This window comes from Mesoplodon mirus (genome assembly GCF_964341445.2).
Source record: "Mesoplodon mirus genome assembly, chromosome: 15".
NCBI classification, from domain to species: Eukaryota; Metazoa; Chordata; class Mammalia; order Artiodactyla; family Ziphiidae; genus Mesoplodon; species Mesoplodon mirus.
Window position 1 is genome coordinate 82,806,455 of NC_138991.1, and position 72,089 is coordinate 82,878,543.

At 45.0% G+C, this 72,089-nt stretch overlaps 2 protein-coding genes across 2 annotated transcripts in view; one reads left to right on the forward strand and one right to left on the reverse strand.

Annotated features, from left to right (window-relative positions):
* Positions 1–3,153: 3,153 nt before the first annotated feature.
* Positions 3,154–42,954, reverse strand: ZNF12 (zinc finger protein 12). The gene is made up of 6 exons (XM_082645722.1): positions 42,918–42,954; positions 41,363–41,427; positions 18,273–18,337; positions 11,205–11,331; positions 10,841–10,936; positions 3,154–7,968 (listed from the first exon to the last, which is right to left on the reverse strand). The coding sequence occupies exons 3-6, from the start codon at positions 18,285–18,287 to the stop codon at positions 6,116–6,118; spliced, it is 2,091 nt and encodes a 696-aa protein (XP_082501848.1). The 5' UTR covers positions 18,288–18,337; positions 41,363–41,427; positions 42,918–42,954; the 3' UTR covers positions 3,154–6,115.
* Positions 42,955–58,671: 15,717 nt separating this feature from the next.
* Positions 58,672–72,089, forward strand: part of RBAK (RB associated KRAB zinc finger) — a 23,285-nt gene continuing 9,867 nt past the window's right edge. The window contains exons 1-3 of the mRNA XM_082645721.1: positions 58,672–58,890; positions 59,065–59,198; positions 60,195–60,252. Coding sequence (XP_082501847.1) covers positions 60,238–60,252 — 15 coding nt within the window. The 5' untranslated portion in view covers positions 58,672–58,890; positions 59,065–59,198; positions 60,195–60,237. The remainder of the gene's footprint in view (positions 58,891–59,064; positions 59,199–60,194; positions 60,253–72,089) is intronic.

Genomic DNA, 72,089 nt, shown 5'->3' on the forward strand with positions numbered 1-72,089 from the left:
GTTATTCTAGGGGGTGGATCCAAAAAGATACTGCTGTGATTTATGTCAAAGCGTGTTCTGCCTATGTTTTCCCCCTTAGAGTTCTATGGTGTCTGGCCTTACTTACACTTAGGTCTTTAATCCATTTTGAGTTTTTGTGTATGGTATTAGAGAATGTTGTGATTTCATTCTTTTACATGTAGTTGTCCAGTTTTCCCAGCTCCACTTATTGAAGAGACTGTCTTCTCGTATATTCTTGCCTCCTTTGTCGTAAATTAGGTGACCATAGGTGCATGGGTTTACTTCTGGGCTTTCTGTCCTGTTCCATTGCTCTATATTTGTTTTTGTGTCAGTACCATACTGTTTTGATTACTATAGCTTTGTCAGGGCACCTGATTCCTCCAGCTCCATTTTTCTTTCTCAGGATTACTTTGGATATTCGGGGTCTTTTGTGTTTCTGTGCAAACATAAAAAATTTTTGTTCTAGTTCTGTAAAAAACGCCATTGGTAACTTGATAGGGATTGCATTGAATCTGTATATTGTGTTACCACTTAATTCTGTTCCATTAGCTTCCAGAGGTCAGCTGTGTTTTGTCAGCTTCTGTAAACAACTGGAGCCAAAAAAAGGGGACATTCCCCCAGTTTTGCAGGCTGGCTCTGTGTTGGGCACTCCTTCAGCGCTTAGCCAGGTTGGTTCCACTCTGCCTTAACCTTCACTTCCAGCTTACATGGAGCCTGCAGGCCCGTCCAGGTGAGAGCATAGGGACTTTTCAGGTCTTTTCTGAGCTGTGTCTCACCTGGGCACACACGATGTGCACTAGGAAGCTTTCCAAAAGCCCGTATTGCCACACACAACTCCATTTTCCAACCTGTCCCTTCCCAGCCTTCTCAGTACATCTGCTGCTCACTTTGACTGTCATCCTGCCCCAGGTTGCTGCCCCCACCCCCAGGACTTGTGTCTTTAAATGCCTTCAGCACCAGCCCTCTGGGAAGATTGGTCCGAGTCAAGGAAACAACAAAGAGAAGCCCTGTTACTGACTTACAGACAGCAGCCCACAGGTGAGGCCCACAAGCACGGCCCTGTGGGGTAAAGTCTCATTCTTGCCCTGCCCCCACCTGTGCCTGGGACTCAGGCTGCCATCAATCGGGCTGCTGACCTGAGATGTGGGGGACGGTGGGTGGGCAGCTTTCTCATTGCAAAGCGTTGCCCTTATCAAGCTTCCTTGGTGGTTCTAAGTCCTGGACTAGATTCTAGAGTTTTGCCAACGTTGCCAGCTCATTAATCTTTCATGTTGGGGGTGGGGGGACAGATAAATTTCTCTACTCTGCCATTTTTGGTGAAATTACTTCCCGTCAGTTTTCGAGCACTTCCTGATTGCTAGTACAAATGACTGTTCTACACTTAATTTTCCTAATCAGCATTGGAATAAGCTTTTACTCTTAAGAGCTCTGGTTCCATTTAGTGAAGAGTAATTACAAACCAAGATCTGGGTGAAAATTTTCCTTTGGGGGGGCACACATTTTTCTGAAGGTAAAATACTGCATATTTTATTAGGAATTTAACACTATTATAGTGTGCTAGTATTTATTAGGATTCTGTTGATTCCACAAATAATCTTGTTGATTTTTGTTGAAAAGATTTTGAGTGGGCTGCCTTTTACTTTCTAAGAGTCACTCTTGTATTTCATCATTAGTGCACCACTAAGTTTTGGAGGAAGGCATAGGTTGCATTTTAGAAGACATGACTGCAGTTCATTTTTTGTTGGCTAATTCTGTGTAAGTGTCAGATTGGCTGCCAAGCAAAGAGGCTGAACCAAGAGAGATTGAAATCTCACGTACAGTTCCAAACAGGGGGTCCAGGGAGGTAGGGGACCTTCCCCATCCCGTTCCATGGTGTTATCCAGAGCAGAGTTTCCCTTTACCGTATTACTTTTCCATCCCCTAAGCAGGAGCAGGCAAAATAATATGGATCATAGGCCAGATTTGGCCCACTGCCTCTGTTTTGTACAGCATAAACCAAGAATGGTTTTTATTTGTTTTAGTTTTTTTAAAAATCAAAATAATAATAAGTTCTATCAATCACAGCCCAAGCAAGGGAAGGAGGAAAGGCAGTGAAGAACCAACTTTTAAGAATGTGACTCAGAGGATGACACAGATTTCCCAATGGGCTCCAGCATAGTCACCTGGCCACACCTACCTGAAAGGTAAGTTGAGAAGTCAAATCTCCAGTGATGTGCCAGTTGAAACTGAAGGGGGAATCTCTTTCATAAACAAAGCAGGGTAACACTGTAATACAGTCAGCAGCCCAGCTTATTACACTGAGTTCTACGAAGTGACGCACTCACACGTACAACTCTTTCATCGTAAGGACGTTGTTTACAAGCCGCTGTGCCATTTTCCTGAAAGTTGGCTTGGTTTCCAGAAAAGGCACAGGAGGCATCATTTAGGTACCTAAGCTTTAAAATTCTGGCTAAAACTGAATAGAATAAAACATTATTGGGGATTTTAATTAGGGGCCTTTAATTTTCCTGTGTGCATGTTTTCATATTTCTGGAGGAGTCCTGGGCACAGTGTTAACTGTACTACTCAGTTAAAAACATACTTACTATCAGCATTGGTTTCTGTGTGGACCCCACTGTTTCTTCATGCCAAACCCCAATTCCATCCCTTCCCCCCACAGGTACTCACACTGATGAAGGTATGACCTTAAGCACATACTACTGTAGCCTCTGTGAGGGTGTGTGTGTAACTTTAATTGACGTAAACATTGTTTAGTTGCATGAAATCTCATTCCATCCTTTTTTTTTTCATTCATATCTAAAAGTGTCAGTCAGCTGTGCTACAACAGAGCACACACTGCTAACTGCTGGACACCACCCCACTGCTTGATCCACATTTTACTCACCTCTTCTAATGAACGTCACCTAGGGTATCTCAAAAGTCCTGCTGTGGTGAAATTCCCAGTATATACATCCTATACATCCTCCTGTGTATAGAATTTCTCTGGGATCTATCAACAGATTGGGGCACTACTGCATGATAAAGCACACATATTATTGAATTTAAAAGGTATTTCCAGGTTAGTTTCCCAGATGCCTATATTGTTTTGCATACTTCCACAGTATACAAACATACCAATACATCCTTACGAATATCTATTCACACAACCTTCTTTGGGGCGCTAGAGTGGACAGCCCAGCCAGCCACGCTGAGGTGGAATAAAGAGAGGGTGACTCTCTCTGGCCTCAGAAGAGGGCCCTGGTGTTAGGAATGGTCTTCATTTTCACCTGTTTGAGAGGCCACAGAAGCAACAAATGAACCACCATTTCACTAACACTAGGATAACTGAAAAAACAAACAAAAAAACCCGGGGGAATCTCACCTCTATGTGCCAGGAGGGGTCGACCTCCTGCTCAGCCCTTGGAAGCCCCCTGGGAGCTCCACATCTGCTCACACTCCACAGTCTGAGGTCGCTGTGCATGAAGAGCATGTACGCCTGCTCTGCCCCCATCCCACAGTCGGTTTGCTGCTGGGTGGGGAAACAGAACCATCCCCTGTAGGGCCTTCTTTCATGAACTGAGGCCTTGCCGGGAATAGTTAAGAACTTGTCAAATATTGCATTCCATCAAATCTAAGACAACCCATTATTTTAAGTACCTCTAAGGAAGAAAAAAAATTAATGCCAGTTGAATCAGAACATGCTATAGATCCTAATTTCAGAGATGTAATAATATGAAAACACTGACATCTCTGAAACAATAAATCCCACGACTGCATTAATGAAGAGGCAGTTGAGGACCACTTACATGTATAGGACCCTTTCATGTCAGGCACTCCATAAGAGAAAAAGAATGTGGTAAACCATTTAAACTTTTCAAATATTTTACTTAAAATGCATACTGTGTATTGAAGCTACTTCCCACTAGTGTAGGAAACCTCTGTAAATATCATTTCAACAGATATACAATGCATATGTATTTGCTACACAAAACTATTATACACTCTACCAGAATTTTAATTCCTGTTATGTAGCAGACTCAAGATCATCTAGACAAATAAGGTGGAAAAGTGATAAGCAACAAAAACAGGTGCCATGAGTGATAGAAATACATGAGAAACATGGCATTTCATCTCTGTGGTAAGGGGTGAATTACTCAAATAATACAGGCTATCAGGCTAATCACTGGACAACAGAAGTAGGTCCTTACCTCACACCATATATTGTCAACAACATGGTAGCAATGATCCATGAATAACAAATTAACCTAAACAAAATTTATGTCATGCATTATCAAAACAAAGATATACCTGACATCGTATCAGGTTCCAGAGGTTCTTAGGTCAGTAACATAACAATTCAGGGAAACATACACATTTAATGGTTTCGGGTTTTCTAATGCTTAAACTATTCACACCAAAATTTACAGAAAATAAGATAATTTCAGAATCAACAGCTCAAAATAAATGATTTGCCTAAAGTCCACTTCTCAATCGCGTAACTCCTACAAACTCTGTATCTTTAGTTATCCCTAAAAGCAACCTAAATCAATCAGCTTAAAAATAAATTTAGTCTTTCAGAAAAGAAACAGTCCAGAGGTGGAATGGCTACATGGCTGGCTGGTTCAGTGGCTCAAGAGCATTGTCCAGGTCCCAGGTTCTTCCAATCTTTCTGCTCTGCCATGTGCAAATTACATCATAATTCATTGCTGAAAGACAGAGCCAGGCATCACATCCGGACAAGGAAAAGTTCAACAAGGTTCCATTTCCCCCAGCATGATTCCTTGAAGCTTTGAAGAAAACTTTTCCAGAAATAACCTGTCAGATGATTCCTTTATTTGTCTAGAATTGGGTCCTTGGACCACTCTTAAGCCAGTTGCTGGCCATGAGAAAGGGATTATCACTATTGACTGGAACTAACCAGGCTTTTTTCTGTTCTGTCAGGAGGAATGGATACCCAAACTTGGCCAGCCAACAACAAGGAGCGAGTGAGTACGGTGGTCACCCAACAATGCCAGCTACAAACCCGTATGAACCCACTCTTAATCCATTCAGGAAGGAGCAAAGCACGGTGTTTAGAAACACCATCGCATCAAATAAAATTACAGTTAATTCCTAGGTTACACATCACGTGTGCTCTGCACACTTACACTTACGTAAGCATCTAAATAAAAAACAGTAGGTGAAAAAAATTAAACAATTTTAGGTACATCTGAACAACTGTCCTGAGTGCAATGAGTCCCATGTTCCTCACTGCAGACTTCTGGCATTAACAACTAAATTACCTATGCCGTTTTCTATTTTTTGCATAGATTTCTATCTCTTGCTAACTCAGATACAGTTGAAAACATTATTAAAAACACTGGCTCCCTTATGGAAGATTCAGTTCATTAACAACGATAAAATGCATTTATAAATGCCAGGGGAGATTACAAAAAGCAGCATACTTCACACCTTTCAAATATTAGTTCAGTACTAATGCATATTAAGATACGAACTTAGCGGTGCCACTTAAAATGGGTCACTACCGTAAGCCTTAGGAACTATGCTAATACGGATAGGGGAGCCCTTTCGAACATGGCTCAAACTGAGCGTACAATTCCTGGAGTGCAGCATCTTAAAAAGCAAACAGACAGACCCAACGTCCTCAAAAGCGTTAGTCCTACATCCTCAGGACCCACTCATATATGAGCTTAATGTTGCCATGTTGCTGTCTTGATTAGCTACCTGACAACTGTACAGCTTCTATTTACATAAGGAGCATGTTTATTCACAACAGCCATCTTCTGTGGCTTTTTTACAAAAGCTTTATATTTTATCAGAAACATAACTTTCAGTATTCATAATTTCCAACAGAATATGTTCTCCACATTCCTTAGGTTGAGAGATTTTCCCTTGGTCTGAATTCCCTGATATGTGAAACAGTTTGAATCCATGGTGACTATGTACAATTTAAGTATCAATAAATTTTTACTCCTGTCAACCCATCATGGGGCCTAGTTACAGTTGTGGTTTCCATCCTGTGAACTTCCAGATTCCAAGTCTGACTCCAAGGCTTGTCCACACTCACCTGTGTGAACTCTCTGTCTTAGGATGGTAGGAATATTGAGGGTTCTGTGACATTAAATGAGGTGTGACTTCAGAGAAGCCTTCCCACATCAAGTATGTTCATATTCCCTCTCCTGTGAACTCTCTGATGGCTATTGAAGGCTGATTTGTGGTAGAATTTTTTCCCACATTCGTTACATTCATAGGGCTTCTCTCCTGAATGAGTTCTATAATGTACTGTAAGGTATGACATCCGAGAGAAGGCTTTCCCACATTCGTTACATTCAAAAGGTTTCTCTCCTGAATGAATTCGATGGTGGATAGTGAGATATGACATCTGAGAGAAGAACTTCCCACATTCATAACACTCATAGGCTTTCTCTCCTGTGTGTGTTCTCTGATGTCTATTAAGGGCTGAATTCTGGCAGAAGGTTTTCCCACATTCATTACATTCATAGGGCTTCTCTCCGGAATGAATTCTATGATGTATAGTGAGGTATGACATCTGAGAGAAGAACTTCCCACATATGTAACATTCATAGGGCTTCTCTCCTTTATGTATTCTCCGATGTCTACAAAGGGCTGAATTCTGGTAGAAGGTCTTCCCACATTCGTTACATTCGTAGGGTTTCACTCCTGAGTGAGTTCTATGATGTATAGTGAGGTACGACAACTGGGAGAATAACTTTCCACATTCATTACATTCATAGGGCTTCTCTCCTGTGTGGACTCTCTGATGTCTCAGGAGGGCTGAGTTCAGGTAGAAGGTCTTCCCACATTCGTTACATTCATAGGGCTTCTCTCCTGAATGAGTTCTGTAATGCACAGTGAGGTATGACAACCGAGAGAAGAATTTCCCACATTCATTGCACTCGTAGGGTTTCTCTCCTGTGTGTGTCCTCTGGTGTGTAGTCAGGGTAGACTTGCGGCAAAAGCATTTCCCACACTCGGTGCACTTATAGAGTTTCACGCCTGTGTGGATTTTCTGATGGTCGTTAAGTGCTGACTTCTGGGAGAAGGTTTTTCCACAGTCATGACAAACATAGGGTCTCTCTCCTGAATGTGTTCTCTGGTGTTGCGTGAGATGTGTCTTCTGGCAAAAGGATTTTCCACAGTAACTACATGCATAGGGCTTCTCTCCTGAGTGAGTTCTCTGATGTTGAATGAGGTGTAACTTCTGGTAGAAGGTTTTCCCACATTCAGTACATTCATAGGGCTTCTCCCCCGTGTGTGTTCGCTGATGTACAGTGAGGGTTCCCTTCTGGCAGAAAGATTTCCCACATTGGTTACATTCATAAGGTTTCTCTCCTGTATGAGTCCTCTGGTGTATAATAAATTTTGACTTTTTACAGAAGGATTTCCCACATGCATTGCATTCATAGGGCTTCACTTCCATGTGAGCTCTCTGGTGCACACTGAGGTTTGACATTTGGAGAAAGGCTATTTCAGATTCGTTCCACTTGTAGGGCTTCTCCTCCATATGATTAACAAACACTGTACCCTTTTGAAAGGCTTTCTGATATTCCATATATTCAAAGGGTTTCTCTAAAATATGAATGTTCTGATAAATACTTCCTTCATTTAGAGCATAAGCCTCCCTATTTTGATTAAATTCATAAGGTTTATCTCCTGGATGAGTTTTTTCAAGCTTAACATGGAGAAGTGATTTCCCACATGCACTACATTCATCAGGCTTCATTCTTGCATAGCTTCCATCACTACTAATATATTCTGAAGTAGATTTTAAACTCTTTCCATATGAGTCACATTTACAGGATATTTTTCTTGAAGGAACAGGGTTTGTTTCCACATTAAAAGTCTTATCAAAAACATTACCTCTCTCTTCAATCAGGGTTTTGTTGTTGACAGATTCAGTTTGCCTTGAATGTTTGTCTTCATTTTCCTGGGCTCCCTCTACCAGATCATGGACTTCCCAGTCTTCTTCTAAAAAGAGGCAAAATTAACCGATTTTTATACAACTTCCTATATAAGATATGAGATGTGACTTGTACACAAGCCATTTCTTTGTGGCACAGGTGCCAGCTTCATGGACAGATGAAAACAATTCCAAGTTTACTTTTTTCCCTTATTCTTTTGGTTTGGAATAAGCACCCACATGCACACACACACAACCTCCACAATCTCCAGTGGTGAGGAAAGCTGACAAAAGCGCAAGCACCAGGCTTCCGTGATGGCGCAGTGGTTAAGAATCTGCCTGTAAGTGCAGGGCACACGAGTTCAAGCCCTGGTCTGGGAAGATCCGACATGCCACACAGCAACTAAGCCCATGTGCCACAACTACTAAGCCTGCGCTCTAGAGCCTGCATGCCACAACTACTGAAGCTCGCATATGTACAGCCCATGCTCCGCAACAAGAGAAGCCGCCGCAATGAGAAGCTTGCGCACTGCAACAAAGAGTAGCCTCTGCTCGCCACAACTAGAGAAAGCCCACACACAGCAACGAAGACCCAACGCAGCCAAAAATAACTAAAAATTAAAAATAAATTTATATAAAAAAACAAAAGCACCTCTGATCTTTGCTACTTTTAAGATTTTGTTCAAAACTGGGTGTAGAAGGTAAAATACAAACGTGGAGCAATGATGAGAAGACAAAGGATGCTGGGTGAATGACCAACTCTTAGATGTGAAAGGACTCACAGCAAACAGGTGAACTGATGGGGCAACAATGAGTTTAGCCACTCGACAAGGACAAGGAGGAATCAGTCTCAGGAGATGGATCAGCACTTTACACCATGACACTTCACATCAAGTGGAGAGACAGATCACAGGCTAAGGCACTGTCACCTACACCGCAATGTCTGGTACCAGCAATGCCCCAGCTTACGTTCAACCACAGGTCTCTGCTCCTATTGTTTTACTAAATTTGCCAGACTTCCAGCCTTGATCCACTCAAACCCTATCTTTTAGGGTGTGTCCATGCTTAAAAAAAAATACTATTCAAGTCCTTTCTCAAGTTAATTAGCTCCATTTCCCCTTAAAGTTGAAAATGATTACTCTCCATACATTTTTGATTCATCCTTGTACTGGAACATTAACATCCCATGTGCAATGCTGAGTTCTAAATTACCCATGCATCTCTGTTCTCTTTTCTTAACCAAAACCTCTTAGAAAGTATGGCTCTATTTCCTATTTCTTTTGAACCCCTCAATAGAAATCATAGTTGTTCTTAATCTTAATCATATGGACATCTTCCGACTACCAGCAGAATATATGGGATGTCAACCTAGACATGCATATTTAGAAATAAATGCCTGTATCTGAATCACTTTGCTCTACACCTGAAACTAACACAACACTATAAACTGACTATACTTCAATAAAAAATAAAAATAATAAAGTAAAAAGAAATACCTGCCTATAAATTATTTCCGACTGAATGGACAAGAAGGTTCTTTCACCTACCTGGCTCCTCAGATAAAGAAATAAACATGTACTATGTGTTACATAGTAGGATGAGGGGAGAGAACATGGCCTTTTCTTTATTGGATTTTGGGGGGGGGGTGTGCAGAAGCTCAAGCAAAAAATACATAATCAAATAACAGATTCCTTGATCAGACCTAGCTTTTTTTTAAGGCATCACCATGATGAGGTGGAGTCAAAGTCAAGAGAAAGAAGAGACTGGAGTGATGATTAGGGCTGGAAGGAAAAACTTCAAGGAGGGGTTGATATTTGAGTTCAGACTTAAAGAATGTGTCATCTGGACAAATAACTCACACCCCAATGAAACAAGACATTTAGAAGTGTGGACCAAAGGGAGTTTATCCGGAGTTCCGGGAAACACTAGAAAATTAATATTTCCAGGTAACACAGGGCCAATATTGGGTAATTCTTAAAGGAGGAGGAATGTAAATTCCTTTTAGGAATCAACAGGGAATCGCTGTAGGCTTACCCTATGAGACTAGTGATAAGATGGATTAGAAAAGCAGATGAACACATCTTGCAAATCCAGTCAGAATGAAGGAGCGCCTACTGCTCCCACGGGAAACACTGAACCAGAGGACAGGGTGGACAATGCAGCATTAAACAGACAAAAACCCTCAAGACTTGAGACAGGAGGAGCCCTTTGAAGAAGTCGGGGAACAAACCACCAAAGGGCGAAGCAGATCCTTCAGAGGCATTTCTGGAGGGGGCGGGGGTGGGAGGATAAATGACCCACGACCCATTTCTGTACCGCCTACTCACTCTGCACCTACTCCGACAGGACAGCATTCAAGGCCGTGGCCACCGAACAGTAAATAGGAGACAAGACGAAAATGGGCATCTGGGGGAAGGGGGAGACACCAAATGCCAGCAGCACCCGTGCTCATGACAGCAAAGGTGAACTGAGTTTACTGGTTTATGCACAGGACGGGGGTTTGACCTCTGACCTCAAGGAAGGAGAAGTGAGAGGTGAAACTGCGGACAGAAACAAGTCTGAGGCATTTCAAGGGAAAGAAGAAAAAAGGGAAGTAATAAGAATATGGAGAGTCACGAGTTATTCTCTAGTAAGACTGAATGCCTGAAAGCAAAAAGAACCTACGATAAGAGGTTACTGAATATGCTGTAAGAACAAGAAGATCTGAGGTTTAAGAGGAAGAAGGAAGTGAGTGGGTTTGGTTCTGGGTAGAAGCAAGCGTGGAGAAGCTCTACCAACATAAGCTTTTGTGCGGAAGGAGGAAGTCTTTGGGAGCGAGATCTGCGTAGCTAAAGCACACAAGCAACTCTCCTTGGTCACGTCTAAGGCTTGGCACCATTACACAATTCCAGGGAAAAACACTTCCGAGTTACCGACCTCCTCACTGCCTCACTCACACACCTGGGTAACTCTGAAGTAGGAATTCTCCTCCCACTATCCATGGCTCTTCTCCTTTCTCCAACTTGGTGATCACTTCCGGTTTGATAATGTGACACCCTGTTAACAGAAATGAGAGAGAACTTGAGCCTGGCTGCTGGGCTTCCAGATCTGTCGTCTAAGCGAAGGGCTGCCTTTCGAGCTACACAAGAGAAGTGGCCATCTGTGCTGTACCAAAATTAGAACCTACTTGGAGGCAAAGACCAAATGCCCTCCTGCCTGGTGCCCCAGATTACTCACATTTGTCCCATTAAATTCAAAGTTAAAGTCAGTAAGTTAGAGGGAACTCCTGTTTATCTCAGCAACTCAGAAAGCAGGCTCTCCTCACCCACGGAGACCAGGTGGCTGTAGTTCTCCAGCATCACGTCCCTGTAGGTTGTCCTCTGCTCAGGGTCCAGCTGCTGCCACTCCTCCTGGGTGAAGTCCACGGCCACGTCCGTGAATGACACTGGCCCCTGCAATGGCACCGTGATGGGAACTGGGTGACGTGGAGAAGACTTAGGGGGACAAGAGCTCACCCAGCTCACCGGGGAAGTTAACACCGTATACCTCTTTTATGTTATGGATCTCGTGGGAGGAAAATAAATACGATACACTGCCATGAGTTAGTTCAGTGTGCAGCAAAGAAAGAAAATATTGTCTTACACTGGGAGCCAGGAGCAATCCTGGCTGTTGGGGGCCTACAACAGCAGACAAAGCCCCTGCCCCCGAGGAGCACAGGCCTGAGGGCATGCGTGCAAACCCGGGATGCACTGTGCCCCTTGGCTTTGCTTCCAGACTGTTAACAGTGTGGTCCTCCTCCTCTTACCTCCCCGGCCACTCCTTCTCAGTCTCGTTGGCTGGCTACACCTCTCCCCTGAGTCATCCTCAAGTTAGAGGGGCCTGGGGATCAGTTATTTTCTTTTACACTTTGCTTTGATGGTGATCCCATCTGGCCTCATGGCTTTAATTACCATCTACATGTCAACATTTCCCAAATTTATATGACCAGCCCAGGCTTCTCTCCTAAACTCCGGACACACGTGTCCCGTTCCTGCCCTAAGCTTCTCCTACCGCTCACAGAAGGAGCCGAGCTGCAGTATTTGCCACACTTACCAAAGCAACAAGCAAGCCAGGCAACACATCCTAGTTCCGTATTTTACTATGAAGATAAGCCTGCAGCGGTCTGACCCTGACCTGCCAAACGAGCTGTCGGGGACAGCTTGGTTCAGGGGCCCCTAATTCCCAGCTGGGGACTTGGAATGCCTTCTTCCCACCAATACCTTCCAGGGGAGGAGCACACTCCTGACAAGGGACAAGAGCTAACAAAGGAACCAGAGATTGCCACACCCAGACGTTTTAGCGAGGATCTTTTGAATAAATTCACAAAACACTCACACCAGTCATTACAAACTGTTTCCTTCTGTACAATCACCTCTGAAATAAAGATAATAATGGTACCTATCACATAATGATACAGACCAGTATCAAATGGGTTCATCCATGGAAAGAACTTAACATAGTTCTTTGGACATAACATGCTTCTCAATGATACCTACTATTATTGTTGATAATCTAAAGTGTATCCCATTACTCTTTAAAGGAGGAGAGATATGAGCAGAAAACAGAGAAGTAAAAACTAAATGTAATGTGGCTGTTAAGTTTATGCAATGGCCAAGAAAGGAATACAACACAGGACCAGCATGTTAAAAACAGAAAAGTTCAGGTGATTTCAAAAGAACGTGGAGGGAGGAATGGTGTGGAAGAGGTTAAGGAAAAGACCATGCCAAGCTCACAGGCCGTTTAAGATGGCCACAAACTCCTGACATTGACTGAAAATCAAAGTTCTTTATGTGGAACAATCGAAGAGGCAGGATGGGTCCTGTTAGCAAGGTCCCCTGAGACGCCAGGTCACCTGACCCCCAGCTCCAGATGCAGAGATGTCCGGGACCCAGGCTTTGCTGGCCTGGGAAGGCTGAGGGTGCCCAGCTGCTGACAGGACACAAGGTGGGGGGGTGGGGGGGGCCGGGGGGAAGAGCTGGTTGCCGCCCAAGGCAGATGAGCGTCTGTGCAGAACTGCCTCGGCTCAGCCTCGAGAAGCCTGACTCAGAAATTGACAGCAAGTCTTCCAGAAGCTCTGTGCATCTTCCATTCAGGCGTCACTGGTCACACCTGTCGCTGCCCGGATGAAGACTGAGGACCCACACGTTCACACACTGAAAGTTATTCCCAAATGCAAGAGAGTGCGGGATGAGACCATCAACTCCTCTAATCTTAATGCCTGAGTAGAATCACGGACACCTTATGCTACTTTCCCGTTTTGCATTTGTAATTCCACAAAATGTGTGATTTGTGGGGCTTTTCTAATTGCTTGTCATTTTGCCTGATGAGAAAAAAACAGCACAATAAGAAAGCATCATAGTTTTCACTGGTAATGGGCATAAAAATATATGCACTGTTGCCGCTTGAAAACAGCATTAATGTGAATGTTCCAGATGATTTTCTGTTTGGTGATGGGTTAAGTGGCTTGCCCACGTGCACTTTTATGTAAAGGGAAGATTAGAAAATGGCACTCTTCTTGCATTTTAAACTTTAAGAAAATGGATTTCAGGAAACCTGGATAACAAATTAAGAAAGCAATCAGAACTGCAAATATTTAGGGGTTTTAGGTTAGTTTCAAAACACAAGGGAACAACCCAGGATGTATGTGTCTTAAAATAGCACTTGGTACAGTAAGATTCCACAGACAGCCTTGTCATCACAGAACTCAGAACTGGTTACACATTTCCCACAAGCCACTTTCTCAGCATTAGGTGAACAGTGTTGGCTCACCGCCCTGCTTTGGGGCAGAGAGGACCGGTCTCCTTTCCTTTCTGAGATTCTTTTCATGAGTGGCTAGAAAGCCTAAGCACTGGAATTCCATCACAGAAAAGGAGTATTCTTCAGAGGATTGTAAATGAGGATTGTAAATGACAAAACCCCAAGAGGACTTTAACAGCTGCATCTGTGTGTCAGAGATCTCCCACGCATGGCTGGGGCCCAAATGACACAGGACGGCACGAACCCAAGGGCCACAGTCCTAGGACGCCACTCCCCAACCAAGAGTCCTCTTGCTCGTCAGGGAAAAACAAAGGTGTTCTCAGACACACACAGCCTCCAGAGCCAGGAACTGAGCACCCCACCTGCCTGGCCTGTCCCAGGAGAGTGGCTGATGCAGTGCCCAGAACCAGAAAGGGGAACTGAGACCCAACAGAAAGGGAACCAGGAGATTGATGCATTCAATCTCCACTCACCCGCCTTCCCCCACAAAGAAGCTGCACCCCAGTACTGACCAAGGAGGGTGCTCTTCAACTAGGAATCTTATGAACAAAAATGTGCTGATTTTTTTTTTTTTTTTTTTTTTGCGGTATGCAGGCCTCTCACTGTTGTGGCCTCTCCCGTTGCGGAGCACAGGCTCCGGATGCGCAGGCCCAGCGGCCATGGCTCACGGGCCCAGCCGCTCCGCGGCATGTGGGATCCTCCCAAACCGGGGCACGAACCCGTATCCCCTGCATCGGCAGGCGGACTCCCAACCACTGCGCCACCAGGGAGGCCCAAATGTGCTGATTTTGAGAAACTTTTGAAGTGCATAGTATTCAAATTCTCACAGTAAAAACAAGTAATGAATTACATAGCAATGCTGGAAAATACAGGAAAAAGACAATAAACCTTGGAAAACAATGTTTACTAACATGACCCCAACTGGAAAAATTTAGGAACATTTAAAACGACTCTGAAAACCAATAATACAAGTAAAACAAAAGAGAACAAAACAAAACAAAACAAGACAGTATTAGGGCAGGAAGACGGGCAGTGGACGTGAACAGGCCCTTCATGGAAAAACAGAAATACACCAGTCTGAAAAGACCACAGACTGAAAGACACCAACTACGTGACATTCTGGAAACGGCAAAAATACACAGAGGGTAACAAGACCAGCAGCTGTCGGGGGCTTGGGGGCACTGGGCGGGTGAACAGGTGGCCCCCAGGGATGTTTCGGCAGTGAAATGGTTCTGGGTGGCACTGCAGTGGTGGCTGTAGGTCATCACACCTGTCCAAACCTGAACAGTAGGACACAGAAAGTGAGCCTTAATATAAACGACAGACTCCAGGGGAGAACTAGGTGTCAATGCTGATCCATCACTGAGATGACGTGCCACACAGGCGAGAGATGTTCCCCAGGGAGGGAACCCAGAGGGACGGGGATAGGAAACTGCGGTCTGCTCGATTCTCCTGGAACCCTAAAACTGCTCTAAACACTGTCTATCAATTAAAAAGAAGAAACAGCTTCTAAGCACGTGAAAATACTCTCAACCTCAGTCACGATTCAGAAAAACCCCAAGGGACCATCCATACTGCTCACCGGGGCCCAGGATGAGCGGGAACACACCGCGGCCTCGCCCCCTCCTGTTGGGCATCGCGCTGGAGCCCAGAGTCCCCCTGACTTGACCCACCGCACCCCACCCCGCGTTTCATGCCATCCACAGTCTCTACACATGACATCTTTTGATCAGACGACTCACTGTCCCAATTACAAGGTTTCAGTTTCTCCACAGGATGAAACCAAAAGCAGCACAGAGGGGAGGCTCTTCAGTCAACCTCAGGGTCTGCCTGCATTCACGTCCCGCTGTTCCTGACGGGAGGCCCACATCCTAAGGAAGGAGGTCCTTACCAGCACCTCAAAAGCCTCATCCAGTCCACCTCACGCTGCTCTGAGAGCCTCACCAACCTCTGCAGCTACCCAAGTCCTGGTCACTTGAGGGCCGTCACCCTTCCCCGAGTCACTGAGCCACGTGCTCTGACAATGCATGTAAAACCAGGCTCTCAGAATTCCCTGGTGACACACTGGTTAAGAATCCGCCTGCCAATGGCAGACACACGGGTTTGAACCCTGGTCCGGGAAGATCCCACATGCTGCGGAGCAACTAAGCCCGTGAGCCACAACTACTGAGCCTGCGTTCTACAGCCCGCGAGCCACAACTACTGAGCCTGCCAGCCACAACTACGGAAGCCCGCATGCCGAGAAGGTGAGCTCCGCAATCAGAGAAGCCAACGCAATGAGAAGCCCGCGCACCGACATGAAAAGGAGCCCCCGCTTGACGCAACTAGAGGAAAAAGCCCGCGCACAGCAACAAACACCCAACGCAGACAAAAATGAATAAATAAATAAAAGTCAAAATAAATAAAGAAATAAAACTAGGCTCTGTTTTATCAGCACTCTGGATTTCCCTATGCATCGACGGGCAGGATTTTATTCCTCTCCTGTAATTACGTCTGTGAAGTGCCTTCCCTGAGGAGAAGAGAAGCTCCTGGAAGCACAGGACTGCTTCTTAAGATCACATGCAGAACCTGAAAACATTTGATGTTTATGTCTAAGAAAAAAGACACAACACTAGATGGTGTGAATGGTCTCCAAGCCAACAGCGAGGCAAGCAGGACACTTTCTCTGGGGACCCTTCCATCAGCAGAGCAGAAGATGTCCATTGAGCCCCAGAGCTCTGCCCTCTCCTCAAACCCCCAACCTCACCCTCACCCTCAGCTGAGGAGCTGCTTCCCTGAGAACAGAGAAGCCATCGGAGGGCTTCCCCACCTGCAACCCAGCTCTGCCATCCCCGCCCCACTCCAGGACCCCGGGCAGCAGCTCTCCCCTCCCCCACACGCATCTACTGGATCATTCCCACTGTTATTTCTCCCATCACAACACAACACAACACAACACAACATCCTCCCCGGACCTCAGCTCCTACCCCAGCTACTGTCCAGTTTCTCTTTTCCCCGTCACAGCAAAACGTCTTGAAAAAGTTGGGAACAGAACAAACCCAGTTCTCCCACTCCTCTCTCCTAAGCCTCTCCGATCAGGGTTTTACCCCACAGATCCATCCAAACGCATCATCAGCGAGGTACGACCTCCCCCCAGTGCTGGGCTCGATGGTTAATGGCTCCATAGAACGGCAACCTCCTTTGTCCAGTCACCCAGGGAACCTCTAAAGTGCTTCCCACATGCAGACAAAACGCTGTGATTCATATTTTGGGAGAAATACTCAGCGTGAAGAATACACTTGAGCTGCTGGAGGAAACAGGGAGCAGCACAGAAAAAAAGTTTCTGTAACTACAGAAACGAAAAGATAAGCTATTTTAATGGTAGCAAGTATGGGATGGAGGAGAACGAATAAAAACCATTTAGAATACGACATTAACAAGCCTAATATGACAACGTGGTAACAGAGGATGGAGAAGGACTTTAGAATGAACCCATTTTTCTGGGTAGGGTGACAGGCTGGATGATGCAACGATGAGCCGCCAGGGACAAAAGGAGAAGGCAAGGGGCGGGGGAGCTGTAAACAATCATTCTTGGATCTACTGGATCTAGTAATCTGAGGTGCCCTCTGGACAAACTCCATAGAGATGCTGGCAAGTGGCTGGACAGAGGCATCTATGTGGTCCAGGTGGGAGAACTGACAGAGCTGCAGGTGAAAAGCACCAGAGGGTGAGATCAGACAGGTTGAAGAGTCATGAACCAAGGGTGAAAAGACAACACACAAAGAGGGCGGAAGAAAGAATCAGTCAGGAAGAGAGCAAGGAGAGATCTGTCACAGAAACCAACATAGCAGACTCTGCAGATGGCAAGGCGACAGTGGTCTGAGGTGACGACTGGCAAATCTCCACTGGTTTGTATGCTGGATGCCAGGTCACCTGAACCGGATCAGGTTCCGGGGAGGGGCAGAACCAGGACCGCAGGCTGCACGCTACAGTTCAGCTGGGAAACCAGGAATCTTTGCCAGAGACCTCACTGCACGGTGTGTAACGCGACCCTGTTAGATTGTAAGAGACACAGAGGGAAATTTACTGGAAGGGTGACAAGGCTGTTCTTCCAGATGATCCTCATTGCATCCCTCGACTGAGCACTGAAAACAATGCACCTATGTGACAACGGTGTTCTACTGAACAGACAAGTTATATGCCCTGAGTGCACCCTGGACAGCACGCTCTCCGCTTACAGGAAGCACAAGGAAGGCACCAATGTCAACACGTTAGGGGCTGTCGCTCAGGAAGGCTCGCGGCCTACAGCGGGATCCTCAAGGAAACCTTTAACGCCCGAGAACAAAAGTGCTTCGGCAGGACGATGTAAGTCAGCAAGGGAGGGTGCTTTGCCACAAATGTCAGGAACACGAGGCTTGTACTTTGGCTATAAGAGGAACGTGGGATCTACACACAAAACTTGCCAGAAACACTTGGTACTGACCTCCTCCTCTACGCTTTGTCTAACCACGTCTTTTACTTACTCCTACTTTCCCATTTTAAATTTTGAACTATTCGCCTCCCAAGGTGTTATCACAAAAGAACAGCAGCAGGTAAATACGTAAACAGCAAAACTCACCAGAGGCCGATTCATTTTCCGCTGCTCTTGGAACAACGTGCAGGACTGTGACAGTGGAGGCGGACCTGGAGAAGGAAAACGCAGGCAGTGAAGCTACGACTGAAGCGCCTCGGGGTGCACGAGCACCCGCCCCGCGCTCCACAAGAGACACCTGTGGGAGACCCGCCCTTTCACCTTCAGAAGGGCCTGTTAGAATAAGGAGGGAGCGACCACCCTCAGGTCTGTAACTCCCACGTGACTGTGGTACCTGAAGGGATACTTTTGTTTTCAGTAGCGAGTGTACATTGAATCCTATTAAAATAAACCTCCGTCATTAAATACGAAATTAAAAAATGCTTATAGTTTATCTGTTCTAAGCCTGTTAACAACTTAGATCAGAAAATCCACAGGACACCCAGAATAAAGGGGCACACTCAGGTGCGTTTCAGTCTTTCAGTTATTTGTACAAACTTTACAAACTTAAGTGCGACGCTCAAAAAACTCTTTTATTAAAACTGACTTTAACTGGACAGAACACCTGCCCTAGGAGTTTGGAGTCCTGTGAGCGACCCCACGTGCACACCCGGTGAGGATCTAGGACAAGTCAGCTCCCTTCTCAGGCCCAATCGCTTCCTTCCTCAACCCAGGCAGCAGGACAGAAGCCCTGCAGACTCATCCCGCACCAAGTACACTGTGCGACTCCACAGGGCACAACCCAGGGGGGCAGCGGACGCTTACATTAGACAGCCAAGGTGCTGACGCGCCTTGAGACACACGTGCGAGATGCCGAGACGGCGACAGGAGGGGGAGGATTGGGGTTGGGACGGAGGGGAGGACGCGGCACGTCCCGGCCGAGCCTGTGGCCCCTGTTCCCCCAGGACACCCGGAGCTCACAAGTCCCAGGGGAGCCCCATCCGGAGCAACCGGCCCTGTCCTCCAGCCCGGCCCCTCCACCTCCGGGAAGCGGTCAAACCCTCCCGGTGGCTCTACCGCGGGGCCCGGGGCGGGCTACCCCAAGCCCCGCTCTCCAAGGGCCGCAGGGTCCACGACCGCCTGCAGACGCAACACCTACCCCGTCGCGACTCGCTGACCGGACCCGGGCTCCCGAGGATCCGGTCCGGGGGCTGCTCCTGCGGCGCGCTCCTCTTTCGTGATCCCTCCGCTCCGCCTCCCGAGACCACTGGGCCAGAGGAGCCGGCTCTGGGCCTACGGCACAAGCTCCCTTCAGGCCCACGTCCCTCACGGGACCTCGCTTTGTCGCGCGCTGCAGACGGTCGGGCACTGCACCGCCGCCAGCCGCTCGGCCACTCCGGCCCAAACGCGGGCTCCGCGGCTCAAGCTCGGGGGTCACAGTTCCAGCCTCCGCCCGGCCCGCGAAAACCCTCGCGCGCACAGCCCGTTTTTGCTGGCTGCTGCCTAGGCCGGATGGCGTCCAGCCCCGCAGGCCCCAAAATGCCCGCCCGCAAGAGGCCGAGACGGGAGAACGACGGCCAGCGACGACCTGGGGACGCACAGGAAGCGAGCACGGCGCGGCGACGGCGCGCGTGCGCCAACACGCACAAACCGTGAGGCGCACCTGCGCAGGAGGACGCCGGAAGTCCGCCTGACAAAGCCCTTCCGGAGAACGGGACAAGTACCAGGACTCTATTTCCCAGAAGTCTCCGCGCCGTCAAGTTAATCAGCGACTTAAGTATCTCCATGTCATCTGGCGGTGAAGAGCTGCTGTGCTGCGAGGGTGGGCCGCCTGGACCAGGGACTCAATTGCCCATTTGTCTTCACTCGTGTTAGGGATCAAGGAAAGGTGTGGCCTCAAGTGGGGGCTGTGTGATGGCCTCCAGGGTCCCTGGTCCTTTCCCTGCTCTGAGACATTTCGGGTTACATCTGAGATTCCCCCACCACCAGGACAGGGGAAGGAGTGTATCATGTTCGCTTAACTGAAACGCTACAACTTTCATTCAAATCCTACGATACAATAAATGCCCAGCCATGATACAAACTAATATTACCCACGGAAGGAAAAGAAAATAGAAATTGTAGCTGTTTAGATTACACAACCAACGCATTCAAAACTGTACGAAAATCAGAAGGTACACACAAACCGAAAACAGAAAACAGATACCTGGGATCTTACCTCTTAAACAGAATACTGTTTATGTTAGGAAAAAATATCATGTTTTAAAAATGGAATCATAAGGGTAATGATTTATCACATTTTGGGGGTGAAATAATATAACTGTGTTCTTGGCCACCTGTTCCTTAAGGGGTGCTAGGGGAAAAGTTAAAAATAAAATCTCCAGGGACTTCCCTGGCGGTCCAGTGGGGAAGACTCCTAGGTTCCACTGCAGGGGGCATGTGTTTGATTCCTGGTTGGGGAACTAAGGCCCCGCATGCTGTGCAGCGCAGTCTCATTAATTAATTAATTAACCAAAAAAATGAAAATAAAAATAAAATCTCCCGCCAACCGAGAAACTCCTCTCCACAAATGTAGAGATAAAGAAAACGGTTTTACTGTTGAATAACCATTAAACCAGACTGTTGTGCACCACAGGCAAACCACCAATGTTTGTTCAAATGAAATGAACCTCACCTTTTTTTTTTTTATAGCTCAGCAGATAAAATCTGTTGCATACGTGTTCTCAAGATAAACGGGAACTTGTTTCATGTGAAAACACCTGACAACACCAGAAAAATGGCATACATTCTTCCAGAGTACATCCTAAATTCACCTGGTAATCTCGGTGGCTGTCCATGATAGTTAATACCCTTTATCCAAAGGAGAAAGACAACTTCTCCTATCTCTAGGGCAAGCAGGTACTTACAGATCAGAGCAAAGTGCCTGACACCTAGCCTAAACTCCCCTGGTGACAGATAAAGAAGATAGCTCTCAGGTCCTTAACAAAAACATTCCTGGGTTGTAATGCTGGCAAGAGACTGAATTAGCTTTTAAAAACATTTAGATACTTATGAAAGGGACAGAGGAAGTATTTATATTACAAGCGTCTTGAGGAAATCCTCTAAAAACGGAAATAAGAAGTGATGATTCATCCAAATGAATAAGCACATAACCCATTCCTGGTTTCCCCAGCTGAACTGCCACATTAAATTAATCCTGCACAACATGGGTGCTTCTCCAAAACTGCTCTTGGAAGTGGCTGCTTAGAGCCAGGAATGGTCTTTTCCGCTTCTTGCTGCCCTTGACTGTGGCCTCTGCCTGAATTCTCACCGATGAAATGCTGCTTGTGTGGGGATGACAGCGACCACGCCTCCTCTGAGCCTGAGCCTGGCAAACATCCAGGGCCCATTTCTCACATTTTCCATTTTCACCACGTAAAGACGTCAGATACACTGAGTACCTTGCTTGGAAGCACCTTGGATGGGCAGTGCGCCCATCAGCCCCCCACCAGGCCTCCAGTTCTCACCTCACCCACGTGCACTGACCGGGTCTCAGCAGAAGACTGGGGCGACCTGTGAACCCCAGCTGCTGTGCCCACCTCAACACCTCACTCTACCCCTTCAGCCCAGAGACATGCTGGGCTCCCCAGCCCCCTGCCCTGTACTTTGCCCTGGACACTCTCTGCAAGTATTTCTATTACAAGTTGTCTTGAGGAAATGATCTAAAAAAGGGAATAGTAAGTACAGAGTCATCCCTATGAATAGGATGTCCAGCAGTGAGCTGATGTCTCTCACGACTCACCCCTCTCTCCAAAAGGCGAAAAACTGTCATTTCATACATTTCCCCCTTTTCAAAGTTGTTGAAGCTAGGAGGGTAAACCTGGACCCTGCGATTTCACCTTGACCAGAAGCAGCAATGGCCACCTTTTAGTTTGGTTTCATTAAGATCTCTTCATATATATGGATATTTACAATATAAAGCTTTCTCTTCTTGTACCTGCATTTCTATTAAATACAGATATTTTCCCTACTTTGTCAGTTATCTATTTTTATCGAAGCATAGTTGGTTTACAATGTTTCAGGTGTACAGCAAAGTGATTTGGTTACATGTATTTATGTAAGAATATACGTATTCTTTTTCAGGTTCTTTTCCATTATGGGTTATTACAAGATATTGAACATAGTTCCTTGTGCTATACAGTAGGTCCTATTGTTTATCTATTTTACATATACAAGTGTGTGTCTATCAAATCCTGTTTTCTTTATCTTTTGAACTTAATTTTTTACTCTCACATTCTCTTATACAGTTAATATTTTGTGTTCAAATCTTTCACTTTCACTTCATACTTTTCATCTGCTTTGACACTGTACTTAAAGAAGCCTTTCTTTCCCATCCTGCACTTCGTAAGTAGTTACCTGTGTTTTCTCCTGTTTATTTTTGGTCTCTTAACATACCAATTTTATCAAGATAACTGGCACCCATCTTCAGGATCTGTAAAATCATTTTCCTCTTACAGTCTCTCAACCATTTTTTTCAACACTAACACATCTACCACAACCAGGAAACGCAACGTTTAAGAAGAGAACTCAAGTTTCTCATCTAACAGAAAAAGACAGTCTCTTCTTTGAAACTCAGCGACACGTCTTAATTTAAAGGCAGGGGAGGGACTTCCCTGGTGATCCAGGGGTAAAGAATCTGCCTTCTAATACAGGGGATGCGGGTTCAAAGCCTAGGAACCCTGGTCCGGGAGCTAAGATCCCACACGCCACAGGGCAATTAAGCCCGTGTTCCGCAACTAAGACACGATGCAGCCTAATAGAAATAAATATTTTTTTTTACAAATAAAAATAAAAAAAATAAAGGCAGGGGAAGCAGGAAAGTGACCGTCACATGTGAATTCCTTCTTATTCAAAATACAGGTCGTAGCAGTTTGCTTGGGCTGCGTCACAAAGTACGACAGACTGGCGGGCTTAAGCAACACAGAGGCTCTGTCCGACATTTACGCAGGCTGGAAGTCTGAGATCAAGGTGTCAGCAGGGTTGGTCCCCTCTGAGGGCTGTATGGGAGGATGCGATCCAGGCTTCCTGGTGGAGAGGGCGGTTTCCTCACCAGCACATGCACTATGTATGTACCCAGGTAGGTGCCTGGCCTGAACTCCGATCCCAGGGCTGCTTATCCGCAGCAGCACCAAGCCGATGGAGGGGTTGTCACAGACCCGTTGGCAGGAGGATTGGAGGCTGACACAGACGTCCGCTCAGCTGTGGACCCATGGCCTGGCCACAGCCCTGCCACAGGCTGCCTGGGTTAAATCCAGGTCACGGTTCACCTCCCTCCTGCTTATTTCATTCAACGATGCCTTGAAGACCCCCTACTGCACCAGCTTGGGTGGCACATCCCACCCAGACACTTCCAAATCAGAAGCATGTCGATTGAGAAAGTTAAAATTAGGCCCTAGCTCAGTGCTGTGGAATTAGAATCTCTGAGGCTGGGTCCAGGCATCTGTGCTGTAATATTTTCTCCACGTGACTCTCATGCCGAAAGGATTGTATTGACAAAGCACTTCTGCTTCACTCTACTGATATTTCTGCAGTAGAGCTACAGCCGTTTTTATATTAAACTGCATCCACAGGAGGAAAAGAGGAGGAGAGGTGATAGTTTTGCTTGTCTCCAAACACACTGTTACTGAATCAAACTTGGGTCCACTCGCCCGCACGCACTGAAGCCAATCTACTGACACCGGGTCACAGTGAAGCAAAGTGCTGCATTTTTGGCAGGGCAACAAGCAAGGGGTCCAGGTATCTAGGGCTCAAAAGGCACCCACTCCCCAATGGCTTTCAGGGAAAGGTGTTTACAGATGGGGTGAGGCTGTTGGTGGGAATGTACATTGGTGCTACCACTATTCAGAACAGTGTGGAGGCTCCTCAAAACACTAAAGCTAGAGCTACAGTAGGACCCAGAAATCCCACTCCTGGGCATATACCCAGAGAAAACCATAATTCAAGAAGACACATGCACCCTAATATGTATAGCAGTACTGTTTACAATAGCCAAGACATGGAAGCAACTTAAATGTCCATTGACAGAGGAATGGATAAGGAAGATGTGGTACATATATGCGATGGAATACTACTCAGCCATAAAAAAGAATGATATAATGCCATTTGCAGCAACATGGATGGACCTAGAGATTATCATACTAAGTGAAGGAAGTCAGACAAAGAAAAATACCATATGATATCACTTCTAGGTGGAATCTAAAACAATGATACAAATGAACTTCTTAACAAAACAGAAACAAACTCAAAGACATAGAAAAGAAACTTATGGTTACCAAAGGGAAAAGGTGGGGGAGAGGGATAGATCAGGAGGTTGGGACCTACGTATGCACACAACTATATATAAAACAGGCAATCAACAAGGACCTCCTGTATAGCACAGGGACCTCTACTCAATATTCTCTATTAACCTAGGGAGTTCCCTGGTGGCCCAGAGGTTAGCATTCTGGGCTTTCACAGCCGTGGCCCGGGTTCAATCCCTGGTCAGCTAACTGAGATCCTACAAGCCACACAGCACGATGAAAAAAAAAAACAAAATTCTGTAATAACCTAAATGGGAAAACAATCTGAAAAAGAATAGATATCTGTATACATATAACTGAATCATTTGCTGTACACCGGAAACTAACACAACATTGTAAATCAACTATACTCCCAATATAAAATTTAAAAAATGTTTAAAGTGAATTACAAAAGAGGGGCATGAGGGAGGGCAGGTTGAGGGGTGTGTGGTCAGCTTGTGGACATTCTTCCGATTGGTTGGCATTGAGGTAATCTGAGGTCAACATCATCAACCTTCTGATTCCAGCTGGTCTGGGGTGTACGTGCTTGTAGGCAGCATGCAGTTAACTTCTTCCACCTGCTGGGGGCTTCAGTCTCTGCCAAACAGCTCCAAGGATGTGGCTCAGAACAGTATCTACAGCCCTTGAGGAGGAACTAAAGGTCCTTGACTTTAACGGCTACACTAGTATTATTTGGTCTTTTTGGACTGTTTTCCTTCCATTTTGCACTTTCTCCCTTCTCTGATTAAATTCTTTGTTTCGAACTCACGGAAGGCTAGGAGGCTAAAATTTTCTAACGACAAGAAGCAGGCAGAAGACATGGGGAGAATCCGTCCCAGGAAGGCCCCACAAGGTCCTGCTCACTTACAACATCACATTCAATCTGGGCTGTTTACGCCATACTTGGACAACATACCAACACATCTTAAGATGGGTCCCACCCGACTGTAGCACATGTGGACAAGGTGAGATGCGGTGGAATTATGCAAATCCAGATCTGAAGGCTAGATAAAGCAATCAGGGTATTTCACAGTATACAAGAGAAATTTTCATGGGGACAGAATACCAACCTTCTAATATTTGAAAGCCTGTTAACCAAGAGGAAGAGTGAACTTTGGTTTTGTTATACAAGGACCCAAACAACTGTGATGGTTGAAAGCATGACGAATGCAAATCTGAACTCATTTGCCTCCTAACAATGCAACGTCTACAGCAGAGGGACACAGGTCCTCAAGCAGCAGTGCTTTTCCCAGCAGTGCGGACACTGAGCAGAGCCGGGCTGTGGCAGCTCTGGAGGACCTCAGACACTCTTTGCATGGCCTCTGAGACTTAGAACATCTCAGAAAGTCCACGAGTGCAAACCAAAGAGACACTCAGTCCCTGCACCTTGGATGAACTGATGTGACTCTACGTATGCTTTGCTTGGGCTAATTAGAAATATGGAAGTGATCAAAAGACAAAAGAAAACTCTGGGCACATCCTGAACAACAGAGATGCTTCTCATCAAAGCCCAAACACTAATTCAAAAGCAAGATTCAGAGCCAAAATGTGGAAACAACCCAAGTGTTCATTGACAGATGAATGGATCAAGAAAATGTAGTGTGTATATTCATACAACAGATAGTATTCATCCACAAACAGGGAGGAAAGTTTCTAATTGATACAAAGACCATTGGCGTATTTTTCAATGATTGTTTGACATTTCTTTGCATAAACAGTGAAAATTTATCAATTCCACTTTTAAGAGGAGAGGGTAGTTTTTCTTTGCAGAAACAATTAAGTCTCAGCAGTAGAGGCATAAGCACACACGTGCACACACACACACAGTAAACAGAAATACCGCCCCGCTACCTCCCCCCAATCTGATCCCCCGATGAGCCCTGCTGATTCTCCCTCCAAATAGAACCTGTTTACTTCTCTCCACCTTCTCAGACATCGACTTCCTGGACTGTCACGCCAAATTCCTAACCATATCTGGATCTCCCGACTTCCACCCTTACTGAAACCCCACCCCATCCATTTATGCAGCAGCCAAACTCAACTGTTTCCCTTTCAGTGCAAACTGGATCACGACACCTCTCATCCACTGGTTTCCCACTGCACTTGGCATCCATCTCAACTTCTTCAGACCCAGGGATTTATTTCCTTCTCACTCCCCGTGTACTGTCCACACTGGCTTTCAGGCCTAGGAAGGAAATTCTGACACAGGCTACCACACAGACGACACTTGAAGACATTATGCTAAGTGGATAAACCAGATACAAATGGACAAATGTTACATGATTCCACTTCTGTGAGATCCCCAGAGGGGTTAAATTCATAGAGAAAGTGGAATGGTGGGTGTCAGGGGCTGGGAGGGGGATGGGGAGTCAGTGTATAATGGGGACAGAGTTTCAGTTGGACAGGATGAAAACATTCTGGAGATGGATGGTCGGGATGGTTGCACAACAATGAGATTTTTTTTTTCTTAAGATTTCTGTGTTACTTCTTTTCGGCTGCGTTGGGTCTTCATTGCTGTGCCCAGGCTTTCTCTAGTTGCGGTGAGCGGGAGCTACTCCTCGTTGTGGTGTGTCGGCGTCTCAATGCGGTGGCTCCTCTTGTTGCGCAGCATGGGCTGTAGGCACGTGGGTTCCAACAGTTGTGGCTTGCGGGCTCTAGAGGTTTTTTTATGTTTTATTTTTTGCAAGTATTCATCAAATGTTTACTGCTTGAATGAATGACAATTTCTGCCAACAATCTTCAAACTGCTTAACACTATGACAACATTTAGCATGTCAAATTTCACATGACCTTACTCTTTCTGTGCTCTAGTTTCTATAAGCACGTGGGATCTTCCCGGACCAGGGCTCGAACCCATGTGCCCTGCAGTGGCAGGTGGATTCTTAACCACTGAGCCACCAGGGAAGTCCCTGTGCGTTTATTTTCAAAAAATAGTAAGGCCGGATGAATTCAGAACTAGGTGCAGAAACCTCTTCCAGTGAGATACAGAATCTCTGCTGTTTGGGCAGATTTACAGAACAACTTTTCCAACCACTCATTAAAGAGACCAATACTCCACGAAAAAGATGTATCATTTATACAGAGAGAAAACCAAACTCCAGCTTTGCATCAATATAATATTTGATACGAAGAGAACCATAAGCTCTTTTTTGAAAATCTCTGGAATAAACATCAAAACTGAGCCGCCTTGGGCTCAGGTAAATAAAATTCCCTTTCCACCCGCCTCCTACACCTTTCTATATTCATTCAGGTTGTGTCCTTCACTATCCTCTCTCTGGTGCTGGAACAGTCAGTCATTTCACTTTAGGACCAAACTATTTTTGTTCCTGTTAATAAACAAAACTACATCTCATTCCCTTGCATACAACGTTGGACCTCTCCGTTGCTGGAACCAAGCAGGACCCTGCAGGGCCCTTCCATCTCCCCTGCCTCTTGTTTGTAAAACAGCTGCAGCCTCGCAGGCCTCCCCTGAGTCACACAAGAACAGGTTCAGGCAGTTAATGATCAGGACAACAGCAGTCACAGAACCTCTAGCTCCTCCCGAAGGACAGAAGTCACCGTGTCAGACACACACTCCTAACTGGTTTTGCAGATACTAAAACCACTACAAGAGGAGAAAGCTAACTGTATGATGACCAGACTGGAGCTATGACACGAGCTGCTCCATCTGGAGCAGACCTGAACCAATGGCTTACACAATTCCAGGAACTGGCCTCAAGGAAATGGGAACAAACCAACACTGGAGTTGAAGATTAACTGCGCCTGAAACAATCAGCATGACACTGACCACTCCACTGCATGACCAATTTCAAGATGATGGTCAGAGCTGACTGTGCTACTCTGCATGTAGCCCCCACCGGCACAGCCCAGAGACTTCCCATCTTTTCCCTATCAACCCCTTTTCCCTCTAATTGGCAACTGAGAGATGGTTTTGGGGACACTAGTCCACCATCTTCCCAGGTTGCCAGCTTCCTGAATAAAGTGTCTTTCTTCTTCCACCAACCCTTGTCTCTGGAACACGGACTTCTGAGAGATGAGCAGTTGAACCTGAGTTCTGTTCCAGCCGATGACATCACTATGGGTCAAGTTTCATTCATATTATATTAATAACAACTTTGAACCAAAGTTACTTCCATTTCACAAAAAAAACTAGGAGTGAATAATTGACAACTGCCCATCACACATCAGCATTTCAGCCTAGCAGAGCTCATGAACACACAGACCACAACTTTACATAGCCACAAACATCCCTTACACAACTTCTCCAGGTGGCAGAGACAAACACATTCATTAACACACCCACAGACAGAGCCTCAAGGGAACAAGTAAACATATGCAGCAAGAGCATACAACTTGAGATTATGCTTAGTAATCAACATCTCAGGTTTCTGTCTTGCTTAGAAATGACCTCGGTATCCAAAGATTATCCAGTAAGTAACACAATTTAATATCAGTTCAAGGGTTTACGTAAACTGAACATCTTGGTATTTATCGACAAGATAACACAGTACAAAACATACTTACTGTTGAAAGAAAGTTTGTCAGAATAATAATTAAATGTGGTTAAACACACATTTACATTTTTCATAACCTTAAATATTAAGAAGTAATGTTAGCTTATTTGATGGGTACACCTATATAAATTTAGGAAGAACACACCCAAGTAGAATTTTTTTAAATGTATGCCTAATACTGACAAATAAGATAGGAATAACTTTTTTTTTTTTTTTTTGCGGTACGCGGGCCTCTCACTGTTGTGGCCTCTCCCGTTGCAGAGCACAGGCTCCGGACGCACAGGCTCAGCGGCCATGGCTCACGGGCCCAGCCGCTCCGTGGCATGTGGGATCCTCCAGGACCAGGGCACGAACCCGTGTCCCCTGCATCGGCAGGCGGACTCTCAACCACTGCGCCACCAGGGAAGCCCAGGAATAACTTTTTATTAAACCAAAAATATTAAACTAGCTTCATCTGTCAAAGATTTACCTAAATCATGTGAAGTTGAAGTCTTTAAATTTCTGAGTTGATATATGTATATATTTTGTTGTCGTTGTTGTTGTTTTGGGTTTTTTTTGGCTGCACCGAGAGGCTTGCTGGATCTTAGGTTCCTGACCAGGGACTGAACCCGGACCCTGGCAGTGAAAGCACCGAGTCCCAACCACTGGACCGCCAGGGAATTCCCTGACTTGATTTCTATAAGAATACTCTCCTACCACATTTAAAGTATTAGAAGTTCTAATTCCTTTCTCTCTGAGAATTTTAGGGATATATAATTTTTATAAGCACATTTGTATCTTTGTAAGCCAATCAGGACAGAAACCCTTGAATTTAAGAGACTCTACAATCTACTTTAATAGATCCAGAAGTAGGAAAAGATTACATACTCGCGCTGTCAGAAGTAAAGACCTTTTTGAATTACAGACACACAGACATACAGAGAAATGGAACTTTTACCTGCAGTTTTAAGTCTTAGACTTGGGTCAGGAGTAAACACTCACCAGTCTAGAGATTAAAGAGCCATTCTCCTCCCATTAGGCAAGAGATTCTTAATTGATTTGAGCTTGTCAAAATAGACAAATAGACAAACAGAAAAGACTAAGAAAAGACGAACATACTACATCCTCTGTTACCTCTCACCTAACTGAGATTAGTTCTGTAGAAACTTAATCCCTTTAGAGACCATCAAATCTTCAAACGACAGAGCCAAACTCAGAATCACTGCTGCGACAAATGGGAAACCACTGAGCTGTAATCTGAAAACAAAGGAAAACACAAAAGTAATAGAAGGGGAAACTAAAGAAACAGAAAGTGAGCCAAGTTCAATGGCTCCTTGGGTTCACCCCTGGGAGAGGAGAAAAGATGTACCTGGGCTTCACCGGCTCATGAAATACACCACTTGTTGCTGGGCTTTTACAGCTTTATTTACGTACAACTGATATACAAAATCCAGCCCATGTTTAATTTATATAACTTGATGAGTTTGGACATATGCACACACCTGTGATACCATCACCACCATCACGGTAAAATACTCATCACTTCCAAAAGATTCCTTCCACCCCTTTGTGTATGTGTATGTATGTTAGAAATACTTAACACAGCACCAGGTACATGAAATGCTGCTCAACGTCACTAACCATCCAGGAAATGCAAATCAAAATCATAATGAGATACTACCTCACATCTGTTAGAATGCCTACAATTTTTTTTTTTAAAGATAAGAGTTGTCAAGGTTGTAGAGAAATTGTAACCTTTGCATATTGCAGGGAGCAATGTAATGTTGTGCAGGTACTGTGGAAAACAGTATGGAGTTTTCTCAAAATCTTTTAAATAAAATTTCCATATGATCTAGCAATCCCACTTCTGGGTATACAGGCCCAGCTCAGAGACACTGCAGCTTCAGTTCCAGAACACTGCAATGAAGCGAATACCGCCATAAAGTGAGTCACATGAATTTTTTGCTGTACCCGTGCATGAAAAGCTTATGTTTATACTATACTGTAGTCTGTTAAGTGTGCGATAGTCTGTTCTAAAAGAACAATGTACATATCTTTATTGAAATATACTTTAGGGAAGAGAAATATAGATCAATGAACAGGATAGAAAGCCCAGAGATAAACCCATGCACATATGGTCACCCTTTCTTTGATGAAGGAGGCAAGAATATACAATGGAGGAAAGACAGCCTCTTCAAGAAGTGGGGCTGGGAAAACTGGACAGCTACCTATAAAAGAATGAAATGAGAACACTACCTAACACCATAACACAAAAATAAACTCAAAATGGATTAAAGACCTAAATGTAAGGCCAGACACTATAAAACTCTTAGAGGAAAACATAGGCAGAACACTCTATGACATAAATCACAGCAAGATCCTTTTTGACCCACCTCCTAGAGAAATGGAAATAAAGACAAAAATAAACACATGGGACCTAATGAAACTTCAAAGCTTTTCCACAGGAAACCATAAACAAGACAAAAAGCAACCCTCAGAGTGGGAGAAAATGTTTGTAAACGAAGCAACTGACAAAGGATTAATCTGCAAAATATACAAGCGGCTCACGCAGCTCAATATCAAAACAACAAACAACTCAATCCAAAAATGGACAAGACCTAAATGGACATTTCTCCAAAGAAGATATAAGATTGCCAACAAACAGATGAAAGGATGCTCAACGACACTAACCATTAGAGAAAGGCAAATCAAAACTACAGGGCTTCCCTGGTGGCGCAGTGGTTGAATGTCTGCCTGCCGATACAGGGGACACGGGTTCGTGCTCCGGTCCGGGAAGATCTCACATGCCGCAAAGCGGCTGGTCCCGTGAGCCATGGCCGTTGAGACTGCGCGTCCGGAGCCTGTGCTTCGCAATGGGAGAGGCCACAACAGTGAGAGGCCCACATACTGCAAAAAAAAAAAACAAAAAAAAAAAACAGTGAGGTATCACCTCACACCACTCAGAATGGCCATCATCAAAAAATCTACAAACAATAAATGCTGGAGAGGGTGTGGAGAAAAGGCAACCCTCCTCCTGCACTGTTGCTGGGAATGTACATTGATACAGCCACTACAGAGAACAGTATGGAGGTTCCTTAAAAAACTGAAAATAGGGCTTCCCTGGTGGCTCAGTGGTTAACAATCCTCCTCCCAACACATGGGGCACGGGTTTGAGCCCTGGTCCGGAAAGATCCCACATGCCGCAGGGCAACAAAGCCCGTGTGCCACAACTACTGAGCCTGGGCTCTAGAGCCCAGGAGCTACACCCACTGAGCCCGCATGCCACAACTACTGAAGCCCACACACTGAGAGTCCACGCTCCGCAACAAGAAAAGCCACCGCAATGAGAAGCCCGCGCACTTAAGCGCCTGCTCACTGCAACTAGAGAAAGCCCGCACACAGCAACGAAGACCCAAGGCAGCCAAAAGTAATGAATAGATAAAAATACATAAATTTATACCAAAAAAACAACTAAAAATAGAACTACCATATGATCCAGCAATCCCACTCCTGGGCATATACGCTGAGAAGACCATAATTCAAAAAGAGACACGTACCAGAATGTTCACTGCAGCACTATTTACAATAGCCAGGACATGGAAGCAACTTAAGTGGCCACTGACAGATGAATGGATAAAGAAGATGTGGCACATATATACAATGGAATATGACTCAGCCATAAAAAGAAACGAAATTGAACTATTTGTAGTGAGGCGGATGGACCTAGAGTCTGTGAAACAGAGTGAAGTAACTCAGAAAGACATAAACAAATACCGTATGCTAACACATATTTATGGAATCTCAAGGAAAAAAAAAGTGGTTCTGATGAACCTAGTGGGAGGACGGGAAGAAAGACGCAGACGTAGAGAATGCACTTGAGGACACGGGGAGGGGGAAGGGTAAGCTGGGACGAAGTGAGAGAGTGGCATGGACATATACACAGTACCAAATGTAAAACAGACAGCTAGTGGGAAGCAGCCGCATAGCACAGGGAGATCAGCTCAGTGCTTTATGACCACCTAGAGGGGTGGGATAGGGAGGGTGGGAGGAAGACGCAAGATGGAGGGCATGTGGGGATATATGTATACATACAGCTGATTCACTTTGTTATACAGCAGAAACTAACGCAACACTGTAAAGCAATTATACTCCAATAAACATGTTAAAAAAATACTTTAGGGACTTCCCTGGTGGTCCAGTGGTTAAGAATCCGCCTTCCAATAGAGGGGGCGCAGGTTTGATCCCTGGTCGGGGAACTGAGATCCCACGTGCTGTACTGTGCAGCACAGCCGAAACAAAAAGAAAATTAAAAATACTTTACTGCTAAAAAATGCTAACCATCATCTGAGCCTTCAGCGAGCAGTAACCTCTTTGCTGATGGAGGGTTTGAAATAGTGTGAGAATTACTAAAATATGACACAAAGACAAGAAGTGAGCAACTGCTGTTGGAAATACGGTGCCAACAGACTTGCTCAACAAAGAGTTGCCGCAAGCCTTCAATTTGTGAAAAAACACAAGATACGGGAAGCACAATAATTATAATAGAATAGAATGTAATATAATATAATATATATAATTAATATAATGTAATATAATAGAGCCTGTACACTCAAAGAAGAGGAAATCAATATCTACAAGAGATATATGCACCTCTATATTCATTACAGCATTATTCACCACAGCCAAGATAGCAAAACAATGGAAATTTTCATCAACAGAGAAATGGATTTTAAAAAATGGGGTATATACATAGGATATTATTCAGACTTATTAGAAGGAAATGCTACCAGTTGTGACAATGGGGATATAACTAGAAGACATTATGATAGGTGAAATAAGTCAGTCACAGAAGGACAAGACTGTGTGTTTCCACTTACATGAGGTGAGGTATCTAAAAGAGTCACACATAAATGGTCAGGGGTGGGGGAGGAGAGAATGGGGAGTTGTTCAACAGGTATAAAGTTACAGTTACACAGGATGAATATGTTCTAGAGAACTGCTGTATGACTAAGCGTCTCTAGTTAACGAGGCACATTATTGTTTTCGTTTGAATTAAAAAATTTTAATTCAAATGTAACTGACCTACAATACTATGTTAGTTCCAGGTGCATAATATCAATATTTCTGTACATTAGAAAATGATCACCAAGATTAACTCTAGTTATGGTCTAGTTACCATCGGTCACCGTACAAAATTATTATAATATTATTCGCTGTATTGCCCATGCTGTATAGTTCATTCCCACAACTCATTTATTTTGTAACCACTTATCTGTTCCTCTTAATCTCCCTCACCTATTTCACTCATCCACCTACCCTCTTCTGGCAACCACCTGTTTGTTCTCTGTATCTATGAGTCTGTTTCTGTTTAGTGACATTAGTTCATTTGTTTTGTTTTTTAGATTCCACATACAAATGAGACCATAACGGTATTTGTCTTTCTCTCTCTGACTTATTGCACTTAGCATTATACCCTCTAGCTTCATCCATGGTGCCACAAATAGCAAGACTTCATTCTTTTATTTTTAATTTTTAAAAATTTATTTATTTTACTTTTGGCTGCTTTGGGTCTTTGTTGCTGCATGCGGCCTCTTTTCTACTTGCGGCGAGCGGGGGCTTCTCTTCCTTGCGGTGCATGGGCTTCTCATTGCAGTGGCTTCTCTTGTTGCAGAGCATGGGCTCTAGGTGAGCGGGCTTCAGTAGCTGTGGTACGCAGGCTCAGTAGTTGTGGCTCGCAGGCTCTAGAGCATGGCTCAATAGCTGTGGCACACGGGCTTAGTTGCTCCGTGGCATGTGGGATCTTCCCGGACCAGGGCTTGAACCCATTTCCCTTGCACTGGCAGGCGGATACTTAACCACTGCACCCCCAGAGAAGCCCCTCATTCTTTTTTTTTTTTATGGCTAATAGTCCATTGTGTGTGTGTATACTTATACATATACATATATATATATATATATGTATATATATGACGCATCTTCTTCATCCATTCATCTAAGGATGGACACGTAGGTTGCTTCTATACACTGGCCATTATAAATAATGCTCAATGAAGATAGGGGTGCATGTGTCTTTTTGAACTAGTGTTTTTGTTTTCTTCCGAAAAAATACACAGAAGTGGAATTTCTGGATCTTACAATAGTTCTACTTTATTTATTTATTTATTTATTATTTTTTTTAATGTTAATTTTTTTTATTAGTTTCTGCTTTATAACAAAGTGAATCAGTCATACATATACATCTGTTCCCACATCCCTTCCCTCCTGCGTCTCCCTCCCTCCCACCCTCCCCATCCCACCCCTCCAGGCCGTCACAAAGCACCGAGCTGATCTCCCTGTGCTATGCGGCTGCTTCCCACTAGCTATCTACCTTACGTTTTGTAGTGTATATATGTCCATGCCTCTCTTCCGCTTTGTCACAGCTTACCCTTCCCCCTCCCCATATCCTCAAGTCCATTCTCAAGTAGGTCTGTGTCTTTATTCCTGTTTTACCCCTAGGTTCTTCATGACTTTTTTTTTTTAATTCCATATATATGTGTTAGCATACAGTATTTGTCTTTCTCTTTCTGACTTACTTCAAATAGTTCTACTTTAAAAGTTTTGAGGAATGAGGTGCACTACTCTGACACGAACTTTACCAGGTGGGGTTAGGTGAATCCATCCAGGATCTCTGTGAAGACCTCCAAAACTGTTAAAACATAAGGGCAGGGACTTCCCTGGTGGTCCAGTGGTAAAGAATCCCCCTTACAATGCAGGGGACCTGGGTTCAATCCCTGCTCAGCACACTAAGACCCCACATGCAGCAGCTTAACTCAGGAATGGCATGGAGGAGGTTAAGGAAAAGACCACGCCAAGCTCAGAGGCCGTTTAAGACGGCAACAAACTCCTGACATTGACTGAAAATCAAAGTTCTTTATGTGGAACAATCGAAGAGGCAGGATGGGTCCTGTTAGCAAGGTCCCCGAGACGCCAGGTCACCTGACCCCCAGCTCCAGATGCAGAGATGTCCGGGACCCAGGCTTTGCTGGCCTGGGAAGGCTGAGGGTGCCCAGCTGCTGACAGGACACAAGGTGGGGGGGTGGGGGGGGCCGGGGGGAAGAGCTGGTTGCCGCCCAAGGCAGACGAGCATCTGTGCAGAACTGCCTCGGCTCAGCCTCGAGAAGCCTGACTCAGAAATTGACAGCAAGTCTTCCAGAAGCTCTGTGCATCTTCCATTCAGGCGTCACTGGTCACACCTGTCGCTGCCCGGATGAAGACTGAGGACCCACACGTTCACACACTGAAAGTTATTCCCAAATGCAAGAGAGTGCGGGATGAGACCATCAACTCCTCTAATCTTAATGCCTGAGTAGAATCACGGACACCTTATGCTACTTTCCCGTTTTGCATTTGTAATTCCACAAAATGTGTGATTTGTGGGGCTTTTCTAATTGCTTGTCATTTTGCCTAATGAGAAAAAAAACAGCACAATAAGAAAGCATCATAGTTTTCACTGGTAATGGGCATAAAAATATATGCACTGTTGCCGCTTGAAAACAGCATTAATGTGAATGTTCCAGATGATTTTCTGTTTGGTGATGGGTTAAGTGGCTTGCCCACGTGCACTTTTATGTAAAGGGAAGATTAGAAAATGGCACTCTTCTTGCATTTTAAACTTTAAGAAAATGGATTTCAGGAAACCTGGATAACAAATTAAGAAAGCAATCAGAACTGCAAATATTTAGGGGTTTTAGATTAGTTTCAAAACACAAGGGAACAACCCAGGATGTATGTGTCTTAAAATAGCACTTGGTACAGTAAGATTCCACAGACAGCCTTGTCATCACAGAACTCAGAACTGGTTACACATTTCCCACAAGCCACTTTCTCAGCATTAGGTGAACAGTGTTGGCTCACCGCCCTGCTTTGGGGCAGAGAGGACCGGTCTCCTTTCCTTTCTGAGATTCTTTTCATGAGTGGCTAGAAAGCCTAAGCACTGGAATTCCATCACAGAACAGGAGTATTCTTCAGAGGATTGTAAATGAGGATTGTAAATGACAAAACCCCAAGAGGACTTTAACAGCTGCATCTGTGTGTCAGAGATCTCCCACGCACGGCTGGGGCCCAAATGTCACAGGACGGCGGGAACCCAAGGGCCACAGTCCTAGGACGCTGCTCCCCAACCAAAAGAGTCCTCTCGCTTGTCAGGGAAAAACAAAGGTGTTCTCAGACACACACAACCTCCAGAGCCAGGAAGTGAGCACCCCACCTGCGTGACTTGTCCCAGGAGAGTGGCTGATGCAGTGCCCAGAACCAGAAAGGGGAACTGAGACCCAACAGAAAGGGAACAACGAGTCCGACGCATTCCACCCCACTCACCCGCCTTCCCCCACAAAGAAGCTGCACCCCAGTACTGACCAAGGAGGGTGCTCTTCAACTAGGAATCTTATGAACAAAAATGTGCTGATTTTGAGAAACTTTTGAAGTGCATAGTATTCAAATTCTCACAGTAAAAAGAAGTAATGAATTACATAGCAATGCTGGAAAATACAGGAAAAAGACAATAAACCTTGGAAAACAATGTTTACTAACATGACCCCAACTGGAAAAATTTAGGAACATTTAAAACGACTCTGAAAACCAATAATACAAGTAAAACAAAAGAGAACAAAACAAAACAAAACAAGACAGTATTGGGGCAGGAAGACGGGCAGTGGACGTGAACAGGCCCTTCATGGAAAAACAGAAATACACCAGTCTGAAAAGACCACAGACTGAAAGACACCAACTACGTGACATTCTGGAAACGGCAAAAATACACAGAGGGTAACAAGACCAGCAGCTGTCGGGGGCTTGGGGGCACTGGGCGGGTGAACAGGTGGCCCCCAGGGATGTTTCGGCAGTGAAATGGTTCTGGGTGGCACTGCAGTGGTGGCTGTAGGTCATCACACCTGTCCAAACCTGAACAGTAGGACACAGAAAGTGAGCCTTAATATAAACGACAGACTCCAGGGGAGAATTAGGTGTCAATGCTGATCCATCACTGAGACGATGCGTCACACAGGCGAGAGATGTTCCCCAGGGAGGGAACCCAGAGGGACGGGGATAGGAAACTGCGGTCTGCTCGATTCTCCTGGAACCCTAAAACTGCTCTAAAAACTGTCTATCAATTAAAAAGAAGAAACAGCTTCTAAGCACGTGAAAATACTCTCAACCTCAGTCACGATTCAGAAAAACCCCAAGGGACCATCCATACTGCTCACCGGGGCCCAGGATGAGCGGGAACACACCGCGGCCTCGCCCCCTCCTGTTGGGCATCGCGCTGGAGCACAGAGTCCCCCTGACTTGACCCACCGCACCCCACCCCGCGTTTCATGCCATCCACAGTCTCTACACATGACATCTTTTGATCAGACGACTCACGGTCCCAATTACAAGGTTTCAGTTTCTCCACAGGATGAAACCAAAAGCAGCACAGAGGGGAGGCTCTTCAGTCAACCTCAGGGTCTGCCTGCATTCACGTCCCGCTGTTCCTGACGGGAGGCCCACATCCTAAGGAAGGAGGTCCTTACCAGCACCTCAAAAGCCTCATCCAGTCCACCTCACGCTGCTCTGAGAGCCTCACCAACCTCTGCAGCTACCCAAGTCCTGGTCACTTGAGGGCCGTCACCCTTCCCCGAGTCACTGAGCCACATGCTCTGACAATGCATGTAAAACCAGGCTCTCAGAATTCCCTGGTGACACACTGGTTAAGAATCTGCCTGCCAATGGCGGACACACGGGTTTGAACCCTGGTCCGGGAAGATCCCACATGCTGCGGAGCAACTAAGCCCGTGCGCCACAACTACTGAGCCCGCGACCCGCAACTACTGAAGCCTGCATGCCTGGAAGCCGTGCAATGCAATAAGAGAGCCACAGCAATAAGAAGCCCGCGCACCGCCACGAAGAGTAGCCCCCGCTCGCCGCAACTAGAGAAGAAAGCCTGCGCGCAGCAACAAAGACCCAATGCAGCCAAAAATGAATATATTAATAAGTAAATAAATAATAATTAAAATGAATAGATAAGTAAATAAAAGCAGGCTGTGCTTTGTCAGCACTCTGGAGTTCCCTACGAATCGACGGGCAGGATTCCCGTCCTCTCCTGTAATTACGTCTGTGAAGTGCCTCTCCCGAGGAGAACAGAAACTCCTGGAAGCAGAGAATTGCTTCTTAAGATCACATGCAGAACCTGAAGACATTTGATGTTTATGTCTAAGAAAAAAGACACAACACTAGATGGTATGAAGGGTCCCCGAAGCCAAGAGCCAGGCAAGCAGGACACTTCCCCTGGGGACCCTTCCATCAGCAGAGCAGAAAATGTCTGTGGCCAGAACTGGCACTCAATTCGCTTTGAGCTGAGAAGCACCCGTGTAATTACATAGGCTCCCAAAGAGTAATTACTCCCACATTTAAGAAAGGAGACGGCTTTTCAGGCAGAGAAGGCAAGTACAGTCTTTGTACTGCGTGTGCTGACGGTCACGATGGAGCTGGGCCCCAGAGCTCTGCCCTCTCCTCAAACCCCCAACCTCACCCTCACCCTCAGCTGAGGAGCTGCTTCCCTGAGAACAGAGAAGCCATCGGAGGGCTTCCCCACCTGCAACCCAGCTCTGCCATCCCCGCCCCACTCCAGGACCCCGGGCAGCAGCTCTCCCCTCCCCCACACGCATCTACTGGATCATTCCCACTGTTATTTCTCCCATCACAACACAACACAACATCCTCCCTGGACCTCAGCTCCTACCCCAGCTACTGTCCAGTTTCTCTTTTCCCTGTCACAGCAAAACGTCTTGAAACAGTTGGGAACAGAACAAACCCAGTTCTCCCGCTCCTCTCTCCTAAGCCTCTCCGATCAGGGTTTTACCCCACAGATCCATCCAAACGCATCATCAGCGAGGTACGACCTCCCCCCAGTGCTGGGCTCGATGGTTAATGGCTCCATAGAACGGCAACCTCGTTTGTCCAATCACCCAGGGATCCTCTAAAGTGCTTCCCACATGCAGACAAAACGCTGTGATTCATATTTTGGGAGAAATACTCAGCGTGAAGAATACACTTGAGCTGCTGGAGGAAACAGGGAGCAGCACAGAAAAAAAGTTTCTGTAACTACAGAAACGAAAAGATAAGCTATTTTAATGGTAGCAAGTATGGGATGGAGGAGAACGAATAAAAACCATTTAGAATACGACATTAACAAGCCTAATACGACAACGTGGTAACAAGAGGACGGAGAAGGACTTTAGAATGAACCCATTTTTCTGGGTAGGGTGACAGGCTGGATGATGCAACGATGAGCCGCCAGGGACAAAAGGAGAAGGCAAGGGGCGGGGGAGCTGTAAACAATCATTCTTGGATCTACTGGATCTAGTAATCTGAGGTGCCCTCTGGACAAACTCCATAGAGATGCTGGCAAGTGGCTGGACAGAGGCATCTATGTGGTCCAGGTGGGAGAACTGACAGAGCTGCAGGTGAAAAGCACCAGAGGGTGAGATCAGACAGGTTGAAGAGTCATGAACCAAGGGTGAAAAGACAACACACAAAGAGGGCAGAAGAAAGAATCAGTCAGGAAGAGAGCAAGGAGAGATCTGTCACAGAAACCAACATAGCAGACTCTGCAGATGGCAAGGCGACAGTGGTCTGAGGTGACGACTGGCAAATCTCCACTGGTTTGTATGCTGGATGCCAGGTCACCTGAACCGGATCAGGTTCCGGGGAGGGGCAGAACCAGGACCGCAGGCTGCACGCTACAGTTCAGCTGGGAAACCAGGAATCTTTGCCAGAGACCTCACTGCACGGTGTGTAACGCGACCCTGTTAGATTGTAAGAGACACAGAGGGAAATTTACTGGAAGGGTGACAAGGCTGTTCTTCCAGATGATCCTCATTGCATCCCTCGACTGAGCACTGAAAACAATGCACCTATGTGACAACGGTGTTCTACTGAACAGACAAGTTATATGCCCTGAGTGCACCCTGGACAGCACGCTCTCCGCTTACAGGAAGCACAAGGAAGGCACCAATGTCAACACGTTAGGGGCTGTCGCTCAGGAAGGCTCGCGGCCTACAGTGGGATCCTCAAGGAAACCTTTAACGCCCGAGAACAAAAGTGCTTCGGCAGGACGATGTAAGTCAACAAGGGAGGGTGTTTTGCCACAAATGTCAGGAACACGAGGCTTGTACTTTGGCTGTAAGAGGATCGTGGGATCTACACACAAAACTTGCCAGAAACACTTGGTACTGACCTCCTCCTCTACGCTTTGTCTAACCACATCCTTTACCTACTCCTACTTTCCCATTTTAAATTTTGAACTATTCGCCTCCCAAGGTGTTATCACAAAAGAACAGCAGCAGGTAAATACGTAAACAGCAAAACTCACCAGAGGCCGATTCATTTTCCGCTGCTCTTGGAACAACGTGCAGGACTGTGACAGTGGAGGCGGACCTGGAGAAGGAAAACGCAGGCAGTGAAGCTACGACTGAAGCGCCTCGGGGTGCACGAGCACCCGCCCCGCGCTCCACAAGAGACACCTGTGGGAGACCCGCCCTTTCACCTTCAGAAGGGCCTGTTAGAATAAGGAGGGAGCGACCACCCTCAGGTCTGTAACTCCCACGTGACTGTGGTACCTGAAGGGATACTTTTGTTTTCAGTAGCGAGTGTACATTGAATCCTATTAAAATAAACCTCCGTCATTAAATACGAAATTAAAAAATGCTTATAGTTTATCTGTTCTAAGCCTGTTAACAACTTAGATCAGAAAATCCACAGGACACCCAGAATAAAGGGGCACACTCAGGTGCGTTTCAGTCTTTCAGTTATTTGTACAAACTTTACAAACTTAAGTGCGACGCTCAAAAAACTCTTTTATTAAAACTGACTTTAACTGGACAGAACACCTGCCCTAGGAGTTTGGAGTCCTGTGAGCGACCCCACGTGCACACCCGGTGAGGATCTAGGACAAGTCAGCTCCCTTCTCAGGCCCAATCGCTTCCTTCCTCAACCCAGGCAGCAGGACAGAAGCCCTGCAGACTCATCCCGCACCAAGTACACTGTGCGACTCCACAGGGCACAACCCAGGGGGGCAGCGGACGCTTACATTAGACAGCCAAGGTGCTGACGCGCCTTGAGACACACGTGCGAGATGCCGAGACGGCGACAGGAGGGGGAGGATTGGGGTTGGGACGGAGGGGAGGACGCGGCACGTCCCGGCCGAGCCTGTGGCCCCTGTTCCCCCAGGACACCCGGAGCTCACAAGTCCCAGGGGAGCCCCATCCGGAGCAACCGGCCCTGTCCTCCAGCCCGGCCCCTCCACCTCCGGGAAGCGGTCAAACCCTCCCGGTGGCTCTACCGCGGGGCCCGGGGCGGGCTACCCCAAGCCCCGCTCTCCAAGGGCCGCAGGGTCCACGACCGCCTGCAGACGCAACACCTACCCCGTCGCGACTCGCTGACCGGACCCGGGCTCCCGAGGCTCTGGTCCGGGGGCTGCTCCTCGGGCGCGCTCCTCTCTCGGGGTCCCTCCGCTCCGCCTCCCGAGACCACTGGGCCAGAGGAGCCGGCTCTAGGCCTACGGCACAAGCTCCCTTCAGGCCCACGTCCCTCACGGGACCTCGCTTTGTCGCGCGCTGCAGACGGTCGGGCACTGCACCGCCGCCAGCCGCTCGGCCACTCCGGCCCAAACGCGGGCTCCGCGGCTCAAGCTCGGGGGTCACAGTTCCATCCTCCGCCCGGCCCGCGCGAACCCTCGCCCGCACAGCCCGCCCCCGCTGGCTGCCGGCCGGCCCGGACGGCGTCCAGCCCCGAAGGCCCCGAAATGCTCGCCCGCAAGAGGCCAAGACGGGGGAAAGACAACCAGCGAAGAACTGGGAACGCACAGGAAGCTAGGGCGGCGCGGCAACGGTGCGCGTACGCCAACACGGACAAACCGTGAGGCGCACCTGCGCAGGAGGACGCCGGAAGTCCGCCTGACAAAGCCCTTCCGGAGAACTGGACAAGTACCAGGACTCTATTTCCCAGAAGTCTCCGCGCCGTCAAGTTAATCAGCGACTTAAGTATCTCCATGTCATCTGGCGGTGAAGAGCTGCTGTGCTGCGAGGGTGGGCCGCCTGGACCAGGGACTCAATTGCCCATTTGTCTTCACTCGTGTTAGGGATCAAGGAAAGGTGTGGCCTCAAGTGGGGGCTGTGTGATGGCCTCCAGGGTCCCTGGTCCTTTCCCTGCTCTGAGACATTTCGGGTTACATCTGAGATTCCCCCACCACCAGGACAGGGGAAGGAGTGTATCATGTTCGTTTAACTGAAACGCTACAACTTTCATTCAAATCCTACGATACAGTAAATGCCCAGCCATGATACAAACTAATATTACCCACGGAAGGAAAAGAAAATAGAAATTGTAGCTGTTTAGATTACACAACCAACGCATTCAAAACTGTACGAAAATCAGAAGGTACACACAAACCGAAAACAGAAAACAGATACCTGGGATCTTACCTCTTAAACAGGATACTGTTTATGTTAGGAAAAAATATCATTTTTAAAAAATGGAATCATAAGGGTAATGATTTATCACATTTTGGGGGTGAAATAATATAACTGTGTTCTTGGCCACCTGTTCCTTAAGGGGTGCTAGGGGAAAAGTTAAAAATAAAATCTCCAGGGACTTCCCTGGCGGTCCAGTGGGGAAGACTCCTAGGTTCCCCTGCAGGGGGCATGTGTTTGATTCCTCGTTTGGGAACTAAGACCGCGCATGCTGCGCAGCGCAGTCTCATTAATTAATTAAGTAATTAACATAAAAATAAAAATAAAATCTCCCGCCAACCGAGAAACTCCTCTCCACAAATGTAGAGATAAAGAAAACCGTTTTACTGTTGAATAACCATTAAACCAGACTGTGTTGTGCACCAAAGGCGAACCACTAATATTTGTGCAAATGAAATCAATCTCATCTTTTTTTTTTATAGCTCAGCAGATAAAATCTGTTGCATACATGTTCTCAAGATAAACGGGAACTTGTCTCATGTGAAAAGACTTTGACACCATAAAAATGGCATACATTCTTTCACAGTACATCCTAAATTCACCTGGTAATCTCGGTGGCTGTCCATACTAGTTAATACCCTTTATGCAAAGGAGAAAGACAACTTCTCCTATCTCTAGGACAAGCAGGTACTTACAGCTCAGAGCAAAGTGCCTAACACCTAGCCTAAACTCCCCTGGTGACAGAGAGATAAAGAAGATAGCTCTCAGGTCCTTAACAAAAACATTCCTGGGTTGTAATGCTGGCAAGAGACTGATTTAGCTTTTAAAAAGATTTAGATACTTACGAAAAGGACAGAGGAAGTATTTATATTACAAGCATCTTGAGGAAATCCTCTAAAAACGGAAATAAGAAGTGATGATTTATCCAAATGAATAAGCACATAACCCATTCCTGGTTTCCCCAGCTGAACTGCCACATTAAATTAATCCTGCACAAAATGGTTGCTTCTCCAAAACTGCTCTTGGAAGTGGCTGCTTGGAGCCAGGAATGGTCTTTTCCGCTTCTTGCTGCCGTTGACTGTGGCCTCTGCCTGAATTCTCACCGATGAAATGCTGCTTGTGTGGGGATGACAGCGACCACGCCTCCTCTGAGCCTGAGCCTGGCAAACATCCAGGGCCCATTTCTCACATTTTCCATTTTCACCACGTAAAGACGTCAGATACACTGAGTACCTTGCTTGGAAGCACCTTGGATGGGCAGTGCGCCCATCAGCCCCCCACCAGGCCTCCAGTTCTCACCTCACCCACGTGCACTGACCGGGTCTCAGCAGAAGACTGGGGCGACCTGTGAACCCCAGCTGCTGTGCCCAACTCAACACCTCACTCTATCCCTTCAGCCCAGAGACATGCTGGGCTCCCCAGCCCCCTGCCCTGTACTTTGCCCTGGACACTCTCTGCAAGTATTTCTATTACAAGTTGTCTTGAGGAAATGATCTAAAAAAGGGAATAGTAAGTACAGAGTCATCCCTATGAATAGGATGTCCAGCAGTGAGCTGATGTCTCTCACGACTCACCCCTCTCTCCAAAAGGCGAAAAACTGTCATTTCATACATTTCCCCCTTTTCAAAGTTGTTGAAGCTAGGAGGGTAAACCTGGACCCTGCGATTTCACCTTGACCAGAAGCAGCAATGGCCACCTTTTAGTTTGGTTTCATTAAGATCTCTTCATATATATGGATATTTACGATATAAAGCTTTCTCTTTTTGTACCTGCATTTCTATTAAATACAGATAATTTCCCTATTTTGTCAGTTATCTATATTTATTGAAGCATAGTTGGTTTACAATGTTTCAGGTGTACAGCAAAGTGATTTGGTTACATGTATTTATGTAAGAATATACGTATTCTTTCTCAGGTTCTTTTCCATTATGGGTTATTACAAGATATTGAACATAGTTCCTTGTGCTATACAGTAGGTGCTTATTGTTTATCTATTTTACATATACAAGTGTGTATCTGTCAAATCCTGTTTTCTTTATCTTTTTAACTTAATTTTTACTCTCACATTCTGTTATGCAGACACTTAAAAAATATTTTGTGTTCAAATCTTTCACTTTCACTTCATACTTTTCATCTGCTTTGACACTGTACTTGAAGAAGCCTTTCCCATCCTGCATTTCCTAAGTAGTTGCCTATGCTTTCTCCTGTTTATTTTTGGTCTCTTAACATAGCAATTTTATCAAGATAACTGGCACCCATCTTCAGGATTTGTAAAATCATTTTCCTCTTAAAGTCTCTCAACCATTTTTTTCAACACTGACGCATCTACTACAACCAGGAAACGCAACGTTTAAGAAGAAAACTCAAGCTTCTAATCTAACAGAAAAGGACAGGCTCTTCTTTGAAGCTCAGCGACACGTCTTAATTTAAAGGCAGGGGAGGGACTTCCCTGGTGTTCCAGTGGTAAATAATCCGCCTTCTAATGCAGGGGACGTGGGTTCGAAGCCCGGGAACCCTGCTCCGGGAGCTAAGATCCCACACGCAACGGCGCAATTAAGCCTGAGTGCCACAACTAAGACACGACGCAGCTGTGACAAAGCGAGAGAGAGGCATGGACATATATACACTACCAAACGTAAGGCAGATAGCTAATGGGAAGCAGCCGCATAGCACAGGTACATCAGCTCGGTACTTTGTGACCAACTGGAGGGGTGGGATAGGGAGGGTGGGAGGGAGGGAGACACAAGAGGGAAGGGATATGGGAACAGATGTATATGTATAACTGATTCACTTTGTTATAAAGCAGAAACGAATACACCATTGTGAAGCAATTATACTCCAATAAAGTTGTAAAAAGAAAATGCACCCCAATATGTATAGCAGTACTATTTACAATAGGCAAGACATGGAAGCAACTTAAATGTCCATCGACAGAGGAATGGATAAGGAAGATGTGGTACATATATGCGATGGAATACTACTCAGCCATAAAAAGAATGAGATAATGCCATTTGCAGCAACACGGATGGACCTAGAGATTATCATACTAAGTGAAGGAAGTCAGACAGATAAAGACAAATTCCATATATGATATCACTTCTAGGTGGAATCTAAAACAATGATACCAATGAACTTCTTTACAAAACAGAAACAGACTCACAGACATAGAAAAGAAACTTATGGTTACCAAAGGGAAAAGGTGGGGGAGAGGGATAGATCAGGAGGTTGGGACCTACGTATGCACACAACTATATATAAAACAGGCAATCAACAAGGACCTCCTGTATAGCACAGGGACCTCTACTCAATATTCTCTATTAACCTAGGGAGTTCCCTGGTGGCCCAGAGGTTAGCATTCTGGGCTTTCACAGCCGTGGCCCGGGTTCAATCCCGGTCAGGGAACTGAGATCCTACAAGCCACACAGCGCGACGAAGAAAAAACCCAAAATTCTGTAATAACCTAAATGGGAAAACAATCTGAAAAAGAATAGATATCTGTATACATATAACTGAATCACTTTCCTGTACACCGGAAACTAACACAACATTGTAAATCAACTATACTCCCAATATAAAATTTAAAAAATGTTTAAAGTGAATTACAAAAGAGTGGGGTGAGGGAGGGCAGGTTGAGGGGTGTGTGGTCAGCTTGTGGACATTCTTCCGATTGGTTGGTATTGAGGTAATCTGAGGTCAACATCATCAACCTTCTGATTCCAGCTGGTCTGGGGTGTACGTGCTTGTGGGCAGCATGCAGTTAACGTCTTCCACCTGCTGGGGGCTTCAGTCTCTGCAAAACAGCTCCAAGGATGTGGCTCAGAACAGTATCTACAGCCCTTGAGGAGGAACTAAAGGTCCTTGACTTTAACGGCTACACTAGTATTATTTGGTCTTTTTGGACTGTTTTCCTTCCATTTTGCACTTTCTCCCTTCTCTGATTAAATTCTTTGTTTCGAACTCACGGAAGGCTAGGAGGCTAAAATTTTCTAACGACAAGAAGCAGGCAGAAGACATGGGGAGAATCCGTCCCAGGAAGGCCCCACAAGGTCCTGCTCACTTACAACATCACATTCAATCTGGGCTGTTTACGCCATACTTGGACAACATACCAACACATCTTAAGATGGGTCCCACCCGACTGTAGCACATGTGGACAAGGTGAGATGCGGTGGAATTATGCAAATCCAGATCTGAAGGCTAGATAAAGCAATCAGGGTATTTCACAGTATACAAGAGAAATTTTCATGGGGACAGAATACCAACCTTCTAATATTTGAAAGCCTGTTAACCAAGAGGAAGAGTGAACTTTGGTTTTGTTATACAAGGACCCAAACAACTGTGATGGTTGAAAGCATGATGAATGCAAATCTGAACTCATTTGCCTCCTAACAATGCAACGTCTACAGCAGAGGGACACAGGTCCTCAAGCAGCAGTGCTTTTCCCAGCAGTGCGGACACTGAGCAGAGCCGGGCTGTGGCAGCTCTGGAGGACCTCAGACGCTCTTTGCATGGCCTCTGAGACTTAGAACATCTCAGAAAGTCCACGAGTGCAAACCAAAGAGACACTCAGTCCCTGCACCTTGGATGAACTGATGTGACTCTATGTATGCTTTGCTTGGGCTAATTAGAAATATGGAAGTGATCAAAAGACAAAAGAAAACTCTGGGCACATCCTGAACAACAGAGATGCTTCTCATCAAAGCCCAAACACTAATTCAAAAGCAAGATTCAGAGCCAAAATGTGGAAACAACCCAAGTGTTCATTGACAGATGAATGGATCAAGAAAATGTAGTGTGTATATTCATACAACAGATAGTATTCATCCACAAACAGGGAGGAAAGTTTCTAATTGATACAAAGACCATTGGCGTATTTTTCAATGATTGTTTGACATTTCTTTGCATAAACAGTGAAAATTTAACAATTCCACTTTTAAGAGGTTAGTGTTTCTTTGCAGAAACAATTAAGTCTCAGCAGTAGAAGCATAAGCACACACGTGCACACACAGTAAACAGAAATACCGCCCCGCTACCTCCCCCCAATCTGATCCCCCGATGAGCCCTGCTGATTCTCCCTCCAAATAGAACCTGTTTACTTCTCTCCACCTTCTCAGACATCGACTTCCTGGACTGTCACGCCAAATTTCTAACCATATCTGGATCTCCCGACTTCCACCCTTACTGAAACCCCACCCCATCCATTTATGCAGCAGCCAAACTCAACTGTTTCCCTTTCAGTGCAAACTGGATCACGACACCTCTCATCCACTGGTTTCCCACTGCACTTGGCATCCATCTCAACTTCTTCAGACCCAGGGATTTATTTCCTTCTCACTCCCCGTGTACTGTCCACACTGGCTTTCAGGCCTAGGAAGGAAATTCTGACACAGGCTACCACACAGACGACACTTGAAGACATTATGCTAAGTGGATAAGCCAGATACAAATGGACAAATGTTACATGATTCCACTTCTGTGAGATCCCCAGAGGGGTCAAATTCATAGAGAAAGTGGAATGGTGGGTGTCAGGGGCTGGGAGGGGGATGGGGAGTCAGTGTATAATGGGGACAGAGTTTCAGTTGGACAGGATGAAAACATTCTGGAGATGGATGGTCGGGATGGTTGCACAACAATGAGAATTCTTTTTTATTTTCTTAAGATTTCTGTGTTACTTATTTTCGGCTCAGTTGGGTCTTTGTTGCGGTGCCCAGGCTTTCTCTAGTTGCGGCGAGCAGGGGCTACTCTTCGGTGCGGTGTGCCGGCTTCACATTGCAATGGCTTCTCTTTGCGGCGGAGCATGGGCTCTAGGCGCACGGGCTCAGTAGTTGTGGCTCGCGGGCTGAGGAGTTATGGCTTGCAGGCTCAGTAGTTGTGGCTCGCAGGCTCTAGAGCTTTTTTTATTTTTTACTTTTTGCAACTATTCATCAAATGTTTATTTCTTGAATGAATGACAAATAATTTCTTCCAACAATCTTCAAACTGCTTAACACTATGACAATATTTAGCATGTCAGATTTCACATGACCTTACTCTTTCTGTGCTCTAGTTTCTAAAAGCATGTGGGATCTTCCCGGACCAGAGCTTGAACCCATGTGCCCTGCACTGGCAGGCAGATTCTTAACCACTGAGCCACCAGGGAAGTCCCTGTGCATTTATTTTCAAAAAATAATAAGGCTGGATGAATTCAGAACTAGGTGCAGAAAGCTCTTCCAGTGAGATACAGAATCTCTGCTGTTTGGGCAGATTTACAGAACAACTTTTCCAACCACTCATTAAAGAGACCAACACTCCATGAAAAAATGTATCATTTATACAGAGAGAAAACCAAACTCCAGCTTTGCATCAATATAATATTTGATACGAGGAGAACCATAAGTTCTTTTTTGAAAATCTCTGGAATAAACATCAAAACTGAGCCGCCTTGGGCTCAGATAAATAAAATTCCCTTTCCACCCACCTCCTACACCTTTCTATATTCATTCAGGTTGTGTCCTTCACTATCCTCTTTCTGGTGCTGGAACAGTCAGTCATTTCACTTTAGGACCAAACTATTTTTGTTCCTGTTAATAAACAAAACTACATCTCATTCCCTTGCATACAAAGTTGGACCTCTCCGTTGCTGGAACCAAGCAGGACCCTGCAGGGCCCTTCCATGTCCCCTGCCTCTTGTTTGTAAAACAGCTGCAGCCTCGCAGGCCTCCCCTGAGTCACACAAGAACAGGTTCAAGCAGTTAATGATCAGGACAACAGCAGTCAAAGAACCTCTAGCTCCTCCCGAAGGACAGAAGTCACCGTGTCAGACACACACTCCTAACTGGTTTTGCAGATACTAAAACCACTACAAGAGGAGAAAGCTAACTGTATGATGACCAGACTGGAGCTATGACACGAGCTGCTCCATCTGGAGCAGACCTGAACCAATGGCTTACACAATTCCAGGAACTGGCCTCAAGGAAATGGGAACAAACCAACACTGGAGTTGAAGATTAACTGCGCCTGAAACAATCAGCATGACACTGACCACTCCACTGCATGACCAATTTCAAGATGATGGTCAGAGCTGACTGTGCTACTCTGCATGTAGCCCCCACCGGCACAGCCCAGAGACTTCCCATCTTTTCCCTATCAACCCCTTTTCCCTCTAATTGGCAACTGAGAGATGGTTTTGAGGACACTAGTCCACCATCTTCCCAGGTTGCCAGCTTCCTGAATAAAGTGTCTTTCTTTTTCCACCAACCCTTGTCTCTGGAACACAGACTTCTGAGCAATGAGCAGCTGAACCTGAGTTCGGTTCCAGCTGATAACATCACTATTGGTCAAGTCTCATTCATAGTATAATAATAACAACGTTGAACCAAAGTTACTTCCATTTCACGAAGAAAACTAGAAGTGAATAATTGACAACTGCCCATCACACATCAGCATTTCAGCCTAGCAGAGGTCATGAACACACAGAACACAACTTTACACAGCTACAAACATCCCTTACACAACTTCTCCAAGTGGCAGAGACAAACACATTAATTAACACACCCACAGACAGAGCCTGTAGGTAACAAGTAAACATATGCAGCAAGAGCATAGAACTTGAGATTATGCTTAGTAATCAGTGTTTCAGGTTTCTGTCTTGCTTAGAAATGACCTCGGTATCCAAAGATTATCCAGTAAGTAACACAATTTAATAACAGTTCAAGGGTTTATGTAAACTGAACATCTTGGAATTTATCGACAAGCTAACTCAGTACAAAACATAGTTACTGTTGAAAGAAAGTTTGTCAGAATAAAAATTAAATGTGGTTAAACACAAATTTACATTTTTCATAACCTTAAATATTAAGTAGAAGTAATGTTAGCTTACTTGATGGGCACACCTATATAAATTTAGGAAGAACACACCCAAGTAGAATTTTTTAAAATGTATGCCTAACACTGATAAATAAGATAGGAATAAATTTTTATTAAACCCCAAATATGAAACTAGTTTCATTTGTCAAAGATTTACCTAAATTATGTAAACTTGAAGTCTTTAAATTTCTGAGTTGACTTTTTTTTTTTGGCTTCACCGAGATGCTTGCTGGATCTTAGTTCCCTAAGCAGGGACTGAACCCGGACCCTGGCAGTGAAAGCACCAAGTCCCAACCACTGGACCGCCAGGGAATTCCCTGACTTCATTTCTATAAGAATACTTTTCTAGCACATTTAAAGTATTAGAAGTTCTAATTCCTTTCTCTCTGAGAATTTTAGGGATATATAATTTTTATAAGCACATTTGTGTCTTTGTAAGCCAATCAGGACAGAAACCCTTGAATTTAAGAGACTCTACAATCTACTTTAATAGATCCAGAAGTAGGAAAAGATTACATACTCGCACTGTCAGAGGTAAAGACCTTTTTGAATTACAGACACACAGACATACAGAGAAATGGAACTTTTACCTTCAGTTCTAAAGTCTTAGACATGGGTCAGGAATAAACACTCGTGAGTCTAGAGATTAAAGAGCCATTCTCCTCCCATTGGGCAAGAGATTCTTAATTGATTTGAGCTTGTCAAAGTAGACAAATAGACAAACAGAAAAGACTAAGAAAAGACGAACATACTACATCCTCTGTTACCTCTCACCTAACTGAGATTAGTTCTGTAGAAACTTAATCCTTTGGAGAGACCATCAAAAGTCTTGAAACGACAGAGCCATACTCAGAATCACTGCTGCGACAAATGGGAAACCACTGAGCTGTAATCTGAAAACAAAGGAAAACACAAAAGTAATAGAAGGGGAAACTAAAGAAACAGAAAGTGAGCCAAGTTCAAAGGCTGCTTGGGTTCACCCCTGGGAGAGGAGAAAAGATGTACCTGGGCTTCACCGGCTCATGAAATACACCACTTGTTGCTGGGCTTTTACAGCTTTATTTACGTACAACTGATATACAAAATCCAGCCCATGTTTAATTTATATAACTTGATGAGTTTGCACATATGCACACACCTGTGATACCATCACCACCATCACGGTAATATACTCATCACTTCCAAAAGATTCCTTCTATCCCTTTGTGTGTGTTTATGTGTGTTAGAAATACTTAACACAGCACCAGGTACATGAAAAGGTGCTCAACGTCACTAATCATCCGGGAAATGCAAACCCAAATCATAATGAGATACTACCTCACATCTGTTAGAATGCCTACAATTTTTCTTTTTATTTTTAAAGATAAGAGTTGTCAAGGTTGTAGAGAAATCGTAACCCTTGCATATTGTAGGCAGGAATGTAACATCGTGCAGGCACTGTGGAAAACAGCAGGGAGTTTTCTCAAAATCTTTTAAATAAAATTTCCATATGATCCAGCAATCCCACTTCTGGGTATACAGGCCCAGCTCAGAGACACTGCAGCTTCAGTTCCAGAACACTGCAATGAAGCGAATACCGCCATAAAGTGAGTCACATGAATTTTTTGCTGTACCCGTGCATGAAAAGCTTATGTTTATACTATACTGTAGTCTGTTAAGTGTGCGATAGTCTGTTCTAAAAGAACAATGTACATATCTTTATTGAAATATACTTTAGGGAAGAGAAATATAGATCAATGGAACAGGATAGAAATCCCAGAGATAAACCCACGCACATATGGTCACCTTATCTTTGATGAAGTAGGCAAAAATATACAATGGAGAAAAGACAGCCTCTTCAATAAGTGGGGCTGGGAAAACTGGACAGCTACCTATAAAAGAATGAAATGAGAACACTACCTAACACCATAACACAAAAATAAACTCAAAATGGATTAAAGACCTAAATGTAAGGCCAGACACCATCAAACTCTTAGAGGAAAACATAGGCAGAACACTCTATGACATAAATCACAGCAAGATCCTTTTTAACCCACCTCCTAGAGAAATGGAAATAAAAGCAAAAATAAACACATGGGACCTAATGAAACTTAAAAGCTTTTCCACAGGAAAGGAAACCATAAACAAGACAAAAAGCAACCCTCAGAGTGGGAGAAAATATTTGTAAACGAAGCAACTGACAAAGGATTAATCTGCAAAATATACAAGCGGCTCACGCAGCTCAATATCAAAAATACAAACAACTCAATCCAAAAATGGACACAAGACCTAAATGGACATTTCTCCAAAGAAGATATAAGATTGCCAACAAACACATAAAAGGATGCTCAACAACACTAACCATTAGAGAAAGGCAAATCAAAACTACAGGGCTTCCCTGGTGGCGCAGTGGTTGAATGTCTGCCTGCCGATGCAGGGGACACGGGTTTGTGCCCTGGTCCGGGAAGATCCCACATGCCGCGCAGCGGCTGGGCCCGTGAGCCATGGCCACTGAGACTGCGCATCCGGAGCCTGTGCTCCGCAATAGGAGAGGCCCGCGTACTGCAAAAAACAAAGAAAAAACAAAAAAAAAACCCAAAAAACTACAGTGAGGTATCACCTCACACCACTCAGAATGGTCATCATCAAAAAATCTACAAACAGGGCTTCCCTGGTGGCGCAGTGGTTGAGAGTCCACCTGCCGATGCAGGGGACACGGGTTCGTGCCCCGGTCCGGGAAGATCCCACATGCCGTGGAGTGGCTGTGCCCGTGAGCCATGGCTGCTGAGCCTGCGCGTCTGGAGCCTGTGCTCCGCAACGGGAGAGGCCACAACAGTGAGAGGCCCGCGTACAGAAAAAAAAAAAAAAATCTACGAACAATAAACGCTGGAGAGGGTGTGGAGAAAAGGCAACCCTTCTCCTGCACTGTTGGTGGGAATGTACATTGATACAGCCACTACGGAGAACAGTATGGAGGGTCCTTAAAAAACTGAAAATAGGGCTTCCCTGGTGGCGCAGTGGTTAACAATCCCCCTCCCAATTCATGGGACACGGGTTCGAGCCCTGGTCCGGAAAGATCCCACATGCCGCAGGGCAACAAAGCCCGTGTGCCACAACTACTAAGCTTGCACTCTAGAGCCCGCGAGCCACACCCACTGAACCCGCATGCCACAACTACTGAAGCCCGCACGCCTAGAGCCCGCGCTCCGCAACAAGAGAAACCACCGCAATGAGAAGCCCGCGCACCGCAACAGTGAAGCGCCTGCTCGCTGCAACTAGAGAAAGCCCACGCACAGCAACGAAGACCCAAGGCAGCCAAAAGTAATGAATAGATAAAAATACATAAATTTATACAAAAAAAAACAACTAAAAATAGAACTACCATATGATCCAGCAATCCCACTCCTGGGCATATACGCTGAGAAAACCATAATTCAAAAAGAGACACGTACCAGAATGTTCACTGCAGCACTATTTACAATAGCCAGGACATGGAAGCAACTTAAGTGTCCACTGACAGATGAATGGGTAAAGAAGATATGGCATATATATACAATGGAATATGAGTCAGCCATAAAAAGAAACGAAATTGAACTATTTGTAGTGAGGCGGATGGACCTAGAGTCTGTGAAACAGAGTGAAGTAACTCAGAAAGACATAAACAAATACCGTATGCTAACACATATTTATGGAATCTCAAGGAAAAAAAAAAGTGGTTCTGATGAACCTAGTGGGAGGACGGGAAGAAAGACGCAGACGTAGAGAACGCACTTGAGGACATGGGGAGGGGGAAGGGTAAGCTGGGACGCAGCGAGACAGTGGCATGGACACATATACACTACCAAATGTAAAACAGACAGCTAGTGGGAAGCAGCCGCATAGCACAGGGAGATCAGCTCAGTGCCTTGTGTCCACCTAGAGGGGTGGGATAGGGAGGGTGGGAGGAAGACGCAAGATGGAGAGCATGTGGGGATATATGTATACATACAGCTGATTCACTTTGTTATACAGCAGAAACTAACACAACACTGTAAAGCAATTATACTCCAATAAACATGTTAAAAAAATACTTTAGGGACTTCCCTGGTGGTCCAGTGGTTAAGAATCTGCCTTCCAATAGAGGGGGCGCAGGTTTGATCCCTGGTCGGGGAACTGAGATCCCACGTGCTGTACTGTGCAGCACAGCCGAAACAAAAAGAAAATTAAAAATACTTTACTGCTAAAAAATGCTAACCATCATCTGAGCCTTCAGCGAGCAGTAACCTCTTTGCTGATGGAGGGTTTGAAATAGTGTGAGAATTACTAAAATATGACACAAAGACAAGAAGTGAGCAACTGCTGTTGGAAATACGGTGCCAACAGACTTGCTCAACAAAGAGTTGCCACAAGCCTTCAATTTGTGAAAAACACAAGATCCGGGAAGCACAATAATTATAATATAATATAATATAATATAATAGAGCCTGTATGCTCAAAGAAAAGGAAATGAATATCTAGAAGAGATATATGCATCTCTATATTCATTACAGCATTATTCACCAGAGCCAAGATAGGAAAACAACGCAAATTTTCATCAACAGAAAAATGGATAAAGAAAATGGGGTATATACGTAGGATATTATTCAGACTTATTAGAAGGAAATCCTACCAGTTGTGTCAACAGGGATATAACTAGAAGACATTATGATAGGTGAAATAAGTCAGTCACAGAAGGACAAGACTGTGTGTTTCCACTTACATGAGGTGAGGTATCTAAAAGAGTCACACATAAATTGTCAGGAATGGGGGAGGAGAGAATGGGGAGTTGTTCAATGGGTATAAAGTTACAGTTACACAGGATGAATATGTTCTAGAGAACTGCTGTATGACTAAGCATCTCTAGTTAACAAGGCACACTACTGTTTTCGTTTGAACTAAAAAATTTTAATTCAAGTGTAACTGACCTACAACACTATGTTAGTTCCAGGTGCATAATATCAATATTTCTGTACATTAGAAAATGATCACCAAGATTAACTCTAGTTATGGTCTAGTTACCATCGGTCACCGTACAAAGTTATTATAATGTTATTCGCTGTATTGCCCATGCTGTATAGTTCATTCCCATGACTCATTTATTTTGTAACTGGTCATCTGTTCCTCTTAATCTCCCTCACCTATTTCACTCATCCACCTACCCTCCTCTTTCAACCACCTGTTTGTTCTCTGTATCTATGAGTCTGTTTCTGTTTAGTGACATTAGTTCTTTTGCTTTGTTTTTTTAGATTCCACATACAAATGAGATCATACGGTATTTGTCTTTCTCTGTCTGACTTATTGCACTTAGCATAATACCCTCTAGGTCCATCCATGTTGCCACAAATGGCAAGATTTCATTCTCTTTTTTTAATTTTTAAAAATTTATTTTATTTTTGGCTGCGTTGGGTCTTTGTTGCTGTATGTGGCCTTTTCTGTAGGTGCGGCCAGCGGGGGCTTCACTTCATTGCGCTGTGTGGGCTTCTCATTGTGGTGGCTTCTCTTGTTGCAGAGCATGGGCTCAAGGTGAGCGAGCTTCAGTAGTTGTGGTACGTAGGCTCAGTAGTTGTGGCTCGCAGGCTCTAGAGTGCAAGCTCAATAGTTGTGGCACATGGTCATAGTTACTGCGTGGCATGTGGGATCTTCCTGGACCAGGGCTTGAACTTGTATCCCCTGTACTGGCAGGCGGATTCTTAACCACTGAAACCCCAGCGAAGCCCCTCATTCTTTTTTTTTTCATGGCTAATACTCCATTGTGGTGTGTGTGTTTATATATATATATATATATATATATATATGACACATCTTCTTTATCCATTCATCTATGGATGGACACGTAGGTTGCTTCTATACACTGGCTATTATAAATAATGCTTAATGAACATAGGGGTGCATGTATCTTTTTGAACTAAAGTTTTTTTTTCTTCCATAAAAATACACGAAGTGGAATTTCTGGATCCTTTTATAGTTTTACTTTAAAATTCTTGAGGAATGAGGTGCACTACTCTGGACACGAAGTTTACCTGGTGCTGTTAGGTGAATCCATCCAGGATCTCTGTGAAGACCTCCAAAACTGTTAAAACATAAGGATAGGGACTTCCCTGGTGGTCCAGTGGTAGAGAATCCCCCTTACAATGCAGGGGACCTGGGTTCAATCCCTGGTCAGGGAACTAAGATCCCACGTGCCGCAGGGTAACTAAGCCCGCGTGCCACAACTACTGAGCTTTCACACTTCAGCTAGAACCCGAGTGCCACAAGCTACAGAGCTCATGTGCCCTGGACCCCGTGCACCACAACTAACGAGAGAAAACCAGCCCGCCACAACTAGAGAGAAGCCCACGCACCACAAGTAGAGAGAAGATCAAGCTCCACAACAAAGAGCCCTCCTGCTGCAACTAAGACCTGACGCAGGCAAAGGTAAATAAAATAAATAAATAAATAATAAATCTTAAAAAAAAATAAGGGGAGATCATGACTCTCATACAGATATAAAAATGAGCACAGGCTAAGTATTTTATTTCATTCAAGAGGGAACCTGCAGCCGTTATAACCAGTTCAAAAGAGAATCTGAGAAACAGACACATTACAGATCAGGGCTACCTAAATGAATATGTAAATAAAGAAATGAAGGCAAAATTGGATTTTTCCTGGGTAGGGGTTTGGTGAGTCAACTGAACTTCCTACCAAGTGGACAGAATTTCATGTTACCTACAACCTTCGAAGACGTGTAAAACAACTCGAAGACAAAGAAAGGGCTGAAATCAACGCAGAGCGATGTCCTCCAAATAATGCTTAGTTGTCCACTGAAACACACAATTTTTTTTCCCACACACATAATCCTCTTCAGGTATGGGTAATTTTCTTCTTTCAATTCTGTATTTTATGATTTTTCTACAGTTTTCAAGAATTAAAAGTGGCTTGGAAAACATATGTTTCATTTTTCCCTACGAGGGGGAGGGAGGTATCCTCAGCTAATACTCTATTATGTTAACGCTAAGTTGTATTCACTAATATTTTAATTAAATAGCTCACTATGATAGTAAGCTAACATGATAAACCCCTTTCCCTTATTTATCACTTGTCTGTGGACACTTATTCTAAGACTTAAGCATTCAAGGTAAGGAAAAGATTAGCCCACCAGGACACAGGTAAGATTCCTCGAGAAGCGGTGACATAACAGACGTTCCCTTAAAGTAAGGGGAAATTTGAGTCCCTGGTCCAGGCGGCCCAACTTCTCAGCACAGCAGCTCTTCACCGCCAGATGAGACGGAGATATTTAAGCCGTTCCCTAACTTGACGGCGCGGAGACTTCTGGGAAATAGAGTCCTGGTATTTGTCTCGCTCTCCGGGGAGGGCCTTGGCAGGTGGACTTCCGGCGTCCTCCTGCGCTGGTGCGCCTCACCCTGTGTGCGTGTTCGCGCACGCGCACCGCCGCTGCGCCGCGCCGCTCTCGTTTCCTATCCGTACCCGGGTCATCGCTTGCTCTCGTCCCCAGGCTCTGGCCTCCGGCGGGCGAGGATTCCAGGGCCTGAAGGGCTGGACGCCGTCTGGCCCGGCCGGCACCCAGAGGGCGCGGGCTGTGTGGGCGAGGGTTCGCGTGGGCTGGGCAGAGGCTGGAACGGGGACCCCCGAGCGCGAGCTCCGGAGCCCGCGGGCTGGGCCGGAGGGGCCGGGCGGACGGCGGCGGCGCAGTGCCAGACAGTCTGCACCGCGCGGCACAGCGAGGCCGGGAGGGACGTGGGCCTGAAGGGAGCTTGTCCCGTAGGCCCAGAGCCAGCTCCTCGGGCCCAGTGGCCTCGGGAGGCGGAGAGGAGGGACCCCGGGAGAGGAGCGCGCCGCAGGAGCAGCCCCCGGCCCGGAGCCTCGGGAGCCCGGGTCCGGTCAGCGATTCCCGACGGGGTAGGTGGTGCGTCTGCGGGCCTGCAGGCGGTTGTGGACCCTGCGGCCCTTGGAGAGCGGGGCTCGGGGTAGCCCGCCCTGGGCCCCGCGAGAGAGCGACCGGGAGGGTTTGACCGCTTCCCAGAGGTGGAGGGGCCGGGCTGGAGGACAGGGCCGGCTGCTCCGGATGGGGCTTCCGTGGTACTTGTGAGCTCCGGGTGTCCTGGGGGAGCAGGGACCACAGGCTCGGCCGGGACGTGCCGCGTCCACCCCTCTCTCCAACCCCGATCCTCCTCGTCCTCTTCCTGTCGCGATCTCGCACGTGTCTCTCAAGGCCCATCAGCACCTTGGTTGTCAAATCTAAGCGTCCGGTGCCCCCCTGGGCTCTGCCCTGTGGAGTCGCACAGTGTAGTTAGTGCAGGATGCGTCTGCAAGGCTTCTGTTTCGCTTTCTCGGTTGAGGAAGGAAGAGATTGGGCCTGAGAAGGGAGGTGACTTGTCCCAGATCCTCACCAGGTGTGCACGTAGGGTCGCTCACAGGACTCCAAACTCCTAGGGCAGGTGTTCTGTCCAGTTGAAGTCAGTTTCATAATAAAACACTCGTAAGTGCAGCGGTAACCAAATTGAGTCAGATGATTTACAAACAGTGCGGTGCCTTGATGCACGTTTATCCCACTTTTGAGAGCTTACATTCTCCCTTAATGTGGAATCTTTGATTTTAATCAATTTAAAGAGACAATAAGAAAATACTTAAGTAGTGTCACGGAAATTTTTTTATTTGCATTTTTTATTTAACTCTCTGAAACAGTCCTTCATTTTCACCAATGAGAGTAACTTGATCGTGTTGGAGTTGGAAAGGTACAGGTGTGTGTTTCTCTTGTAGGACCCTTTTAGCTTCTACTGAATGTTCATAGGGTGTCATTTTATTGGGCTTTCTTTGATGGTTCTGATGCAGTAGGTTCCTGCCTGGGCAGGTCAGGTTACTCAGCACTTCAGTTACTTGTTTCCCTTCCTCTAGGTCCACCGTTTACAGTCTACGATTTTTCCAAGAGCAGCAGAAAATGAATGAATCCCAGGTGAGTTTTCCTGTCGGTGTATGTATTCCCCCACTTTGTTTTGTAATGCATTTTAGGAGGTGTATAAGGATCCACATTTTAAAATGTGAAGGTAGGAATAGGTAAAAGACATTATCATATAAAATACAGTTGTTACAGAGTCCGGGCGGCACCTAGTTGTTGTCAAGTTCACACATATAGGTAGTATGATGCTTTAAGGCTACTGGAATTGAGCTGCAAATATGACTCATGTTCTTGACAGTTATAGAAAAAGAAAAATACCATCCATCGTGTGATTTGTGTTGACTATAAGAAGAGAGCATTTTTGTTACTTGTGGGTTTCAAAGATTTCCTAAGACCTGGAAAAATTTGTTTGTTGAAGTTGAAATAATTGTGGATAGCTCTCCTAATAACAGGCATCAAATCATTTCAGTATATGGCTTAGACTTATTGTTTATCTTAGCAGTGGGCCTGCTGCCCAACGGGAACTTGATGCATGTGATTTTTCCAGGCTCCAAAATATTGTGATCCAAGTAGACCTGTTTACATTTTTACTATTTAGTCCAAGGCTAAAACCTAAATCATGGAATGGCCTGCACATCCTTCAGATATTTCTGTTAGTGTGTTTTGGGGGGGGGGGTTGTACAGCACACAGTACAGACAGATACTCTCCAGTGGAGGTGTTTTCACTTCCCATTCCCATTTCAATTCTTGGTGTCTTGGTTTTATCCTTACCACTCTCCTGAATCTGTTGGTAAAGATTAGCAGTGACCTAATTATAGTCAAATCCAGTGGACATTTTCAGGTCCTTACCTCTCCTGACCATCCATCTGCCTTTGACATCTGTTACTGCCAAACTCATGGAGTCTCCCTTTTCTTGGCTTTAAAAAAAATTCATTTGGGACTTCCCTGGTGGCGCAGTGGTTAAGAATCCGCCTGCCACTGCAGGGGACACGGGTTCGAGCCCTAGTCTGGGAAGATTCCACATGCCGCAGAGCAACTAAGCCCGTGCACCACAGCTACTGAGCCTGCACTCTAGAGCCCCCGAGCCACAACTACTGAGCCTTTGTGCCACAGCTACTGAAGCCCATGTGCCTACAGCCCGTGCTCCACAACAGGAGAAGCCACCACAATGAGAAGCCCACGCACCACAACAAAGAGTAGCCTCCGCTCACCACAACTAGAGAAAGCCTGTGCACAGCAACGAAGACCCAACACAGCCAAAAATAAATAAATAAAATTAATTAATTAATTAAAAATAAATATTCTTTTAAAAATCCTTTAGAAAAAATTCACTTGTGTTCTGTATGTATCTTTAAACAATAATGAGTCTTTTAAAAAGTCGGTGGGGGGGCTTCCCTGGTGGCGCAGTGGTTGAGAGTCCGCCTGCCGATGCGGGGGACATGGGTTCGTGCCCCGGTCCGGGAAGATCCCACATGCCGCGGAGCAGCTGGGCCCGTGAGCCATGGCCGCTGAGCCTGCGTGTCCGGAGCCTGTGCTCCGCAACGAGAGAGGCCACAACAGGGAGAGGCCCGCGTACCACAAAAAAAAAAAAAAAAAAAAAAGTGGGTGGGGGCTTCCCTGGTGGCGCAGTGGTTGAGAGTCCACCTGCCAATGCAGGGGACACGGGTTCGTGCCCCAGTCTGGGAGGATCCCACATGCCGCGGAGCGGCTAGGCCCGTGAGCCATGGCCGCTGAGCCTGCGTGTCCGGAGCCTGTGCTCCGCAACAGGAGAGGCCACGGCAGTTAGAGGCCCGCGTACCGCAAAAAAAAAATAAAAAATAAAAAGTGGGTGGGGATAACCCACAATACCATTTTTTCTTAATATCAATGTTCAAAGTTTCACAATTTTCTACATGTTTTTCAGTTTTTTGTTTTCAACGAGGATACAAATAGAGCCCATACGTTGCAGTTGATTAGCCTTGAATCGTGTTGACTGCATTGCAGTTGTTTTAACTTTAACATATTTTTTTTTCTGAACCGTTTGAGAGTGTGTGTCATGCCCCTTTACCCTGTAATGTCTCAGTTGTATCTCCTAAGATCAAGAATATTTTCTTATGTATACTTGCCAGAGGTAACTGAATTCAGGAAATTTTACATTGATATAATACTTTCTTTATTTTTTCAAAAAATTTTAAAAATTTATTCATTTTGGCTGTGCTGTGTCGTAGTTGCAGCATGCCCACTCTGAGTTGCAGCATGCAGGCTTCTTAGTTGCGGCATGCATGCGGGATCTAGTTCCCCAACCAGGGATTGAGCCCAGGTCCCCTGCATTGGGAGTCTTACACACTGGACCACCAGGCAAGTTCCTGATACAATACTTTATTTTTATTTATTTATTTATTTATTATTTACTTATTTATGGCTGCGTCAGGTCTTAGTTGTGGTGAGCAGGCGTGGGCTTCTCTCTAGTTGTGGCATGGGGGTTTTCTCTTCTCTAGTTGTGGCGCACTGGCTTCAAGGCGTGTCGGCTCTCTAGCTGTGGCGCTCCGGTTCCAGAGCGTGTGGGCTCTGCAGTTTGTGGCACGAGGGCTCTAGTTGAGGCGCTCGAGCTGAGTACTTGTGGCACGTGGGTTTAGTTGCTCTGCGACATGTGGGATCTTAGTTCCCTGACCAGGGGTCGAACCCACATCCCCTGCATTGTAAGGTGGATTCTTTACCACTGGACCACCAGGGAAGTCCCCTTGATATAATACTTCAATCTACAGGTCATCCAGTCATCCAACTTCTAGTTTTGTCAGTTTTCCCAGTAATTTCCTTTTTAGCAATTTTTTATTTTTGATGGAGGATGCAGTCCAGAATTATGAATTGCATATAGTTTTCATGCTTTTTAAGTCTGTTTAATATGGAATAGTTTCTCAATGCCATTATAGTAATTGAAGAATACAGGCCAATTATTTTGTAGAATTCTTTGAATTTATGTTTCCCCGATATTTTTTCATAGATTTAGATGGTGATTTTTCGGCAGGAACACTACATAAATAATGACTCTTTTAAGATTTATGACCCAGAATAGGGTCTCTCTCGGAGAAGTTCCATGTGCACTTGAGAAGGGTACCTGTTCTGCTCTCGGTGGGTGGAGTGTTCTCTAAATGTCAGTAACATCAAGTTGGGAATGTTTGGCAGGTGCACCATATCCTTGCTAACCTTCTGCCAACTTGTCCCATGAGTCGTGAGAGAGGGGGAATTGAAATCTCCTGCGATTGTGTTTTGTCCGTTTCTCCTTGCAGCTCTGTCAGTTTTTGCTTCAGGAATTTTGTGAAAAGATACCTAACCATTTAAGATTATTAGGTCCTCTTGATTAATTAACCACTTTGTTGTTGTGAATTGGCCTCCTTTATCCTGGTAATGGTCTGTGCTGTGAAATGGAATCTCTGATACTTACGAAGCCACTCCAGCTTTCTTTTGAGTAGTGTTGGTGTGCAATGTCTTATTCTGTCCTTTTACTTTTAACCTATTTGCATCTTTATATGTAAAGCACAGCACTGTAGACAGCATATAGTTAGGTCTTTTTTTTTTTTATCCAATTTGACAATTTCTGTCTATTAATTGGGGTGTTTAGACCACTTACTTGCAAAGTGAATATTGATACAACCAGTTAGATTATAGTCTGTTGTCTTTATTTTCTATTTGTCCCATATTCTTTGTCTTCCTTCTGTTTGATTGACTATTTTTTGTGATTCCATTTTATATTTTTTGTTGGGTTATTAGCCATAACACTAGTTATTTTAGTGGGTGCTTTAGTGTTTATAGTATGTAGATTTAATTTATTATAGTTTATCTTCAAGTAATATGCCTGATCACTTAGCTACAGTTCCCTTTTCCCCATCTTGGTCTTTATACTGTTGTTGCATTTTAGTTTTTACAGGTAATACCAGCCCCACAATACACTGGGTTTTTTGTTGTTGTTTGTTTTTTGTTTGTTTGTTTTTCGTCAAACCGAGTGGCTAGTGGGATCTCAGTTCCCTGACCAGGGATTGAACCTGGGCCCCTGCAGTTAAAGTTCTGAGTTCTAACCGCTGGACCACCAGGGAATTCCTGATACATTGTCATTTTTAATTAATCTTTTAAAGAGATTTAAATAATGAGAGAAAATACATAGTTACCGTTTCTGATGCTTCATTCTGTTGTGTAGATCCACATTTTTATCTGCTGTCATTTTCCTTCTGCCTGAAGGACTTTCTTTAACATTTCTTCTAGTTGATAATGAATTCTTATGGCTCTTGTATGTCTGAAAATATCTTTATTTTGTTTTCTCTTTTAAAGAGATTATTGCTGGTTTTTTATCGTCCAGTACTTTAAATGTGTTCCTTCACTGGCTTCTTGCTTACATTGATTCCAAGAGAAATCTGATGTCATCCTCATCGTTGTTCCTCTGTATATAACGTGTCTTTATTTCTTTATTTTTTATCACTAGTTTTTAGCCATTTGATTTTGATACGTCTTGGTGAAGGCATGCCTCGTTTTATTGTGCTTCACAGTGTGTCCAAGAACAAGGAGAATCATTCCATTTGTTCAGGTCTACTTCTCTGTCTTTCAGGAGTGTTTTAAAATTTTTCTAGTATAGATTTTGTATATTTCTTTTTTTTTTTTTTTTTTTTTAAGAAGATGTTGGGGGTAGGAGTTTTTATTAATTAATTTATTTATTTTTGCTGTGTTGCGTCTTCGTTTCTGTGCGAGGGCTTTCTCTAGTTGTGGCAAGCAGGGGCCACTCTTCATCGCGGCGCGCGGGCCTCTCACTATCGCGGCCTCCCGCTGCGGAGCACAGGCTCCAGACGCGCAGGCTCAGCAGTCGTGGCTCACGGGCCTAGTTGCTCCGCGGCATGTGGGATCCTCCCAGACCAGGGCTCGAACCCGTGTCCCCTGCATTAGCAGGCAGATTCTCAACCACTGCGCCACCAGGGAAGCCCTGTATATTTCTTATTAAGAGTTTTTTTCTGTTGCTATTGTAAACTGTGTGTACACGTGAATTACATCTTTTTACTCCTTTTTACACAATGAGGGCTGTTGCTTTTATGTGCGTTAACTATATATTGTTACCTAACAGTTCTTTTTATTGATTTGGTTCCATTGTTGATTCTCTGAGTTTTCTAGGTATAGTATATCATCTGTGAATAGAAATAGTTTCACTTTTTCTTATTGCTCATTAGGCCTTTAATTGTTTTCTCTGATTGGAGATAATGAGCATTTTGCCTTGTTTCTAATCTTTGTGAGAATGTGTCTATTGTTTACCCATTAAGTAAGTCCTGACTTTAAAACTAAGAGGACTGAAGCATAGAAATGTGTTTGTGTCTAGACTCAACAAAGTGTATGTATGTACCCGTGTGTATATGTATCACACGTACTGTGCACATTAGGGTATGAGTATGTGTATACATAGGTATATTCATGTTGGTGAAGTATCCATCAATTCCTATTTTCTTGAGTTTTTTTTTTAATTAGGTATGCATTTGAATATTGTCAGAGGTCTTTTCAGCATCTTTGGAAATGTAAGATTTTTCTTCTTAGCTATATTATAACGGCCTATTGTATTAATGGATTTCCAAATATTAAACCAGTTTGTATGCTTGGAATAAGTCCTGTTTAGATAATTACATATTTTCTTTTCAATGTGGTATTGGATTTTGTTTGCTAATATTTCATTTTGGATACTTGTGTCGATAGAAGCAATATTGATATGTAATTTAATTTATTTGCTTGATTGATCAGTCTTCTAACCCCTGCCACTTCTTGCCTTCTGGACTGCCTTAACCCAGAAGGTTATTACTTCCTATAGGTGATGTTAAAGCTCATTTGGCTTGCCTTGGGATAATCTTAGGCTCTCTTGGCGAATCTCAGCTGTGAGACCTGCACAGATGTGGCTGTACCAGTGGGTGGAATCCCTTTATAAACAATAGGTTAATAGAACATGTTTACTGAGCACTTCCCTTCCAAAATACAAGTTAAATGTTCACAGTCCCAACAAGTGCTCCTTCCAACAACTGAGACCCATTTTGCTGGTCATTCAGTGAGGTTTCTACATCCCCATGTTCATCTTTGTTGGAGCTCTTGGGTTTTGGTGGAGTATGTCACTGACTGTTTTTTTGCTTTTTTGTTTGTTTGTTTGTTTTTGTTTTTGGCGGTATGTGGGCCTCTCACTGTAGTGGCCTCTCCCGTTGCGGGGCACAGGTTCTGGACGCGCAGGCTAAGCAGCCATGGCTCACGGGCCCAGCCGCTCCGCGGCATGTGGGATCCTCCCGGACCGGGGCACGAACCCGTGTCCCCTGCATCGGCAGGCGGACTTCCAACCACTGCGCCACCAGGGAAGCCCCCTCACTGACTGTTTTAAGGAAACTGTTTTCTTCAACAAAAATTGTCTTGCGGGCTTCCCTGGTGGCGCAGTGGTTGAGAGTCCGCCTGCCGATGCAGGGGACACGGGTTCGTGCCCCGATCCCGGAAGATCCCACATGCCGCGGAGCGGCTGGGCCCGCGAGCCATGGCCGCGGAGCCTGTGTGTCCGGAGCCTGTGCTCCGCAACGGGAGAGGCCACAGCAGTGAGAGGCCCGCGTACAGCAAAAAAAAAAAAAAAAAAAAAAAAAAAAAAAAAAATTGTCTTGCTTTTCTGAAAATACCTTTATAGTGTCTTTAGGCTTAAATGATAGTTTGGCTTGGTGTACAGTTCTAGGTTCAAAATCCTTTTTCTTTAAAAGTTGTGGGCATTCTCCATTGTTTTCTCTTGGTTGAGAATTAGAATGTCAGTTTCTAGGGTAACTAATGTATTTTTTTCCCTCTGTAACTTTTTAGGATTCCGCCCCCCCCCTTTTCTTTTTCTTTTTTTTGGCTGTGCAGCTTGCGAGATGCCAGCTCCCCACCAGGGATTGAACCCGGGCCCCCGTAGCAAAAGCGCCAATTCCCAACCACTGGACCACCAGGGAGTTCCCTCTAATTTTAAAATTTTGGATGTTTTATCAGGAAATTTCTTGATCTGTTTGTTTCCCCAGTATTTTTCTTTGTAGATTATATGGCCCCTTTTGATGATGTTTTGTTTTGTTTTGTTTGTTTGTTTATTTTTATGATCTTCACCTCAGGAATCATTTTCCATTCTGCCTTTGATGATTTTTTGTTCATCCTCTATAATCTCTTTCTGAAAATGTTGAATCTGCTGGATCTGGCTTCAATATCTCAAAATTTCATCATTTCAATTTCTTGTTTTCAGAGAGATTTCCTAAGTTATCTATTCTATGTCCCATTTATTATTCAAGCTTCTTACTTGAGGATTTTTTAAAAATTCAACAATCCAGTCTTCAATTTCTAAGTATTCTCCAGTGGTTTTTTCTTAGCAGAATGTTCTCATTTTCTGGAAGCAATATCCTGCTTAATTTATTAAAAAATATAAATCAGTAGACACAAATGCAAGTTGTTTCCTTTGTGAATTTGGTTGTCATTGTTGAGTTGTTCATCCTGATGCTTATCCTTTATTTATGTTGTTTTCTAAATTAGCTGATGATTCTTAATTTTTAAATTTCACTTTTTGAGAGAATAATTACTAATAACTAATGTGAACATACTCAACCCATGACCCCATTTCATTCCTCTTTCCTTTGTGGAGGGGATGGCTACAGAAGCTCTGTAAGGGAGTGGGTAGGGGTGTGTAATTTGAGAAGCATCACTGCATTTTTTTCCTTCCACTTTTTTTTTATTGTGGTAAAATACACATAACTTAAATTTAGTATCCTAACTTTTTTTTTAACATCTTTATTGGTGTATAATTGCTTTACAAGGGTGTGTTAGTTTCTGCTTTATGACAAAATGAATCAGCTATACGGATACATATATCCCCATATCTCCTCCCTCTTGTGTCTTCCCTCCCACCCATTCTAACCATTTTTAAGTGTACAGTACAGTAGTGTTAAGGTAATCATTTTTTAAGTGTACAGTAGAGTGGTATTAAGGCCATTCATAATGTTGTGCAGTCATCACCACCATCCACCTCGAGAGTGTTTCTCATCTTCCAGAACTGACACTCTGCCCCCGGTAAACACTAACTTCCCATTTCTCCCTCCCCAGCCCCTGGCAACCACCATTTTACTCTCTGTCTCTAGTATTTTGATTAAATACCTCATCTAAGCGGAATCCTACGGTATTTGTCCTTCCATGACTGGCTCATTTCACTCCGCTTAATGTCCTTAAAGTTCATTCATGTGGTAGCAGATGTCAGAATTTCCTGCCTTTTTAAGGCTGAATCATACTCCACTGTGTATGTATATTACATTTTGTTAACCATTTGTCAATCGATGGACACTTGGGTTATTCCCACATTTTAGCTATTGTGAATAATGCTGCTGTGAACCTAGGTATACAGATACCTCTTTAAGTCTTTGCTTTCATTTTTGGGGGGTATAGACCCAGAAGTGGAATTGCTGGATCACATGTTAATTCTGTTCTTCATTTTTTGAGGAACTACCATGCTGTTTTCCACAGCAGCTGCACCATTTTACATTTTCACTAACGGTGCACAAGGGTTCCAGTTTCTCCAACACTTGTAATTTTCTCGGTTTTTTTATAGTAGCCATCCTAATGGGTATGAGGTGGTATCTCATAGTTTTGATTTTCATTTCCCTAATTATTAGTGATATTCAACATCTTTTTCATATGCTTATTGGTCATTTGTAAAACTTCTTTGGAGAAATGTCTATTCAAGTGCTTTGCTCATTTTTCAAATTTTTATTTTATTTATTTCACTTTGTTTTAAAACTGTTGTTTTTGTTGTTGAGTTTTAGTAGTTCTCTGTATATTCTAAATATTTTTTAAATTAATTTTTATTGGAGTATAAATTTACAGTGTTGTGTTAGTTTCTACTGTACAGCAGAGTGAATCAGCTATACGTATACATATATCCCCTGTTTTTTGGATTTCCATCCCATTTAGGTTACCACAGAGCGTTGAATAGAGTTCCCTGTGATATACAGTAGGTTCTCATTAGTTATCTCTTTTATACATAGTAGTGTATATATGTCAATCCCAATCTCCCAATTCATCCTATCGCCCCCTACCCCCTTGGTATCCATACATTCTTTACATCTGTGTCTCTATTTCTGCTTTGCAAATAAGTTCATCTGTATCATTTTTCTAGATTCCACATATAAGCGATATCATATGATACTTGTTTTTCTCTTTCTGACTTCACTCTGTCTGGCAGTCTCTAGGTCCATCCACGTCTCTGCAAATGGCACAGTTTTGTTCCTTTTTATGGCTGAGTAATATTCCATTGTATATATGTGCCACATCCTCTTTATCCATTCCTCTGTTGATGGGCATTTAGATTACTTCCATGTCCTGGCTGTTGTAAATAGTGCTGCAGTGAACATCGGGGTGCATGTATCTTTTTGAATTATGGTTTTCTCCAGGTATATGCCCAGGAGTGGGATTGCTGGGTCATATGGTAGCTCTATTTTTAGTTTTTAAGGAACCTCCATACTGTTGTCCATAGTGGCTGTATCAATTTACATTCCCACCAACAGTGTAAGAGGGTTCCCTTTTCTCCACACCCTCTCCAGCATTTACTGTTTTTTGAGTTTTGGGTTTTTTTGCGGTATGCAGGCCTCTCACTGCTGTGGCCTCTCCCATTGCGGAGCACAGGCTCCGGACGCGCAGGCTCAGTGGCCATGGCTCACGGGCCCAGCCGCTCCGCGGCATGTGGGATCCTCCCAGACCGGGGCACGAACCCGTGTCCCCTGCATTGGCAGGTGGACTCTCAACCACTGCGCCACCAGGGAAGCCCTTTTTTTCTTTAATTTTTAAAAAATTTATTCTATTTATTTATTTTTGGCTGCATTGGGTCTTCATTGCTGTGCACGGGCTTTCTCTAGTTGCGGTGAATGGGGGCTACTCTTGGTTGTGGTAGCTTCTCTTCCGGAGCACGGGCTCTAGGTGCATGGGATTCTGTAGTTGTGGCTTGTGAGCTCTAGAGCGCAGGCTCAGTAGTTGTGGCGCACGGGCTTAGTTGCTCCGCAGCATGTGGGATCTTCCCGGCCCAGGGCTCAAACCCGTGTCCCCTACATTGACAGGCAGATTCTTAACCACTGCGCCACCAGGGAAGCCCTCCAGCATTTATTGTTTGTAGATTTTTTGATGATGGCCATTCTGACCGGTGTGAGGTGATACCTCATTGTAGTTTTGACTTGCATTTCTCTAATAACTAGTGATATTGAGCATGTTTTCATGTGTTCTTCCACCCATTTTTTGATTGGGTTGTTTGTTTTTTTTGATATTGAGCTGCATGAGCTGCTTTTAATCCCTTGGCAGTTGCTTCATTTGCAAATATTTTCTCCCATTCTGTGGGTTGTCTTTTCATCTTGTTTATGGTTTCCTTTTATATATTCTAGATACCGATCCCTTAGCAGATACGTGATTTGCAAATATTTTCTCCCGTTCCGTGGTCTCCCTTATTCCTTGTCAACTGTGTCTTCTGATGCACAGAACCTGTGGGCACCACTGCATTTTGAACTGGTGGCAAGTCGGTAGACAGGATTAAGTTGCTCAGGTGCTTTACGGTGAGAGTAGTCTTCTAAGAGTTGCTTTAGGAAAAACGTCTGTGTCCAACGTGGAAACAGTTGGCTCTTTGTCCAGACGTGCCTGACATAGTCTTGGGTTGCACCTCCTTTCCTGGTGTCCTGTCAGGTTTATCCTTTGTCCCAGACAGCAGTTTTCCGTTTGGACAGTGAATGTGTGATCACCCTCATTGCAGGGGTCCTGGCTCCATCTCTGGCCCCCGAGCCCACGGCCAGGGGCTGTCGGCACAGTCTGAGTGGATCTGGCTGCTCTGTGCAATGAGAACAGGAAGCCTCTCAAGCTGCTTGGTTGATTGTGTGAGTCATCCCTCTGTCAGCCAGTCACTCTACTGCTGCAGGAACCCTAGGCCCTCTTGATGGGCCTGGAGATTTTCCGGGGCTCTGGTGGTGATCCTGCCGTCACTTTTGCTGCAGTCCCGCCTCTGCCCCTGTGTGAGTGTGTCTCGTGGTCCTGGTTTCTCATCTCATCTACTCGATAAATCAAGACTTTCCTCAAAAACATTCCTGCTGTTGGTAACTTCTGTGTTCCAGTGCTCTTATGAGAACACTACTTTTATATTTCTTTGAATTGGGCTTTTTGGGTTTTTGTCTTGTTTTTGAGGCAGGAAAGTATTGGGTTGGCGAAAATGTTTGTTTGGGTTTCCTGAAAGAACATTTTGGCCAACCCAATGCTTACATATGTTCATTTACTCTCTTGAATTAGAGGCAACTCTTCCTGTCCAAAAGCTGCCCTCGAGAAAGTGCCTTCTTGGTCTCTGCCCTGTGCCAACCTCTTAAATGTTGGTGCTGCTGCAGGTTTTGCCGTGGGTACCTTTTACACTGCGTCCTCTTCTTTCCCCTGAATCCTGTAGAACACCCAGCTGAGCCTGCGGAGCCTAGTCTGCCAACATAAAATTAAAATAGTTTACTTCTCTCGTGTTAGATCATGCTCCACCTTGTATGTGTCACTCTGATAATACCTCGGGCAGTCTTTCAGGCAACAAATTTTCATTGCTGCCACAATGAGATGTTTGAGATACCACTTGAAGGAAGTACTAGAAAACTTAGCCAAGCAGATGGCTCCAGGTAGCTGGCTGTAAGAATGGAGGGGCCAGAGGATGAAAGAGTTGAACCGGGATGGCCCGAGTCCTGGGCCGCGCCAGCATGAGGAGGTAGGGGGAGGAGGCCCAGCCAGCAGAGGCTGCTGAAGAGAGCGACAAGGAGAGAAATGCCCATGTTCACTTAGCCACTGTCTCCTCGCCAGGCTGTGAGCTCTTTGAGTGAGAGCAGGAGTGGTGGTTCATTAACTTATGCCCCCAGTACTCAGAT

Coding starts and splice junctions, on each gene's coding strand:
- ZNF12 (XM_082645722.1), bottom strand. Junction 10,937..11,204: donor CAGCCACCTGGTCTCCGTGG/GTGAGGAGAGCC, acceptor TTCTGTTAACAG/GGTGTCACATTATCAAACCG. Junction 7,969..10,840: donor CCTACTTCAGAGTTACCCAG/GTGTGTGAGTGA, acceptor GCCTCTTTTTAG/AAGAAGACTGGGAAGTCCAT.